Source organism: Zea mays, chromosome 3, assembly GCF_902167145.1.
Source record: "Zea mays cultivar B73 chromosome 3, Zm-B73-REFERENCE-NAM-5.0, whole genome shotgun sequence".
NCBI classification, from domain to species: Eukaryota; Viridiplantae; Streptophyta; class Magnoliopsida; order Poales; family Poaceae; genus Zea; species Zea mays.
This window is the reverse complement of record NC_050098.1, coordinates 237,604,495-237,676,583: the sequence shown is the minus strand read 5'-3', so window position 1 is coordinate 237,676,583 and position 72,089 is coordinate 237,604,495. Positions and strand designations below refer to the sequence as shown.

Sequence of the window (72,089 nt, the reverse complement as noted above, 5' to 3'; positions counted from 1 at the left end):
ACCAGAGCAGGTGGATTGGGATCGCCTGGGAGGGCGCCACTGTCGAAGCAAGCGCCGCCGTGGTCAGCTCGGTAGAGGAAGAAGAGCCGATAACCGTTGGATGGGAAAAGGACGTCTAGGATTAGATCTGGTATGTGTTGGTCCTCGACCGTCGATCTTACAGCGAACGACTGCGATTGGAACCAGCCATTCCAGCGCTGACGTGGGTCGGTAGCCATTGATCTCGCGATCCACGGCTCGGGTGTGAAGACAGGTTTTAATCTAATCCCGACCCTCAATACTCGATCGGATGGCCGAAGTCTTTTCATACCCCTTCGCGCTGGCACTTTTGTTAAAGAGCCCCTCTGGATGTAGGAAATGAACCCGCAGTCCTGCGCTGTGGCGCTCTGAGTCATTGTATATTTCGCGTTTAAGCCCTTGCCTTTCTCAGATTTAGTGCGCCCAGTCCAGAACCAGTTTAAAATATATAAATGAATTAGTAAATGTATTTTTAATACAAAACAATTCCTAGAACTTAGTTAATTCATAGAAAATTTATATAAACTCCAAATTAATCCATTCCAATTCCCATAATTTTGTAATATTATTGTTTATCATTTAGTACCACTATTTTGACATGAATATCACAATAAAATTTATATTCTATTTAATCTTGTGCAAAACACATAAAACCTTCAGAAATTCATAGCTTAAAATCTATAACTCCAAAATTAATGATTCATGTTTATATGATTATGTAGATTATTAATATTTATTTTATTCTTATGATTGGTGTAATGTTAATTTTGCCTATACATGTTTGTCTGTATTGCTACGTTTAGCGTGAGGTCACGAGTCACCTGAAAATCATCCTGGTACCAGGAATCTCAAGTCTCAGGCAAGTTGTGCCCTTGATCACTTCTTTTTACCTTCTCATGTTCTGATTAATCATAATGATCTGCGTAGGTTAATTTTGATGGGACCCAATAGGTCACCCTAGTTTGTTTATCCTGAATACCTTGTTTACCCCTGAATCACTTGGATAGTTCTGCTACTGCTTTATATTGTTTTGGGTTAATATTTCATTATATCTATGTTCCAATTATGTTGTTATTTTATTTATGTTCATGACAAGATCATTAAATGTTAATTGGAACATAGAGCTTAACTTGAGAAACGCGTGCCACCACAAGGGTTTATGGACACCCTTGGCTGATTAATTAGGAAAGCTAGTGGAGGACTACCTTACCCGAAAGGGGCAAGGGCAGTAGGGGAGTGGTCAGTGTAGGGAGGTCCTTGGTTGATTTTGCTGCGATGGCGGTCAGGCAAGAACCCTGCATTGGAGCTTCCTATAAACTGTAGCGGGTGTTCTGAAGCTAGTGGAACTTTGTAAAGGCCTCGTAGTGTTACCCTGCCTCGCCTCCTCGGTAGAGGTGTATGGGAAGTCGCGATCCCTTGGCAGACGGGTAACATGACTTGTGGGTAAAGGGTACCACCTCTGCAGAGTGTAAAACTGGTATACTAGCCGAGCTCACGGTCATGAGCAGCTCAGGACTCTCTGATGATTAAATTATGAAACTTAAATTCAATTTGTCATATGCATTGCATCGCAGGTGATGTTGTTACTTTTGTTCTACTACTTAATTGGGTTGGTATTTACTTATACTTAGTAATTGCTAATAAAATTTTGACCAACTTTAAAAGCAATGCTCAGCTCTAACCATCCTCTTTGGTAAGCCTTACACTTCACGTGAGCTCCCACCTTTGGCGAGTTCATTCACATTATTCCCCACAACTTGTTGAGCGATGAACGTATGTGAGCTCACTCTTGCTGTCTCACACCCCCACAGGTCAAGAACAGGTACCGCGGGATGAGGCGCATGGAGGATGCCGTGATGAGTTCGTGAGAGGTCTAGGTCGTCGTCTCCCAGTCAACTTTGGGTTGCTGGATCGTTCCCTCATATGATGTAATTATTTAGTTATTTTGTATAGAACTCATGTTATATAGTAAAGATGTGACATTCGATCCTGTGCCACTATGCATCATATGTGTGAGACTTGGTCCCAGCACACCTGGTGTTTATGTTCGCGCCCGGGCTTTGGACCCCTAAAACCCGGGTGTGACAGAAGTGGTATCAGAGGAATGTTGACTGTAGGACGAAACCTAGATAGAACTGGACAACCATTATCTACTTACCTTTGCTACTCTGATCTTTTCTAAACTTTCCTTAATCTTTCTCATCTATTTTCGCTTGACTCTGATTATTCTTACCTTTTCATTCTAAAGACAAATGTGGATTTCACACTTTGAAGTCCTGTATCTAAAGTAACTTTTAGGAATAGCAGACCTACTCTTAGGAACAAAAACAAAATTATTTTTTTAGGTATCTATGTGCTTGAATGTTTGTTCTTATGATACTTGTATGATTTGGATCTTTGATTGAGTATGGTGGGTTGTGGAGTAATGTCCATAATTACATTTGCATATACATATAGAAAAAAAATTGCTCATCAAAACTAACTAGACAAACTAGATTATCCCTCATTAAAGTATCTAGCCTAACAATATCCATCTCATCTAAAAAGATTCTATTCTACACTCATAGATCCATCTCATCCCAAAAGATCCTAACTTATCCTAATTAAAATTTATCTAGCTTAATAGATCCATCTTATCTTAAAAGATACTCTATTACCTTAGTAGATTCATCTTATCTTGAAAAGATTTTATTTTATTCTAATAGATCTAACTGACCTCAAAAGATTGTACCTTATCCTTATGGATTCATCTTGCCCTAATAAGCACATTTATACCACACTAGTGTAACCACCAGAATATAATCTAATGTGGTCTACTCAAACAGATTAGTGATACTGGTAGAAGAGATTGGACCCTACTAGCCAGATGTTAACCTAACTTAGCACCTTAGACCAACTCAACCATGAGCAGAAGATCTAACCCAACTAGTAGAGTCTTGATGGATTGCATAATCTATCAACCCCCACCTGACACCAAAAACAAACTTCTGACCTACATCATGTAGTCTATCTCATCCATGTCTATCTTAACCATATTCCCCAGCCCAATAATATACACTAACTCCTAATCAGTGAGACAAGCCTGGAGAAGATGATCAACTTCATCAAGAAAGGATAAGCACCAACTCAAGTCTTCAAGGATCAAGTGAGATCACCAAGATTAGTCAAGATCCACAATCTTGGATGGAGTCTTTCCTTACCCCACCTTTTCTTACCCAGACCTATCTATGCTTTAAAGACATTTTTTTACCCTACATAGTAAAGTGGATATACATAAATATACCCATGTGTTCCTAATCAATTCCTTATAAAAAAATATTATGAAAACATTTGTGCTTAAAGCCACTTAGAAAAAAAATCGAAGCTAAACTGCAACCTAAGCCTTTGACTTTCTATATCCCATTTCTTACAAATCTCGGGACGAGATTCTTTTTAAGGGGGTAGGATTTGTAATACCCAATTTGTAATTTGCAAGAGCTAATATCAAAGGGAGAAACAAGTTCACTTTATCTATGTGAGAGTTTGACCTTTATGTATCATCACATGTGAACACCTTGCTAAAAAAAACCTAATTAATAAGATACATGCCACTAAAATATGCATCATGCTGGGACTTTATTTTTGGAGTGCATTATTTGCGACAATATAAAAATAATAATAATTATAATAAAATAAATATAATAATGATGGGAAATTTGAATCCTAGATTAAGAATTAGGGTTTGAAATAGAGAAGGAAAAGAGAAAATGCTATACAATACAATTTTTTTAATAAATTTATAAGTAGATAAATTTATTCCACAATAATTTATTCAAATCACATACTCAAAAATTGAGTACAAGTTCACCATAAATTTGAAGTTCAAATTTAGACTCAAAATAAGAGAGAGAAGAGAAGAGGAAACCTAACTGGGTCGTGTAACTGGAATTCGGCCCATCTTCTTTTTCCACGGCGCGCAACCATCTCCGTGCGGCCCAACTCACGTGTGGCGCGAGCACACTCACTGTCACGTGGGCCCCATTGGCCAGACGTTAACCGCGCGTACGCAAGCCTCCGGCGCCGACCCGTGGGTCCGGTCCCGTTTGCGCTATGCACCCCACGCGTTAGGCTCGTTCCTATCCCAAGTCCGCTCCGCGCAACAAACTCGACCGCAACCTGCGCGAGTTCATCGGAGCAGCTCCGAACCCGGTCCTCATTCCCCCTTTCTCGGACCGTTGCGGTGCCCTCGCGGGTATAAGATCGCGCGTCGCTATTCCCTCGAGCATCCACCCCATCTAGCCGTGCCCTGGTGAGCCCCGTCGCCGAGCACCCCCATGGCTGGTAGCGAGAAATTGGCCGCCGTTCGGATTAGGCCTAAACCTAGGATTAGAGTCCAAATAATGGAGCTCTGGTGAATCGCGGGAGTGCGGGAGGTCTTCGGGGGAGCAGAAAGGCACCACGACTCCGGCAATTGCTCGTCGGAGTACCTTCAACCACACCGGACCGCCAAGCGCTGTGGTCGACCTCCTTCGACCCCATCTCCGGTGAGTAAAATCCCCCCCCATCGAATTCACTCGCGTCCCATAGTCGTGTACAGCCCGTTAGAATAGAGTTTGGGATGTAGTGGTGTGCTGCAGCGATGGCCGCCGTGGGCTCCTTGCCGCGCAGAGAGGGAGTGCTTCGATGCTGCTGACACCGCTATCGCCATGCGCTGGGTTACAGGTGTACCGGAGGCGCATGCTGCGGCTGGGTCAACGCACTGCGCAATCAAGGGTAATGACCTTATCCTCGTATTCCTCATCTTCTTTGCTCTGTGTGGCTATGTCGAATTGGGGAGGGATCACCAGAGCAGGTGGATTGGGATCGCCTGGGAGGGCACCACTGTCGAAGCAAGCGCCGTCGTGGTCAGCTCGGTAGAGGAAGAAGAGCCGATAACCGTTGGATGGGAAAAGGACGTCTAGGATTAGATCTGGTATGTGTTGGTCCTCGACCGTCGATCTTACAGCGAACGACTGCGATTGGAACCAGCCATTCCAGCGCTGACGTGGGTCGGTAGCCGTTGATCTCGCGATCCACGGCTCGGGTTTGAAGACAGGTTTTAATCTAATCCCGACCCTCAATACTCGATCGGATGGCCGAAGTCTTTTCGCGCTGGCACTTTTGTTAAAGAGCCCCTCTGGATGTAGGAAATGAACCCGCAGTCCTGCGCTGTGGCGCTCTGAGTCATTGTATATTTCGCGTTTAAGCCCTTGCCTTTCTCAGATTTAGTGCGCCCAGTCCAGAACCAGTTTAAAATATATAAATGAATTAGTAAATGTATTTTTAATACAAAAACAATTCCTAGAACTTAGTTAATTCATAGAAAATTTATATGAACTCCAAATTAATCCATTCCAATTCCCATAATTTTGTAATATTATTGTTTATCATTTAGTACCACTATTTTGACATGAATATCACAATAAAATTTATATTCTATTTAATCTTGTGCAAAACACATAAAACCTTCAGAAATTCATAGCTTAAAATCTATAACTCCAAAATTAATGATTCATGTTTATATGATTATGTAGATTATTAATATTTATTTTATTCTTATGATTGGTGTAATGTTAATTTTGCCTATACATGTTTATCTGTATTGCTACGTTTAGCGTGAGGTCACGAGTCACCTGAAGATCATCCTGGTACCTGGAATATCAAGTCTCAGGCAAGTTGTGCCCTTGATCACTTCTTTTTACCTACTCATGTTCTGATTAATCATAATGATCTGCATAGGTTAATTTTGATGGGACCCAATAGGTCACCCTAGTTTGTTTATCCTGAATACCTTGTTTACCCCTGAATCACTTGGGTAGTTCTGCTACTGCTTTATATGGTTTTGGGTTAATATTTCATTATATCTATGTTCCAATTATGTTGTTATTTTATTTATGTTCATGACAAGATCATTAAATGTTAATTGGAACATAGAGCTTAACTTGAGAAACACGTGCCACCACAAGGGTTTATGGACACCCTTGGCTGATTAATTAGGAAAGCTAGTGGAGGACTACCTTACCCGAAAGGGGCAAGGCAGTAGGGGAGTGGTCAGTGTAGGGAGGTCCTTGGTTGATTTTGCTGCGATGGCGGTCAGGCAAGAACCCTACATTGGAGCTTCCTATAAACTGTAGCGGGTGTTCTGAAGCTAGTGGAACTTTGTAAAGGCCTCGTAGTGTTACCCTGCCTCGCCTCCTCGGTAGAGGTGTATGGGAAGTCGCGATCCCTTGGCAGACGGGTAACATGACTTGTGGGTAAAGGGTACCACCTCTGCAGAGTGTAAAACTGGTATACTAGCCGAGCTCACGGTCATGAGCAGCTCAGGACTCTCTGATGATTAAATTATGAAACTTAAATTCAATTTGTCATATGCATTGCATCGCAGGTGATGTTTTTACTTTTGTTCTACTACTTAATTGGGTTGGTATTTACTTATACTTAGTAATTGCTAATAAAATTTTGACCAACTTTAAAAGCAATGCTCAGCTCTAACCATCCTCTTTGGTAAGCCTTACACTTCACGTGAGCTCCCACCTTTGGTGAGTTCATTCACATTATTCCCCACAACTTGTTGAGCGATGAACGTATGTGAGCTCACTCTTGCTGTCTCACACCCCCACAGGTCAAGAACAGGTACCGCGGGATGAGGCGCATGGAGGATGCCGTGATGAGTTCGTGAGAGGTCTAGGTCGTCGTCTCCCAGTCAACTTTGGGTTGCTGGATCGTTCCCTCATATGATGTAATTATTTAATTATTTTGTATAGAACTCATGTTATATAGTAAAGATGTGACATTCGATCCTGTGCCACTATGCATCATATGTGTGAGACTTGGTCCCAGCACACCTGGTGTTTATGTTCGCGCCCGGGCTTTGGACCCCTAAAACCCGGGTGTGACAGAGATGAAGAAAGCACGATTAAGAAAACCAAGCAACAAGAGCAACAAATGAAACGCGAATCGCACTCTCTCAAGTCACTAATCACTAGTCTAAATTGTGGCACTTGAGGAGATTGGAAGCTTTGAATGTGTCTTGAAATGAATTCCTTGCTCTTGTATTGAATGTGAATGTATTGAATGCTTGGGTGTAATGAATGGAGGTGGTTGGGGTTGTATTTATAGCCCCCACCACCAATATAGTTGTTGGACAGAAAGAAGTAGCTTTCTGTTAACGGGTGCACCGGACAGTCTGATATGCACCGGACATGGCACTGTTCATTGTCCGGTGCCTGCCACATCAGCCGTCCGTGAGGTCTGTAGCAGTTGAGTGTTGGATTCAACTGTTACCGAGAATGTCCGGTGCACACCGGATAGTCCGGTGCCCTGACTGCTTCTAACCTTCTGACCGTTTGTGATCTGGTGGCAGTCGACCATTGGTGAAGCGAACCGTTGGCCGTGAGCTCACCGGACAGTCCCATGAATTTTAGCCGTGGAGCACTGAGTTTTTCCTGAGAGCGGCCTATTCGTCGGGCGCGCCAGCCTGGGCACCAGATAGTCCGGTGCACCACAGGCTGGTGCAAGTCTGACTTGCCCCATATCTATAGAAGTGGCCCAAGGGTCTATTTTCCTTATAGATGAATATAAACTTTATGCACCTAAGAAAAGATCAGCTAAGCAAACTAGTAAGTCCATAAGTTTTATGATGGTCGTTGTTGGGGCGAAGGCGAAGACGCTACCCTTCGCTCCAGGCCTTCATCACCTCGCCGCACCAACGGAAGCATGATGACGGCGTGGGCCACCCTCCGTCCTCTTCACCGCAAGGAGAAGGCCTACGACGAAGGCCTATGACGAAGTCTTCCCATCCCATGTCCTCACCAGATCTGGAGGCCCACGTGGGATTCGGCCCATTGTAACAGGCCCCGCATTGAGAAGCGTGTTACGGGCCCAATTTGTAATAGCTTTTCTGTAATGACAGTCTGTAACCCTCCCTCGTGGGAATATTCTGGGGATAATCCAGGTGCCTGAGGGCACAAGTGTCCTTACACGGAGACGTTGGGCACTCGGGCACCTATAAATACCCCCGTACAGTGCCCTTGAGAGGCTGAATTAACAGAGCAATCGCCATCTCGAGTTAAACCTTGTTTGCATTCTTTCCACTCCCACGTTGGATCATCTTGCCTAGGAGAGCAAGTTTCAACATTTGGCGCCCACCGTTCGTGCTACGAACAAACCACCCGCGATGGCACCCAAGAGAGCTAGCTCGAAGGCAGCCCCATCCGTTGACGAAGCAGCGAAGGCAGCGCTGCTAGCCGAGAAAAAGGGCAAGGCCCTTGCAGACACCGCCCACCAAGAAGCCTGCGAAGATGACGCCGTCAGCAAGAGACAGCGCAACAATCAACCAACTCCCGAAGGCAGCCTCCGCACCTGCAGCTCCGGAGGACAGCCACAGGAACCACCCCCAGGCTTCGCTCCACTAGAGGGCGAGGACGCCACAGAAGACGGCGAAGTCATCGGCATTTCAGCAGAAGAACAGCTACAGCTGCGGGCCCTGCGCATCAAGAACCACAACCTCCAGAAGTAGAAAGAAATCCTCGAGGCCAAACGCCAACGTGTCTCTATGAAGGCCAAGGTGCGTCAGATGATACGAGACGAGGAGCAGAGGGCTCAGGAACTCGAGCAAGAGATTGCGCTCATGCAGCGCGAAGGCCAACATGATCTGCAGCACGGCTCGCCCCTCCAACAGCGCGCGCCAGTCGGAGACCTATTCATTCCTCAGCGCGGACCCTTCATCCCACACGCCGCAGCATTCCAAGGCATCAACTACCTTGATAAGCGGAGCCCCCTGGCGCCGCAACTGCAAGTGTCACCATGGCCCGCCAACTTCAAGGCAGGGACCTACCCCAAGTACAACGACAGCACCGACCCAACACAGTACATCATGAGCTATCAAGTCGCTGTCGCATCATCCGGAGGGGACGACGCCACGATAGCCAAGTCCTTCATCATCGCCCTTGAGGGTCCGGCCTTGACCTGGTACACCAGGTTGCCCCCATTGTCCATTGACTCCTGGAGAAGTCTCTGGGACAAATTTCTGCTCAACTTCCAAGGGTACCGCCCAGACACCGATGCCTTGACCGAACTGTCACTCTACAAGCAGCAGGAGAAAGAAACCCTGCGGGAGTACTACCGCAAGTTCTTGACTCTCAAGTCACAACTGCCCTCGGTCGACGACCAAATTGCCATACACTACGCCATCAGTGGCCTTCGGGCTGGCGTCCTGTACAGTCACTGCATCAGGGACCCACCCAAAAACCTCCAAGAACTCTATAAGTTGTTTGAAAAGTACGCCAGATCCGAAGAGCTCCACCAGTGCAAGGTCGAGTCTCAAAGAAAGCCCAAGGACCCTCCGCAATCCAGCCAAACATGGACAAGACCTTCGCAGTCAGACTCCGGTCGGGACAACCGCAATCAGCAGTAGGTGCATAATATTGCCAACCAGCACCCCGCCGGCGAGGCCCCTCGCCATCAAAAGATTATCCCCCCCAGGGCCGCGGCAATGGCACGCGTGGTTGGGCCGAGGACGGGCGCAGCAGCCGCGTAGATTTTATTGCATGTTTCACGGTGAAGACTGCGCGCACCCAACAAGGGATTGCCCGGAAACGAAGGCCACCAGGGACAGGATGTCTCGAGCACAACCCGCTGACAACCCAAGAGTTGTCGCGCACACATATCAACACCACCTCCCACAACCATACAACCACGACCCTGCCCAGCACCTACCCAACCACGCATACCAACACCACCAGGAGGTACAAGTCGTACCACCCCCACTTTCGCCTCCGCACCCGCATCAGCCAAACATCCACCACCAAAATCACCCCAAGCACCAAAACAGGAAGACTTCGCTGATCAATCGTATCGCGGAGTCATTCACATGATCACTGGAGGGTCCAGCGTCGACTTCGACACAAAGAGACAAAAGAGAGACCACTACCGAAGCATCAACCATGTCGCCATCACCGGCCCAGTTGTGCAAACAAAGTGGTCCCATGTGCTGCTGACCTTCGACGCCAGAGATGTTGACCTGCGCAGCGTACCCCACGTTGACGCCATGGTAATCAACTGTAGTGTGGCAGGCTGGGACCTGCACAAAGTCTTAGTTGACAATGGCAGCCAGGCGGACAACATCTTCCTCCACGCCTTCGACCGCATGGGCATCAGCCATAGTTTACTCAAGCCTTCGTACAATCCTCTATATGGCTTCGGTGGCAAGGGCACCTTCCCTGTGGGCAAGATAGAGCTACCCCTGTCCTTCGGCGTAGCGCCCAATGCGCGAAGCGAACAAGTCACCTTTCACATCGTTGACATGGTCTATCCCTACAACGCCATAATGGGTCGGCGCTTGATCAACAAATTTGAAGCAGCCATCCACGGATTATACCTCTGCATGAAAATTTCGGGTCCACAAGGCGTAATAACGGTGTACGGGAACCAGCAGACTGCGCGTAATATTGAGAGAGACTTCGTTCCAGGTCAACGGAACGTACACTGCCTTACGACGCAGCGCGAAGTCCCCGAGGCTACCTGCCCAGCCGCCAATGAGCATGAAAAGGCACAGCTACAGAGCAATGACGGAACAAAGACAGTTCCTCTTGACCCGGCAACGCCCAAGAAAACGGTCATCATAAGCGAAGACCTGACTTCGCAAGACGAGGAGAAACTCATCTCCTATCTCTCCAAAAATAAGGACGTCTTCGCCTGGTCTGCCCTTGACCTGGTCGGAGTCAGTCGCACTGTCATCGAGCACAGTCTGGGCATCGACCCTTCGGTGCGTCCAAAGAAGCAGCGGCTGCGCAAAATGTCTGATGAAAAAACAGAAGCCGCCTAAGTCGAAGTACACCGCCTGATGGAGGCCAATTTTATCGAGCCAGTCGCCTACCCTACGTGGCTTGCTAACGTAGTCATGGTGCAAAAGAAGAGTGCCAAGTGGCGGATGTGCATCGATTTCACCAGCCTCAACAAGGCCTGCCCCAAGGATAATTTCCCGCTGCCACGTATCGACAAGATCGTCGATAGTGCGGCCGGATGTGAAGTCATGTCACTCCTCGACTGCTTCTTTGGCTATCACCAAATATATATGAAGGAGGAAGACAAGGCCAACACCAGTTTCATTACACCCTTCGGTACGTACTACTTCGTCCGGATGCCGGAGGGACTCAAGAACGCTGGGTCAACCTTCTCTCGCCTCACCAAGACGGTGCTCGAGAGCCAAGTAGGTCGAAACATCTTCACGTATGTGGACGACATCGTCGTCGCCAGCAAAAATAAGGCGGATCACCTGGCCGACCTCGCAGAGACATTCACAAACATGAGGGACGCACGACTTCGCCTCAACCCCGAGAAGTGCGTCTTCGGGGTCCGCCAGGGGAAGATACTGGGCTACCTGGTGTCGCACTGCGGGATCGAGGCCAACCTGACCAAGATTTAGGCAATAATCAACATGACACCCCCGCAGTCAACCAGGGACGTCCAACGTCTAACAGGCAGATTAGCCGCTCTAAACAGATTCATCTCCAAGTCTGCCGAGTGGAGTCTACCTTTCCTCAAAACACTACGTGGCGCAAAAGACTTCGCGTGGGGACCAGAGCAGGCAGCAGCCTTCGCATCACTCAAGCAGCACCTGACAGACTTGGCTATTCTCACCAGTCCAGACCCTTCGCTGCCGCTGCTGCTCTACATCGCTGCCTCACCATGTGCAGTCAGCGCAGCCCTAGTCCAAGAGCAAAACAGGGAGGGCACGACCCGGCAGTGTCCAGTCTACTACGTCTCCGAGGTCCTCACGACCTCCAAGTGTAACATGACCGAGTTGGAGAAAATCTCCTACGCAGTCGTCATCGCATCACGCAAGCTGCACCATTACTTCGAAGCATTCAAGGTGTGGGTCACCTCGGATAGAGGACTGGGAGAGCTATTCCGCAACCCGGAGGCGTCTGTCCGGATCGCCAAATGGGCAGCCGAGCTCTGCGGCTACCATATCACCTTCGAGCCCAGGACAACAATCAAGTCGCAGGTCCTGGCGGACTTCATCGTTGACTGGACAGGGCCCATAACGCAGCAGGATGAGCCTGCGAAGAAAGTGTGGACCATTCACTGTGACGGCGCATGGTGCCATGCGGGGACAGGCGTAGCTGCAGTCATCACATCACCCACAGGGGTCAAACACAGATACGCAGCACGCCTCAACTTTGCTTTAGACTCCGACAGATGCACCAACAACGTAGCAGAATACGAAGCTGTCATCCTGGGTCTTCGCAAGCTAAGAGCGCTTGGTGTCACCACCTGCATAATCAAAATAGATTCCAAAGTGGTTGCCAGCCAGGTCGAAAAAGAATATTCAGCAAAAGACCCTGCACTCATGCAGTATCTCACGGCTGTTCGCAGTCTTGAGAGACAATTTAAGGGCTTTACCTTGCAGCATGTGGACCGAGCCAAGAACAAGGAGGCCGACGCATTAGCCAAAGCAGCCGCCAGAGGCGAACCCTTGCCCTCCGACGTGTTCTACCACGTCATCGGCACGCCAGCCGTCCGCAATCTAGAGGGTCTACAAATAACCAACGACTCCGAGGGCCATCGCATAGTCAACCTCATCATGACCGAAGATTGACGGGCCCTAATCACCCTGTTCGTGCAGGGATATTACCATCCAAGCGACGTCAACGAGGCCAAGCGCCTCAAGAACCGAAGTCGGGACTTCGCAATCATTGAGGGTCAGCTTTACAAGAAGGGGGTCAGCCAACCCATGCTTAAATGCGTCACCGAAACCAAAGGCATCCAGATCCTGCGCGAAGTCCACAGCGGAACTTGTGGCTCTCACTCGGGGCCTAGGGCCCTCGCTGCCAAGGTGATCCGCCAAGGGTTCTACTGGTCCGCTATAATCTACACTGTGAATCGAGTCACGAGGTCGTGCGAAGCCTGCTAGAAGTTTTCTCCCCGCTCAAGCAACCCTTCGCAATACACAAAGCTGATTGCCCACACATGGCCACTTCAACGCTGGGGGCTGGATATTGTCGGGCCACTACCCATGGCCCAAGGGAACCTCAAGTTCACCTTCGTCGCCGTCGAGTATTTTACCAAGTGGATCGAGGCAAGAGCAGTATCCACAATAACATCGAAGACTGCCCAGAAGTTCTTCTGGCAAAACATTGTTTGCTGATTCGAAGTCCCGTCCGAGCTCACAGTCGACAATGGCAAACAGTTTGATAGCCAGGATTTCAGGGACTTCTGCTTCTCCATCAGCACCAAGCTTGCCTTCGCCTCAGTATATCACCCACAATCTAACGGCGTCGTCGAGCGCGCCAACGACAAGATTTTCACTGCCATCAAGAAGAGGCTTCTCGACGACAGGAAGGGTAAATGGGCCGACCAGCTACCTGAAGTAGTCTAGGCACTCAACACAACCAAATGTCGGGCAACTAGATTCACTCCTTTTCGACTACTATATGGATCAGAGGCCATGACCCCGCAAGAAATAAAGCACGGGTCACCTCGAACAAGTGCATCAGCCGTCCCCGACGTCGACGAACCAACGTCCAAAGACCTCATCGACGGAGACCGCGTCTTCGCCCTGCAGGCCCTCAACAAATACCAAGCTCAAACGAAGGCCTGACGCGACCATGCAGTCGTCCCAAGAGAATTTAACGAAGGAGACCTCGTACTCGTCCGATCCACCCGGACAGAGTCACGGGGCAAGCTGGAGCCAAAGTGGGAAGGTCCATTCATCGTCAAGTCGAAGGCGTCCCCCAACGCATACAGGCTAACAACGCCATCCGGCGAAGACCTAGACCATTCCTGGAATATTGACAATCTACGCAAATTTTTTGTCTAAGTCCTCAGGGCCTACGCGCCCTTGTAATTCACCAAACAACATTATTCAGGCCCGCACTCTTTTCCTCCCGGGGGTGAGGTTTTTAACGAGGCGGAGCCATGTAATATATCTGCAAAAATCCCTCGCAAAAACTAAGATGCAACATGTCGAAAAAGACTGCATCAAACGGTCTTCGGCATTCGACCACTCCGAAGTCACCGCGAGAGGCAACGTAGACTACCCTCGCGTGTGACACTCCGCGCAAAAGTCGCCTAAGGGTACAGCCGGAATAGCACAACAAGTGCATTAATCAGTCTTTTATCCAAGAGACACTCCGCGCAAAAAGTCGCCTAAGGGTGCAGCCGGAATAGCACAACAAGTGCGTTAATCAGTCTTTTATTCAAAAGACACTCCGCGCAAAAGTCGCCTAAGGGTGCAGCCGGAATAGCTCGACAAGAGCGTTATTCGAAGTCTTTTCTTTACAAGACATTCCGAGCAAAAGTCGCCTAAGGGTGCAGCCGGAACAGCACGACAGGAGCGTTAATCAAAGTCTTTTATTCAAAAGACAGCGCCACAGTTACATAAGGGCGCACTCGGAATAAGGTTAATCAAAGTCTATCATTACAGAGATACTCCACATAAAGCCGCCCATGTACGCAGCCGGAACAATACAAGTGTACGAATACGGCAAACAGGCCACATCACCATTACAATTACATACACACAGCGAGGGCATCACCTATTACACACACACGGTGAGGGCATCGCCTATCACATCGGCTCAACCTTCGGAATGATACCCATCTCCCTGTAATTAAACAGCATTATCCTCAATTCCTCACCCTCAAAAAGCTCCCGAAGATCCCCTTCGCCTATGCCCGCCCCATTCGGCGAAGACAACAATTCTCGCTTACCAACCCCATCTACTCGAAGTCTGCCACACTCCATCCCCGTGCGACGGCGCCTGCCACTCCGTGAAAATTCACCCACACACTGTTTTCCCACCACCCTTCGCCGCGTACACCCAGTACTCGTACCAGGAAGATCCTCAGCACCCTCCACACGCGGCAAAGTCTCCACCGCAGCCACATCCAACGCAACAAAATAATCTAAGCCTTCATCCGAGGGAAACGAACTCCCAGACTCACCGTCGGACTCAAAACATTCATACATAGAGCCAGGCACACTATCATCGGCAGGCACTACAACTGAAGTCTCCGCCGCAAAATCAGTATTGTCAGTAGTGGTTGCTTGCGCAGGCCCAAACGTCGGAACCTGCGCAGCAACCGAGGTTCAGTATCACACAGACAAAAAGTTCACATGCAATCCATAACCCCTATCCCTACACCTGCGAAGGCTCGGCCGCCGCCGCGGGGTCTTCGGTAGCTGGTTCGACCACCGCCTTCGAGGTGTCCTCACATGTCGGCGCAGGGGCTGGTGCGGGCTCTTCGCCAGCTACAGTCGGTGCGGGGGTCGACGAGGGGCCCTCGCCAGCATCAGATGGCGGCGCCGGATCCACCTCCGCGGCCTCGGGTAGCGCGTCGTCTAGACCACCGAGGTCCTCGACGCCTTCGACATGCACCATCTGCAGCAACAGCACACTCATTCAGCAAAACCACACATACCCACACACATAACCACACAAAAAATAGCCTTTACCTGATCTATTGCCCGGTCGGACCGTTCCTAGACCGTCTCTTGGCCGTGCAGGCCCCACATCCTGTCGAAGAACGCCCCCGCCGACTGCTTCAGCACAGGGTCCTCGACCTTGAAGATTTCACGTTCAAAGTTTTCGTCTGACTGGTCGAAGACCTCGTAATGCCTGCACCCCTCGCGGGACAATGCATTCACGGTCCCCTCGCAGGTGACGAGGGAGGCAAAGGACATGAGACCAGTCACAATGGTCGGGAGCACCCCGAGCTCCTCCTGCATCCATTCAAGGAAGCGGAGGCCCGCTTCTTGGCTGGGCGCCTCGAAGGCAGCGGTCTGCGCACCCAGCTCCCGGTACGCGTCCACGAACTGCGCATGCGTCCGCTCGATCTCCGCACGCGTCGAGGCCTCGGCTTTGTCCACACGGCTGCGCAGGGCGGCGAGCCTCGCCTCCAGCTCCTCGGCAAGTTGGCGGGCGAGATTGCCCTCCGCCCCCGCAAGCTTGGCCTCGGCTTGCGCAGCCTGCGCATCAGCAATGGCCTTGTTCGCCTCCCTCCTCTCCTCCGCCAGCTGGCGCCAGAGATCCACCTTCTCGGCCTCCATGGCGGCCACCTTCTCCGACAGCCTGTGGCTTTTGCTTTTAGCAGCCGACTTCTCCCGCACAGCATCCGCATGCTACGCCCGGAGACTCTCGACCTCGGCAGCAAACTCCACATTCAAGGCACCCGACGCGACGTGGTCGGCGAAGTCGGCCGCCTGCCACATAAACCCATGAGACCCGCACCCTCATAAAAACAACAACCATCGAAGTCCAACACAACTTACATGCTTCAGCTTCTGCGACGCTTGCCTCAGTTGCTGGGACATGGAGCCCGCCACGTCCTTAGCGGCAGCGGCCGACATAATCTCGCCGCTCGCGCAGAAGGTGGCCCACGAGTCCCGTGTGGCACCCTTCGCCCCAACCACCGCCGTTGGCGAAGTGGCCGCCACCGGAGGCGGGACAACAGCCAGTTGCCCCCATCCAACGCTGCACCATAATATTGGTTAAAGACCTAGTCTTAAAAAAAACTTACAAACAAAATAATCCCCGACACAGATGTCCGTGTCAAAGTCGGCAACACGTGCCGCCGCCCCGTTCGTTCGCGCCGGCGAAGGCAGCCTTTGTCCCTTCGCGGGCCCGCCTGAGGGTGGCTTGCCCGCGCCAGAAGCAGCAGCCTTCACACCAGCCGAAGCCTTGCTGGGCCCGGGGGCAGTCGGTTTCGCAGCCGACAATGGCTTACTACTGCCTGGGGCGGCAGACTTTGCGGCTCCCCGAACCTTCTTCGCCTCGCGGAAAGGATCCCCGATCCTAACGACCGCCCGACGCTTCTGAGCAGCGTCTTGACGATCCTTCTCCATCACTGTCGATACAACAGCAGCAATATTCCGCCCGTAAGGAAAAATCTTCAAGTCGCGAGCCATACGAGACGTAAAAAAGTCTTCGCCAGCCGCGCGGGGGATCAGAATATTCTTTGGACATCGACCCCCGGTAACCTTCAGCATTCGCGCCGAAGACTCCTGGAGCTCGGGCGAAGACATCCCTCCCCCGAGGGCTGCGCACGTCCCCATCAACTCTACAACAAAACTATCAGAGACCCCCAGTCCCCCCCACCGCAGTACGTATTTTTCTCTTCTTAGTGGCTGGGGTAGCCTCGTACGATGGGCCTTCCTCAGCCATGGCCACCGGTCTCTTCCCGCGGCGGTCAACGGCCGTGGCAGCGTCATCCTTGCGATAGCCGCCGTATGGCAAGCGATTTAGCTCGAAGACCCTATTCAGGCGAAAGTTGGATCCATGGATATCCCAACTCTGCAGGGCCTCCGTCCTCGGCACATAACGCCCCACAATCCGCACAGCCCCGTCTTCCGCTTCACGCACGAATGCGGCTGGATCTCGGCCACGCTGTAACACCCCGAGGGTCCACAAACACCCTGGAATGCTACTAAACAACACTTCTGACATCTATATATAAAATTTCGGCAGCATCCCCTTTGCAAAATTGCATAAATGAGGGGGCAACAGTGTATAAACATATATCATGACAAAAACATACTAAGTATTATTAATCGGCTAGCAAAGAGAAGTTAAACATACGACATGAACTGAATTAACTAGTGCACACGACTAGTTAAAAAAACAAACTTCCTTTGACAATAAATTTCTAATTAAATCATGGCTGCGCCTGGGCAGCGCTATTGTGAGAGTGAAATTGGACGTGCTGCTACTCCCCTCATTCCCAACATGTATCAAGTACCTGCATTGAGTAATGCAAGAGTGAGATGACACATCTCAGCAAGTAAAATAATATCAAATTGTTTAACCACATAAGAACATTGTTTTACCACCACTTGATTCCACAACCTTCTTATTACGAAGGTGCAGCACGTATACAACGTACAACACACCTAGTCACCACACCTCGCAGGTAGAAACCACAATAGTAACATAGTAATGTCACACTTCATATATATATACCTCATGAGTGCAAATGTCTACAAATGCAAGGATGACTTCTGCCTTCATACCTCTAAGGATATGAAGCCGCATCGTACCCCTCCTCGGGCAACGTACGATGCTAAAAATGTACCGGTACGGTCGGACCATAAGATCACGACATAACTTTAAAATGCAAGATGGATGATGCGATGTGCATGTCATGCCTACAACACTTCATATAACGTGATTCAAAAAGATACTTCAACTTCATCCAAGATGGGAATCTACCACATATATCATTACCAAATTATGATCATCCACAATATTAGACAATTGAGAATTAATACTTCCAAACAAATAAACTTCATCATAGAATTTAATGATTAACATAATTAAAACTTATGCATACTCAATGACAGTGAATAGGATGCAAACCAAACGGTAGCAACCACCACTGTATTTACTTGCCTTTACCGGAAGTTCGGGCAAATCCCTAAGTACGATCTGGAAGTCCACCACCTGTTTTTGACACACAACTTAGTGCACCAATTTCACATAATCAGGCTCATAAGCGACGCCGCACCTACGCACAAACACAAACCCCGCCTCGGGTTACATCTCTCCCCACACCCACCAAACTGCAGCGGCGCTGCTTAATAATTTCATAACTTTAAAATTATGACAGCAGTGGTAACAAACAAAAACTCCAGAGGCATTTACATAAAATTCCCCACAAGTTTTGTATACAATTTATAATTAAATCCCAACATCTAATTGGCCCAAAACAGTCCACAAGATGAACCCTGTAATCTGTTTTTTTGTCTTTTGGACAGCGACATACCCGGATTCAAACAACGATATCTTTTAAAATATAATTCCAAATCAAGCGCATAAGTACTCATTGGAAAGATAAGACAAAGCCCTACATGATTATAATACTGGTTAATACTAATTACCCACGAAAAATTCCCAGAAACTGCTAATACTACTGCTGTTCACCCACATGAAAAATCTGTTTTTTTGGACAGCAACATAACCGGATTCAAACAACGATATCTCCTAAATTATAACTCCGAATCGAGCGCATAAGTACTCGTTGGAAAGGTATGACAAAGCTCTACATGATTCTCCAACTGATCCCCACTAATTGCCCACGAAAAATTCCCAGAAATCCCTAGAACTACTGCTGTTTGTCCACCCACTAAATTTCTGGACAGCACCTCTACCAAATCGCATAGGTAAACATGTAACCAATTAGATTGCAGCACAAATACAACAAAATGATCACGAAAATCACCTTGGGTTCCTCCTTTCCTCCTTCTTTTCTTCCTTCTTCCTCCCTCCAAACTCCCATGGAAGACTCGCACCCACACGACGGACACCAAACGGGGAGGCTCCATCTTGGAGAGGAAGAGGTGGGGGGGCTAGGGTTGAGGGGTGGCGCTGCAATCACTTGGGGAAGAAGGAGAGGGATTGGGGCGGCTTCAAGAGTGGAAGAGAGGAAGAGAGTGGGGGGGGCGGCCAAAGGGGTGGGGGAGTGAGAGGGAGGGGCGGCTAGGGTTAAGGGGGGAAACTAATGGGCTCCCCACCGCCGGATCGAGATCCACGGCCCAAACTCGCTCTCACGTCTGCTCCCGACCCCAGCGCACAAATCCAACAAGTATTCTACTGTTTTACTGGTGAATGCTTCCTAAAAACTCCAACCCCAAGGGAAAAATAAATTTAACTTCGTTTCAGAAAATTGGGTATCACATTCTACCCTCCTTAAAAAGAATTCGACCTCGAATTCCGACGCTTCTATCGGAACGACAAGGAAAGATCAATGAATCAACAAAACTCACACATAAAGAAAGGTTTGGGTACTTCTGCCGCATCAGCTCCTCAAGCACCTAGGATTCTAAGATACGCAGCAGACGACACTCTAGAGTCTGGTCTTGCTACACAGGAATCGGCTCTAGCTCGATTTGATGGTCTGGATTCCACAAATACTTCCTCAACATAAAGACATGGAATACATGGTGTACTCTGATCATAGACTCCGACAATTGTAGGTGCTAAGCCAAGCTGCCAACTCGGGCTAAGATAGTAGACGGCCCTAAATAACTCGGACAAAGCTTTCCTGACACCAAATCAACATTGACACATGCAAGTATTTCAATGAATATTTATATGAATGCAATACATACTGTGCTCAAATAGCCTAAACCAAACCTATCCAAATAAAAGTAACTTCGAAAGATCAATTTAATGCTTGCATATTTCTAGACAGCAGCACAACGGTTATTTGTTTTCCTCATAACTCACAAAATATGCATCCAATAGAAGTAAACTAGGACTTTATGGAAAGCTTACAAAGTCCACTATACCCTTGGTATTATCATCACCACAAGATTTGACACTTAGAAAGGCCAAACAATGCGAAACGTAAATTTTGTCCAGACTTGGACAGAATTCAACTACTCACTTCAAAAATCCATAATTGGAGTCTCAGTCATCCAATTCGGGCGCTCCTAGACTTTTTAGAAAGCCAGTAAAATTGTATATATTTCATTTATAAACATATCAGGTTAATTCAATGCATATCAAGATCAAAAGACATAAGAAAGGCTTTGATGTCCAAATTTGGACAGATTCAAAGATTCCAATTAAAACAGTTGTAGCTTAACTTATAGGTCACCAAAAAGGGTGATCCAAAATTTGTTGGAAAGCTTAAGGAAAGTACTACCACTTCTTTATAATTTATAAGAACTGATTCGAAGTTTAACTTGGGCAAACAAGGTCAGTTTCGAAATCTGTACAGAATCTGGACAGATTCCAAGACTAGACTTGAGAAAATCATAACTCCCAAACTACTAGACCTATGGTCATGAAATTTTACACAAGTAAGATGAAGAAGTTGGCTACAACTTTTATATACAACACCTCTACCGAAAACATGGTGTAATTAATTGAACTAGTGGCATAACCAAAACTGGTCATGTAGTCCCAAACATCAAGCAATAGATTTATTCAGGTTCTATACTCTTCTAAGATTAAGCGTTAATCGAAGGACTAATAACTTTAGGTTCTTCATTACGAGACACTTAGAGCCAACATAAGGGTAGAAGCAATATGCTTACTTTTTAAATCATTTTAAGCCTGATCTCACATCATGCAAGCAAGAATCGATTTAAGCATACTATGCCTGCCCATATATCCATCCAAGCACATTCTATACATTATATCATCCTATCGAAGAACTCTCTCTTTTTTTAATTATACTATGCATATATATCCATCCAATAACTCACACAATCTGCATCTCCACCTAGACTTCACACGACGTAACTATTTCATACTTACGCAAACACGCCAAGACCAGAAAACATGGCTTCACAACAATACATACTGGCCTATTCAAATATCCCTCACTATCTCTCTGTTTCAGCCCACTCTCCGCATATACAATAACAAGATAACTATCACAACCACTACATCTATTCCCTCCCACCATACAACATAATTAACATGGATTGCGAAAGAGCTCACCATAACTAAACCAAACTCCCAAAGAAATATCCCTAAATAGAAAATTGACAATCAACAGCACAAATGCTCATTCTGTCTCTACCTCTTTCACTATAAAAGCAATGATAACAAAGAAATATTGTAAAATCATCTAAACTTCATGACCTACAACTTTTGTATTCAAAGGATAAACAAAGTTTTATTTTATCTCCATTTTTTTTAATTTGGCTTGTAAGGCGACATACATGATCTGCCACCAGAACCTGACGGAACATGACCCATAAATTCAAAACCTCATAACTCTCTGCATCTAACAAAATTTTACAAATATAAACTCATTGAAAAGATTATAACATTCCCTAAAACTTTTATTATAATGAGTGTCTCAGAATTGGTTTCCAAGCCAATAAAACAATGCAACTGCTTTGTTGCAAAACTGATAGGTTAGAAACAAAATAGACAACTAAAATTCAAAATACTATAACTCCTGCTATACTCAACTTAAAACTACAACGAACACGCGTTGGAAAAGTTTGGAAATTGTCCACGACTTTTGCAATAAAGTTACACCCAAATTTATCTTTATAGCCCTCAACTCTTCATGACCTACAGCTAAACTCAGCCTGAGATACTGCACATCAGAGATTCGACTTATATCCGGACAACCACCTCTCCCAATCTATTTAACAGACAATTACAAGTAAATACCCATTAAAAGGTACTAAGAAAAACTAAAAGTTTTTCTTAAAGAGAATTCCCAAATTTGGGCTCTGAAACTATCAAAACGCAGTCGATTTATTAGTGGTTTTAACGACACCTAAAGTTCAGACACAACGGTGCAACAACTTCAGAGTAGCCTAACTCCAATTATATGCAATGAAAATTACAAACCAATACTCATTAGGAAGATCATGAAATTACTAAAACTTTCATAATCCAACAAAACCCAAAATTTACCGTATTCAATGTCTATACTTCCGTACAAAATTAAGGCTGCTATAGGAAACCCATAACTCTCAAATGTTTAGACCAAACTGGGTGATTGAGCATCCTATGCAAAGATGAAGAAACCTACTACAAAACATTCTAGATAAGTGAAGCCTGATTCAGCCTCCAACTAATTTAAAATGACTCCCAAAACAAAACAACACCTTACCCATAATAAAAAAACAATATAAAATAAAACCCAAAGCATTGGCAGGTGCGATCAACACTAGGATTTTCCACTACCAAATGGGGATGCAACTCCCCAAAGCCTTTAAGCAACACTTTACCTAATAGGTTAGAACACTAAGCACATCAATCAACGAATTCAACAACCTCATTTGTTAATGCCACTAAGGTCAAACATCCATGTATCGACAATGTATGAAACACCTGACATACCCGTCTCTAGCACTATAAACATGGTTGTTATTACACTAGAATCCAACTATTAGAGCTCTCCACAACTATTCTGTTGACGTGAAGCAAATGGTGCTCATGTCATGTAACGTCTTTTCCTCCTCTCAAAAGAGATAAAATTTGCAATACTCATAAAGCAATGGAGGGATAACAACAAGAAAAACTAATGTACTTCTTGACACAGACTCATGCAAAAGCTTCATAAATATTACTTTCAATACTAAAATAATAACACGATACTATGCTCAACAGGAGTAATTGGACGTCAATAAGACAATCCACATAACCAAACTACCTTGATTAACCTCACATACAACAAAACCTACTATTACTGCACTTGAACAATTTGTACCTCGTGATATCACATGATGCATTCAAAGTAGTAGACATACATGATCTATCAGACCATCATTCATATAAGAAAAATCTCAATCCGATGCAACAACCCCATCATTAAAGAGATAGATGACTAACAAACATAAGCAACTCCCAGTTAAGCATTGACTTCGTTTAAGATAAAGCGGTCCAAATAATGATTCAACAAGCATGCATAGAGAAACTGCTCATAAAAAATCAAACTGCCATACAATGTTGGCAAATAAAAAAACGGGTTGTCAATATCACCCACATGACTAGCCTGCAACAACTAAAAATTATGCATAGCCTTTATGGCTATTGAAACAAGCCATAGAAGGAAAACATGCACGACATAAAATCCACTTGAAACCACCCTATTTATTGTTAAAAATAAGGTTGCACATAATAAGAAAATCTATCAGGTAGACATGGTTGGACTTATCAATCTACGTCATCTCACAAATTCACTCGAGTTCTACCAGTCTAAAGATTTCATAGACATTACAACGTTGCCTCTGCTCTATAGAGACAAACCAATTTTATACTAAGATCAAGTTAGCAAGTAGCCACACTAGCTTAAAAAAAAGTGAGGCGCAAAGCATTGCACCCATGGAAATATTATATTGATAAGTTGGGTTGTAACCCAACAGTCAATCAAACTCAACAACACCATAAAACTACATTATATAGTGTTTTCACACTACACCAAGTCCGATTAGACCCACTATACACAAGCTCAATAAATAATCGGTCCTATAAGTACAAGGACCCAAGAATCCTTTTGGGAAAAAAACTTCCACAGTCAAGCATATAGAAATATATGATGGTAATAGCTCAGAGATTTGAAAACATTGCATTCCACAAAAAAACATCATGACGATATGTATATAAAACAAGTACATTAGTAGCTTCACTTGCATAATATCTTCAATAACAACCACATCAAGAAACCAATATTAAATAGAAGTAACATATCATATCAAGCATTACGTCGTTAACGACATACCCCATCAAACCATAAAGGGATTTAGAGTAAGGAAGTTCTAGTCATCTATACAATAAAATACTAATATGAAAGATATACGAACCCATACCCTTCCTATATGTGCAAGTGTGTCAAATTTATCTTCAAATTGCGTAGAATCTAAAGCCTATCCTTTGATACCAACTGTAACACCCCGAGGGTCCACAAACACCCCGGAATGCTACTAAACAACACTTCTGACATCTATATATAAAATTTCGGCAGCATCCCCTTTGCAAAATTGCATAAATGAGGGGGCAACAGTGTATAAACATATATCATGACAAAAACATACTAAGTATTATTAATCGGCTAGCAAAGAGAAGTTAAACATACGACATGAATTGAATTAACTAGTGCGCACGACTAGTTAAAAAACAAACTTCCTTTGACAATAAATTTCTAATTAAATCATGGCTGCGTCTGGGCAGCGCTATTGTGAGAGTGAAATTGGACGTGCTGCTACTCCCCTCATTCCCAACATGTATCAAGTACCTGCATTGAGTAATGCAAGAGTGAGATGACACATCTCAGCAAGTAAAATAATATCAAACTGTTTAACCACATAAGAACATTGTTTTACCACCACTTGATTCCACAACCTTCTTATTACGAAGGTGCAGCACGTATACAACGTACAACACACCTAGTCACCACACCTCGCAGGTAGAAACCACAATAGTAACATAGTAATGTCACACTTCATATATATATACCTCATGAGTGCAAATGTCTACAAATGCAAGGATGACTTCTGCCTTCATACCTCTAAGGATATGAAGCCGCATCATACCCCTCCTCGGGCAACGTACGATGCTAAAAATGTACCGGTACGGTCGGACCATAAGATCACGACATAACTTCAAAATGCAAGATGGATGATGCGATGTGCATGTCATGCCTACAACACTTCATATAACGTGATTCAAAAAGATACTTCAACTTCATCCAAGATGGGAATCAACCACATATATCATTACCAAATTATGATCATCCACAATATTAGACAATTGAGAATTAATATTTCCAAACAAATAAACTTCATCATAGAATTTAATGATTAACATAATTAAAACTTATGCATATTCAATGACAGGGAATATGATGCAAACCAAACGGTAGCAACCACCACTGTATTTACTTGCCTTTACCGGAAGTTCGGGCAAATCCCTAAGTATGATCCGGAAGTCCACCACCTGTTTTTGACACACAACTTAGTGCACCAATTTCACATAATCAGGCTCATAAGCGACGCCGCACCTACGCACAAACTCAAACCCCGCCGCGGGTTACATCTCTCCCCACACCCACCAAACTGCAGTGGCGCTGCTTAATAATTTCATAACTTTAAAATTATGACAGAAGTGGTAACAAACAAAAACTCCAGAGGCATCTATATAAAATTCCCCACAAGTTTTGTATACAATTTATAATTAAATTCCAATATCTAATTAGCCCAAAACAGTCCACAAGATGAACCTTGTAATCTGTTTTTTTTGTCTTTTGGACAGCGACATACCCGGATTCAAACAGTGATATCTTTTAAAATATAATTACAAATCAAGCGCATAAGTACTCATTGGAAAGATAAGACAAAGCCCTACATGATTATCATACTGGTTAACACTAATTACCCACGAAAAATTCCCAGAAACTGCTAATACTACTGCTGTTCACCCACCTGAAAAATCTGTTTTTTTGGACAGCAACATAACCGGATTCAAACAACGATATCTCCTAAATTATAACTCCGAATCGAGCGCATAAGTACTCATTGGAAAGGTATGACAAAGCTCTACATGATTCTCCAACTGATCCCCACTAATTGCCCACGAAAAATTCCCAGAAATCCCTAGAACTACTGCTGTTCGTCCACCCACTAAATTTCTGGACAGCACCTCTACCAAATCGCATATGTAAACATGTAACCAATTGGATTGCAGCACAAATACAACAAAATAATCACAAAAATCACCTTGGGTTCCTCCTTTCCTCCTTCTTTTCTTCCTTCTTCCTCCCTCCAAACTCCCATGGAAGACTCGCACCCACACGACGGACACCAAGCGGGGAGGCTCCATCTTGGAGAGGAAGAGGTGGGGGGCGGCTAGGGTTGAGGGGTGGCGCTGCAATCACTTGGGGAAGAAGGAGAGGGATTGGGGCGGCTTCAAGAGTGGAAGAGAGGAAGAGAGAGGGGGGGCGGCCAAAGGGGTGGGGGGAGTGAGAGGGAGGGGCGGCTAGGGTTAAGGGGGGAAACTAATGGGCTCCCCACCGCCGGATCGAGATCCATGGCCCAAACTCGCTCTCACGTCTGCTCCCGACCCCAGCGCACAAATCCAACAAGTATTCTACTGTTTTACTGGTGAATGCTTCCTAAAAACTCCAACCCCAAGGGAAAAATAAATTTAACTTCTTTTCAGAAAATTGGGTATCACACACGCAGATCCAGCGCGAAGGCCGGACTTCGCACAAGTTGATCGCCTAGGGAGGGCATCTGGCGAAGGCATACTTCGCCCAACGCCCAGCCGTGCTCCAAGGGCCACACTCCATACCCGATGAATTCCTCAATTAAATCGTGCCTCCTACTCATGCGGGCAGCACCACGAAGGGCCTCTTCGTCACTATCACCCTCTGCCACCTCAAATGACGGAAACACCACGTAGCAGTGGGAGCACATCACGGCCGCCGGGAGTCCTGGGATGTCTTCGACTGAGCCTCCCGCCACATAGAACCAGTAATCATACCAGTTGCCCCACTTGTTGCGGGCGCAGGGAACTAGCTCCACAACTTCCGCCGAAGTCTTCCAGTCCTCGGCGTAAAGGTGCATGACCCAATCTGTGCAATCTTGCTTCCAACTTTCCTATTCTGCCAGTGTAAACAATAATTCTTGGCGAAGACCTCTACGGAAGGCTGACCTCCATACGAAGTCACTGCCCACACATACTTCGCCAAAGCCACAACAACGTTAGGTGTCAACTGATGAATCTGCACTTCATACCTCTGCAACACCTCCACCACAAAACGATGTGCAGGTAACCGAAGGCCGACAGTAAAAAATGCCTCAAACACCACTATCTCACCCTCCAGCTCCGGAATCTCTTCTGCCCCCGGAACTCGTCCAACTCCACTCCCAAAATACCCCAACTGATGCATGTCTTGCACGCGAGCCGAGGAGATCCTCGAAACACCAAATTCCACTGTGTGGCCCGGGTGCAGCTCCACCGCCACCAAATCACTGAAAGTATCTTCGGACGACGACTCGACCAATGGCGTACTCGCAGCGGATGAAGAAGAAGATGGCATGGCTACGTACCGTCGGCGGCGGCGCGCGGTCTGCTTGACGTGGGCCAGATCTCCGATGAACAAGAGCAAGGAGGGCAGGCGAGCGGGCGAACGGTTTCAAAATGCTAGGGTTTCGCGACGTGTAGAAAGGTAAGAAAGCCTGAGCCGTGCCGCCTCCCCCCTTTTTATACACAGGACGCGACGCTTCGGGAAGCCCGCAGTCCAACAGTACACGTCCGTCAACGGTCACATCAAAAACCCCCGCGGAACCACTTCAAGCGAGGGTAGCGTCTCCACCATCTTGCGATGTCTTCGGCACCAGATGACTCAGTCGAACTGGTCCCTCGGAGGGCAAATGTTGGGGCGAAGGCGAAGACGCTACCCTTCGCCCCAGGCCTTCGTCACCTCGCCGCACCAACGGAAGCATGATGACGGCGTGGGCCACCCTCCATCCTCTTCACCGCAAGGCGAAGGCCTACGACGAAGGCCTACGATGAAGTCTTCCCATCCCACGTCCTCACCAGATCTGGAGGCCCACGTGGGATTCGGTCCATTGTAATAGGCCCCGCATTGATAAGCGTGTTACGGGCCCAATTTGTAATAGCTTTTCTGTAATGACAGTCTGTAACCCTCCCTTGTAGGAATATTCTGGGGATAATCCAGGTGCCTGAGGGCACAAGTGTCCTTACACGGAGACGTTGGGCACTCGGGCACCTATAAATACCCCCGTACAGTGCCCTTGAGAGGCTGGATTAACAGAGCAATCGCCATCTCGAGTTAAACCTTGTTTGCATTCTTTCCACTCCCACGTTGGATCATCTTGCCCAGGAGAGAAAGTTCCAACAGTCGTCAAACACCAAATCGATTATAGGGGATGGTTGAGGCCATTTCCCTTTCAAAGGGAAAACTCGAGGCAATAGATTTTTAATATGAGCGTGTCCATCCTTTAATAGATACATTTACATACTGCTTTAACTGATCCCCTCGTTGTTCTAAAAAAGCCTTAACTGATGGAACTGGAATACTTACAATAGGAGCCTAAGGCGGAGGTAGGAGAGATCTCATATCGATCTCCCCTTGACAGATGATCTTCTAGTGGAGATCCACCGTAAAGTATGATAGGTACTTTTCTGTCGCCTTTTCACACCGTTCCTTGAGTTGTCATAGCACCTCCTCCTCCTCCTCCTTGCACCTTATGAGGTAATCGAAGAGCTGTTGGTCATCAGCTGGGAGTGCTTCCAAGGTCGGCTTGATGATATTGGTGGTGGAGACGTCGGTGTGATCTTTGTAATCGGCCATCCGGGACCAATTTTTGATAGATTTAAACACTCTCGTCCCTAGCGGAGTCGCCAAAAAGTTTGTTGGCGTCGATCTGGACGCTAAACACTGGAACGAAGCATCTGACAGTGCTCTCTACGGAGGCACGGACGGTCTGCGATGGCGCAGGGTCTTCTTCTCCGTGAAGAACCATAGAACTCACTTCCGAGTAGATCCCATCGAGGAGGAGAATTCGAGGGGTTGCTATGGGGTCGGCAGGCCACTCGAGCGTCCCTAATCGGCGTAGAGTCGAAGAGGGATGGTTGCGGAAGACTAAACTAGATCTAAACTAACTCTAGATTACTCCTACTCCTAGGGAATAAAAAGAACAGTGCAAATAAGATAAAACTGGTAAATATATTTTATTGGATCGATTGTAGGGGTTAAATCGTCCAAACCCTTCATTTATATAAAGTGAAGAGGTCTGGATCCATCACAAGTCGGTTCTCGAGTTAACCCCGCCGGTATTGCTAACAAATCCCGCTAGAAATCTGGAACCCTATGATTCTGTTCTTGTGCGGACCGTCCGATGTACCATTTTGGTGCTCAACAGATACGTGGACATGCCAGGATCACTTATAATTCAATTCAAGGAACACAAAGAGATAAGAGCATCTCCAAGAGCTCCCCAGAAGTCTCCCATAAATCCAGTTTTTTGGGAAAAACACAAAACGTGTCTCCAACAGTTTTCCTAAAGCGCTCACAACTTTTTCATAGCTCTTAAAACTCTCTAATTTATAGCTACAAATGAGGGAGGTTTTGGGCTCCCCAGAAACAATCTACCGTTTTAAGGGATCTATTGGAGAAAGGATTAAAATCTACCCCACACTAATTATTTAGATGTCCCTTCAAACTGATTTTGAGGAGTCGTTTTCTGGGGTTAGTTATGTTGGATCTTTTATGGGCTTGGCCCATTTATTGAATAAACTCTAAGGTGTGTAATGGTGGAGAATACCAATAGTACCACATTGGAAGTCCAAGGGTCTTTTGGCTTGACTTATATGGTGGGATTTATTCCACTTAACTTGAGAAGTCAAGAAATGGACAAGGGCGTGCCACACACGCGCGCGCGCCGCCGCCGGCCGGGCCGGGCGTGGCGTGGCGTGGCGTGGTGAGGCGAGGCAAGGCAGGCAGGCAGGCGGGCGGGCGTGGTGTGGTTGTGTTAATTTTTAGCACTCACTAACCGCGTTAACCTTTCAGTTGCCTGTCTCTTCGTCAGCCGAGTGACCCTGTCTCTTCGTCAGCCAGCCGAGTGACTCTTCTCCTTCAGCTGGCCGACTCATGGCATGACTCGGCGAGTGCTGGCCGACTCATGGCATGACTCGGCGAGAGCTGGCCGACTCTTGGCGTGACTCGGCGACCTTTCTCCTTCAACTTTCCTCTGCGAGAGGTTAAATATAGGAGCACCCCTGTCACTCGGTACACGCGAGAAACACTTTTAGTCTCACAGTCCAGCCGCCGAGTGAGGGTATTTCCATCTCGTGACTCTGCGCGCACAGAGAAGCGAGAGGGCAGGTGCCTCCGAAGCCGGTGTCGTTCGAGACCTTGCACGGGGGATCGACAATTAGGTTTTTGGGGAGCATCTACGCGACTGCCCAAAACATCTTCAACATGACAAAGGAAGCTGGCCAAGGATCTGAATCATCAGAGCGCATGGGAGGGTATGATCAGTTTATTTACTTACTGTTTTGTGTTCTGGAGATTATATATGTTTCATATATTCATCTATGTTGTTTCATATTTACGAATGATTTTATCTTATCTGTTCTGTCTTATTATAGTATGATAGATCTGTCTGTTTTAATTTTACAGTCATGCTGTTTATGTTTCTATCTGTTTATTTTCATTTGTTCAGTCAGTATACATGTTTATCGTATTTATATGATTTATATAATTCACATGCTCTATGTTCTCTTGATTCATATTGGTATGGATCAATTTAAGATCACGATTTCTATGGTTAATTATTTATTATATGTCATCATCATAATGTTAATTTATGGAATTAAAATAATACGGAAAATGCCTATAATTCTAACAATCCAAAAACCTAATGTTAGGCATTTTTCTGTCAGAGGTTTTGCTGTTGTGCTAAAGCCTGATCCTTTTGATGGTAAAAACTTCTTGATATGGAAAGCTAAGATGGAATTATGGCTAACTGCAATGTCTTGTTTTCATGCCGCTGAGGGCAAGCCTGCCAACTTACCTCCTGAGGATGAGGCTAAGTTTAAGGCTGAAGACAACCTCTTTCGAGGAGCAGTAATTAGCGCACTGGATACAAAATTCCAGAAAAGCTATATCATCCTTCCCACAGGAAAAGAGCTGTGGGATGCACTTGTCGGAAAGTTTGGAGTAACTGACGCTGGTAGCGAGCTGTATCTCATGGAGCAGCTGTATGACTACAAGATGGTTGAGAACCGATCTGTAGTGGAACAGGCTCATGAGTTTCAGGCACTAGCTAAGGAACTCGAACTCTTTCCTTGTCCTTTGTCTGACAAGTTTGTGGCTGGCGGTATAATCGCCAAGTTGCCACCTTCTTGGAAGGACTTTGCTACCTCTCTCAAACATAAGAGACAAGAGTTCAATGTGGTAGAGCTCATTGGTACTCTTGATGTTGAGGAAAGAGCTAGAACAAAGGACAATGGAAAAGGTGTGGAGACCTCTACTGCTAATGTGGTGCAGAAGAGAAACTTCCGCAAGTTTAACAAGAAGAAAAACCAGAACAAACCAGAGAACGCGAATAAACCTGTTCAAACAGCACAATTTAAAAAGAAGAACAACAATAACAAGGGAAAGGGAAGATGCTTTGTCTGTGGCAGTGATCAACATTGGGCAAGAGACTGTCCTGATCGCAAGTTCACTCAAGACAAGAAATCAGCTAATGTTGTAACCACTGAAACTGAAGGAGGAACATCTGGGTATGGTAATTCTTTACCATTTGTTCTTTCAGTCTGTAATTCACCTGAGTGGTGGATGGACAGTGGTGCAAACATTCATGTGTGTGCTGATGCCTCTATGTTCACTTCATATCAGGTCGGGAGGTCTGGCGCCTTGTTAATGGGAAATGGATCGCGTGCTCATGTTCTTGGTGTTGGTACGGTCATTCTGAAGTTTACTTCGGGAAAGACGGTGCCATTGAAGAGCGTGCAGCATGTGCCCTCTATCAAGAAGAATCTCGTTAGCGCCTCTATGCTATGTCGAGATGGATACAAAGTTGTTCTTGAGTCTAATAAATGTGTTGTGTCGAAACATGGTAATTTTGTTGGTAAAGGATATGACTGCGGAGGCTTGTTCCACTTATCACTGCATGATGTGTGTAATAAACTGGTGAATTCTGTTAATTTTTCTGATGAGTCAGATTTATGGCATTCACGTTTTTGTCATGCAAGTTTTGGTTGTCTTATGCGGTTAGCAAATATAAATTTAATTCCTAAATTTAACTTGGTCAAAAAGTCTAAGTGCCATGTGTGTGTTGAATCAAAACAACCCCGCAAGCCTCACAAGGCTGCTGAGGCGAGGAGTTTGGCACCTCTAGAACTTGTTCATTCTGATCTGTGCGAGATGAATGGAATTTTGACCAAAGGTGGTAAAAGATACTTTCTCACTTTTATAGATGACTCCACTAGATTTTGTTATGTGTATCTCTTAAAAACAAAAGATGAAGCGTCCAATTATTTTAAGGCCTATAAAGCTGAAGTTGAGAACCAACTTGAGAGGAAAATAAAACGTTTAAGGTCCGACCGAGGTGGAGAATATTTCTCTAATGTGTTCGATGAGTTCTGCATGGAACATGGTATTATTCATGAGAGGACACCGCCATTCTCACCACAATCCAATGGGATTGCTGAAAGGAAAAACCGCACTCTAACAGATTTGGTGAATGCCATGTTGAGTACAGCGGGATTATCCAAGGCATGGTGGGGTGAGGCGATTTTGACAGCATGTCATGTCCTGAATAGAGTTCCAACAAAGAACAAAGAAATCACACCATTTGAGGAATGGGAAAAGAGAAGATTAAATCTCTCATATTTGCGCACTTGGGGTTGCTTGGCTAAAGTGAATGTGCCAATCAACAAAAAGCGTAAACTTGGGCCTAAAACTGTTGACTGTATATTCCTTGGGTACTCTTTTCACAGCACTGGGTATAGGTTCTTAATTATAAAATCTGATGTGCCTGATATGTATGTTGATACTATCATGGAATCATGAGACGCAACATTTTTTGAGAATGAGTTTCCCATGAAGAATACACCTAGTGATACAAGTCATGAGACTATAATTCCCCATGAGCACGAACTGTCGATTCCTATAGATCATGCTGAGGATTCTCACGTGCACATCCCTGAGGAGGATGACACTATAGTCACTCGAAAGAGCAAGAGACAGAGGGTTGCAAAATCCTTTGGTAATGACTTTATAGTGTACCTTGTGGAAGACACACCAACTACCATTAGTGAGGCATATTCCTCTCCTGATGCTGACTTATGGAAGGAAGCAGTAAGGAGTGAGATGGAATCTATTATGTCTAATGGAACTTGGGAGGTCGTTGACCGTCCTTATGGTTGTCAACCTATAGGTTGCAAATGGATCTTCAAGAAAAAGCTTAGGCCTGATGGTACAATTGAGAGGTACAAGGCAAGGCTTGTGGCCAAAGGATATACCCAAAAGGAGGGTGAATATTTCTTTGATACCTACTCACTAGTGGCTCGATTGACTACAATTCACACATTAATAGCCGTGCCAGCCTCTTATGGTCTTATCATTCATCAGATGGATGTTAAGACAGCTTTCCTAAATGGAGAGTTGGATGAGGAGATCTATATGGATCAGCCAGAAGGGTTCATTGCGGATGGTCAAGAGAACAAGGTGTGCAGGTTGATAAAATCATTGTATGGCCTAAAACAAGCACCTAAGCAATGGCATGAAAAGTTTGATAATACTCTTATAGCAGCTGGATTTGTTGTAAATGAATCTGACACGTGTGTATACTATCGGTATGGTGGGGGTGAGTCTGTTATGCTGTGCCTTTATGTTGATGACATTTTGATCTTTGGATCAAATCTCAATGTGATTGAGGAAGTTAAAAATCTTCTATCGAGCAATTTCGAGATGAAAGATTTGGGAGAGGCTGATGTCATTCTAAACATCAAGCTTGTTAGAGAAGCTGATGGTGGGGTAACTTTGTTACAATCCCATTATGTGGAAAAGGTATTGAGTCGCTTTGGTTTTAGTGACTGTAATCCTGCTCCAACACCTTATGACCCCAGTGTGTTATTAAGAAAGAATCGGAGAATAGCAAGGGATCAATTGACATACTCCTAGATCATTGGCTCGCTCATGTACCTTGCAAGTGCAACAAGGCCAGACATCTCTTATGCTGTGAGTAAGCTAAGTCGGTTTGTGTCGAAACCAGGAGATGATCACTGGCGTGCTCTTGAGAGAGTGTTGCGGTATTTGAAAGGTACTATGACATACGGTATTCATTATACCGAAAACCCAAAAGTGCTGGAAGGCTATTGTGATGCCAACTGGATTTCTGATGCTGATGAGCTTTATGCCACAAGCGGATATGTGTTTCTGTTTGGAGGTGGCGCTGTTTCCTGGAAGTCTTGCAAGCAGACTATCTTAACGAAGTCTACAATGGAAGCAGAACTCGCAGCATTAGACACTGCTGGGGCTGAGGCCGAGTGGCTTCGTGATTTCCTATTGGACTTACCGGTAGTTGAAAAACCGATACCGGCTATTTCGATGAACTGTGACAACCAAACGGTGATTACAAAGGTTAACAGTTCTAGGAATAACATGAAGTCTACAAGGCATGTTAAGAGGAGATTGAAATCTGTCAGAAAGTTGAAAAACTCCGGAGTTATAACTGTGGATTATGTCCACACATCGAATAATCTGGCAGATCAATTCACTAAGGGTCTGTCACGCAATGTGATAGAAAGTGCATCGAGGGAAATGGGTATGAGGCCCATGTGAAATCTACTCTAGTGGTAACCTGCTCTATGTGATCGGAGATCCCGTGAAGTAGAGTGGAGAAACAAGCTAGGAGTAGGTTGTGAGGAAAGATCCCTTCCTTAACTCATTTCTGATGCACATCTTTCCTATCTGTAAGGCAGGATGGTTTTTACCTTAATGTATTCCAAGAGTCTTATAAAGGTGAGATGTTGTCCTACAGAACATCTTTTGAGGAATACACCTATATGAGTCAGACTGCTGGTCACAGTCTATGGGACTTGGGTAATCCCTAAATACTCATGAAAGGCACTGAAGTGTGACTTATATGCTTCTAAACAGCGGGAATACCCTTTTGCAACCTAGTATCAGCAAAGGATTTGAGTGAATCTTATTTCGCACAAAACTGTCAATTCAAGGCATAGTCCATTGTTCAGTTGTGAATGAGTGAAACTCTTATTCTAGATGAATGTTCAACTTAACAGTCTCCATCGAAACACTGGTATATCAAAGGATTGTGATTCTGATACTTCATCATTACAAACCCTAGAGTTTGGTGGGGATTGTTGGATCTTTTATGGGCTTGGCCCATTTATTGAATAAACTCTAAGGTGTGTAATGGTGGAGAATACCAATAGTACCACATTGGAAGTCCAAGGGTCTTTTGGCTTGACTTATATGGTGGGATTTATTCCACTTAACTTGAGAAGTCAAGAAATGGACAAGGGCGTGCCACATGCGCGCGCCGCCGCCGGCCGGGCCGGGCGTGGCGTGGCGAGGCAAGGCAGGCAGGCAGGCGAGCGGGCGTGGTGTGGTTGTGTTAATTTTTAGCACTCACTAACCGCGTTAACCTTTCAGTTGTCTGTCTCTTCGTCAGCTGAGTGACCCTGTCTCTTCGTCAGCCAGCCGAGTGACCCTTCTCCTTCAGCTGGCCGACTCATGGCATGACTCAGCGAGAGCTGGCCGACTCTTGGCGTGACTCGGCGACCTTTCTCCTTCAACTTCCCTCTGCGAGAGGTTAAATAGAGGAGCACCCCTGTCACTCGGTACACGCGAGAAACACTTTCAGTCTCACAGTCCAGCCGCCGAGTAAGGGTATTTCCATCTTGTGACTCTGCGCGCACAGAGAAGCGAGAGGGCAGGTGCCTCCGAAGCCGGTGCCGTTCGAGACCTTGCACGGGGGATCGGCAATTAGGTTTTTGGGGAGCGTCTACGCGACTGCCCAAAACATCTTCAACATGACAAAGGAAGCTGGCCAAGGATCTGAATCATCAGAGCGCATGGGAGGGTATGATCAGTTTACTTACTTACTGTTTTGTGTTCTGGAGATTATATATGTTTCATATATTCATCTATGCTGTTTCATATTTACGAATGATTTTATCTTATCTGTTCTGTCTTATTATAATATGATATATCTGTCTGTTTTAATTTTACAGTCATGCTGTTTATGTTTCTATCTGTTTATTTTCATTTGTTCAGTCAGTATACATGTTTATCGTATTTATATGATTTATATAATTCACATGCTCTATGTTCTCTTGATTTATATTGGTATGGATCAATTTAAGATCACGATTTCTATGGTTAATTATTTATTATATGTCATCATCATAATGTTAATTTATGGAATTAAAATAATACGAAAATGTCTAAAATTCTAACAAGTTAGGGAACCTCGTTTTTTCAAGAAAACTTAGTTTAGTTTGACTTGGAAAATTAGAAATTTCTTAGAAAAATAGAGTTTCCAAATTAGTCCTAAGAGATGTTTTTTTCCCGAAATCTTCAAAAGGAGCGAAAGGTACTCGCTGGCGTGCCGAAGCAGGTGAAGAATAGAGCAAGGAGCCTTGAGTTAGAGGGTAACCTAGCTAGCTTATGCATCATGCCATGGCACGCGTGCTGTGTGCAAGCAAGCAGCATACTGTCACACGAAAAGATGAGAGCAGATTCTCAGACGCAGACAACACGCTTTCTAGTTTCTACATGCTGTACTCCAATTGCACTGTTGTAGAAGGACACGGAGTGACACCAAGTTCCAAAAAGAATCCGCGGGAATTCAGACGCAGACGGCAGCAGCTTCACGGTCTTCTTCTTCCTTCTTCTTTTTCTAAACTATACTGTACTAACGCAGCCGTTAATCTCAAGGTTGTTCAGCGCTAACACCGCCCGCCTGGACACGGTGCACGGCCGGCCCCCTCTCGTCGTCTTCATGTCTGCGCCTAGTCCATGGACCACTAGTACAGCGCTAGTAGCATGTGTTTTCTCTTCACATGTTTTGTCTTCTCCTAGTCCCAGGGTTTCTAGTCTCTACTACTACTATTATTACTCTCTAGTAGTAAATAATTCTAGTTTGATAGCAAGATGGATTATTTTTTTTGATAGAGTTCATGATTTTTGCTAGTGTGTTTTTTTGTAGTTGTAAGGCAGGGCTTAGCGAAAATCTAAAAACCCCAAACATCATAACCTTTTTAAATTATTTTGCCTGAAAAAAATGTAAGTTATGCGTGTGAAATTGTGTAACAAAAGACATTAAATTATGCCATGTACATCTTCCGAATAGAGACCATGAGACACATGAGACATACTACAATTTAGAAGGAGTACCTTTATAGTTGTCAAATAGAGACCATGAGACACATCTTCCTTCGTCTCCGCCTCTATGCTATGCTATAGTGTAGTAGGAACCGTAAATATAAAGAATCCACGTGGCGACCCCAACGAGTCAACCATGCGTTGCGCACGCTGGAAAACGGAGGCAAGGCGCGTGCAAAACTCCGAACTCCTCCATCGCGTTCGCGTGCGCGCTTCTCTCTCTCTTCAGCGTCTCCTTGCCATGGCCGCCTCGCGAGACCACCTCGGTGGCGACCCGCCGGAGTCGACGCAGCTGCGCCTCGGAGACGACATCGCGTGGTCGGAGATCAACGGCGTGTACGACCGCGACGACTCGCTCAAGGAGAACACCAACCCCAAGTGCGTCCTCAAGAGCCAGCACCCCGGCGCCGCCGGGTCCTCGCAGAGGTTCTCGGGCAACCTGAAGCCCACGGCGGCGCCCATCATCGGGCTTTCCGGGAAGCTCGGCGCGTGCGCGCGGGGGCACCGCCACCGCCCACCCGCCATGTTTCCTGGGAAGGCCAGGCCCGGCGGCGGGCGCGCGTCCAAGGCGGCCGTCCCGGACCCCGGGTCGCCCAAGGTGTCCTGCATCGGGAAGGTCCTCTCGGACCACGAGCGAGCGCGCGCGCGCCTCGGAGGCGGCCGCGGCTCCGGGGCGCCTGGGTGCTGCGGCTTCTTCATGCAGCGCAGCCGGAGCCGGTCCAGGCACAGCGCCGTCGAGTGCGTCGACCAGTCCCCGCCGCCGCCCGAGGAGGCTGCAGCGGCGAGGTCCGCGGAGGAGGCGACGGCGCCACCGCCGGGGCTGGGAAGTGTGCGGCGGTTTGCGTCGGGGAGGCGAGCGGCGGAGTGGGCGGCCAAGGTGGAGGACGACGGGCGCGTGGCGAGATCTGGGCCGTTGTAGCACCGTGCAGGCAGAGGCAGCGGTGGTTGAGGTGTGGCTTTCGGTTTGGTTGCGCCCGTGCTTTAGTTGTAGTTGAGCTGTGTACATACGTGCTTCTGTTCAAATCCGTAGAAATTTGATGCTTGGGTTCACAAATTTTGCTTTATTTTTGCCCTGCTTTACTAGCGTGCTTTTGTTTGCTGCGAGTTTGATTGGCATAGGATTGGACTTTGGAGTGCGCTGTTCCAGATGTGAGTCGTATACAGTGTTGAAATATTAGAATTTTTTTCAAATTAAATTCCGAATATAAATCATGACTAAATCAGAAAAACTGATGTATAAAGTTAAATCAGATGATGCGTACTGATCAAACATACTGGTAGATGACGCGAGCCGAAAACAGCAGGGTCGACGACGTCGAAGCAGCGGGGCCGATGAAGTCGAAGCAGCAGGGTTCGACGATAAGATCGCGAGCATACGCGTGAGGACGCTTCCTAAAAAACCTTATTCGCCCTTCCGGTGCAGGATCTCGAAGGCGAATGGTTCTGAAGACATTCTCTCTTGAGCGCAGATGCACGTCAGTGGTCGGGATAAAGAGAACTACGATGGCGGCTGTCGGCGTTTCGAACCCGGGGGGGTCCCTGGACCGACGAGTAAATTGTCGCCGCGTGCCCCAGCCCAGATGGGTCGGCGCGAGACGGAGCGCGAAGGGGGGAAGAAGCCGGAGGGAGGCAGACGTAAAAGGGGAAACCCGCGGCCTTCGTGTTTGTCCCGCGCCCAGGTCGGGTGCGCTTGCAGTAGGGGGTTACAAGCGTCCACGCGGGAGGGAGCGAGCGGCTTACGCGAGCGCCGTCCCGTCCTTCTCCGCGCGGCCAACCTTCTGTAAGAGGGCCATGGACCTTCCTTTTATAGGCGTAAGGAGAGGATCCAGGTGTACAATGGGAGGTGTAGCAGTGTGCTAACGTGTCTAGCAGAGAGGAGCTAGTGCCCTAAGTACATGCCGTCGTGGCAGCCGGAGAGGTTTTGGCACCCAGTTCGTGTGGTGTCGTGGCCGTCAAAGGAGCGCTGGAGCCTGGCGGGAGGACAGCTGTCGGGGCTGTCGAGTTCTTGCTGACGTCTCCTTGCTTCCGTAAGGGGGCTGAGAGCCGCCGTCGTCATAGAGCATGCGGGGCGCCATCATTACTTGTTTACCGGGACGAGCCAGATGGGACGCCGGTCTTGTTCCCCGTAGGCTGAGTTAGCTTGGGGTAGGGTAATGATGGCGCCTCCTGTGACGTGGTCGGTCCGAGCCCTGGGTTGGGCGAGGTGGAGGCCCCTCCGAGGTCGAGGTCGAGTCTGTCTTCCGAGGCCGAGGTCGAGTCTGAGCCCCTGGGTCAGGCGAGGCGGAGACCGTTGGCTGAGGCCAGGGCTGAGTCCGAGCCCTGAGGTCGGGCGATGCGGAGTTCGTCGTCTTCCGGGGCTGAGCCCGAGTCCGAGCCCTGGGGTCGGGCGAAGCGGAGTTCGTCGTCTTCCGGGGCTAAGCCCGAGTCCGAGCCCTGGGGTCGGGCGAAGCGGAGTTCGTCGTCTTCTGGGGCTGAGCCCGAGTCCGAGCCCTGGGGTCGGGCGAAGCGGAGTTCGTCGTCTTCCGGGGCTCAGCCCGAGTCCGAGCCCTGGGGTCGGGCGAAGCGGAGTTCGTCGTCTTCCGGGGCTGAGCCCGAGTCCGAGCCCTGGGGTCGGGCGAAGCGGAGTTCGTCGTCTTCCCGGGCTGAGCCCGAGTCCGAGCCCTGGGGTCGGGCGATGCGGAGTTTCCTATGGCACCTGAGGCCGGACTTGGCTGCTGTCATCCTCGCTCTGTCGAGTGGCACAGCAGTCGGAGCGGCGCAGGCGACGCTGTCCTCTTGTCAGGCCGGTCAGTGGAGCGGCGAAGTGACTGCGGTCACTTCGGCTCTGTCGACTGAAGGGCGCGCGTCAGGATAAGGTGTCAGGCCACCTTTGCTAAATGTTTGCGTTAAATGCTCCTGCGATACGGTCGGTCGGCGTGGCGACTTGGCCAAGGTTGCTTCTTGGTGAAGACTGGGCCTGAGCCGAAGGTGCGTCCGTTGCTTGAGGGGGTCCTCGGGCGAGACATGAATCCTCCGGGGTCGGCTGCCCTTGCCCGAGGCTGGGCTCGGGCTAGGCGGGATCGTGTCCCTTGAGTGGACCGAGCCTTGACTTAATTGTACCCATCAGGCCTTTGCAGCTTTGTGCTGATGGGGGTTACCAGCTGAGATTAGGAGTCTTGAGGGTACCCCTAATTATGGTCCCCGACAGTAGCCCCCGAGCCTCGAAGGGAGTGTTAATACTCGCTTGGAGGCTTTTGTCGCACTTTTTTGCAAGGGGACCGACCTTTCTCGGTTGCGTTTTGTTCCGGTGGGTGCGCGCGAGCGCACTCGCCGGGTGTAGCCCCCGAGGCCTCGGAGGAGTGGTTAGACTCCTTCGAGGTCTTAATGCGTTTTCGCGATGCTTCGGCCGGTCTGGTTGTTCCCTCGTGCGAGCTGGCCGTAGCCCGGGTGCACGGTGGGGTCCCAAGTTCTCGGGCTGGTATGTTGACGCTGTCAACGGTTTGGCCGGAGCCGGGTTTGCGAGAGCAGCCCCCGAGCCTCCGCACAGAGCGAGAGGACGGTCAAGGACAGACTCGACTTTTTTACATACGCCCCTGCGTCGCCTTTCCGCAAGGAGGAGGGGGAGAAAGCGCCATGTTGCCCTTGGAGGGCGCCGAACATGGTGTCTCCAGTGAGCTGCTAACGGGTAATCCGAGTGGACGCCCGTGCCCCATTTGTTAGGGGTCGGCTAGAGGCCCGGAGGCGCGCTCCAAAAGTACCTGCGGGTGATCTGCCGGACCCGATCCCCTTTTGACGGGGTCCGAGGGCTCGATGCCTCCCTCTGATGGGATTCAATTATAAGATCGTTCCCGCTGGTCTCGGAAATGTCCTAGGGTACCTCGGGAGCGTAGCCCGAGCCTTGGTTATGTATCGAACGTACCCAGGGTCATCCCTCGCTCTGTGTCTGAGGCGGCTGTGAACCCTTCGAGGGCCAGCCTACGAACCCCTCATTAGTAGTGGGCGCGGAGCCCGAGTGGCCTGAGGCGGCCGTTGAACCCTTTCGAGGGGCCGGCCTTCGAACCTCTGACCAGTAGTGGGCGCGGAGTCCGAGAGCTCTGAGGCGGCTGTTGAACCCCTCCGAGGGGCCAGCCTTCGAACCTCTGATCAGTAGCGGGGCTCGGGGCCCGTTTCCTTCGCGGAGAAGGATCCCTTTCGGGGTATCCCCTTTTCCCGGTCCCTGTTGTAAGAGAGAGAAAGAGGAAAAGGAAAAGGATACGAAATCGAATGACGTGGTGTACCGACTTGGGTTGGTGATGATGTTGGTTGTACTTGAGTTTATGTAGTATGACTTGGGGGTTGTAACATGTTGCTTAATGGCGTGGTCATATCATCCTCCTCCCCTTGAAAAGGAGTCGTCCTCGACTCTGAAATGTCTTCGCTTGTATATGGTAAGAGGTCAGCAACATTGAACGTGTTGCTCACGCCATAGTTTGGTGGAAGATCTATCTTGTATGCATTATCATTGATCTTGGCAAGAACACGAAATGGACCATCCCCTCGTGGCATCAATTTGGATTTGCGCTGATCAGGAAAACGCTCCTTGCGCAAGTGAATCCAAACCAAGTCCCCCGGCTCAAATAACACTTTCTTCCTATGCTTGTTCATACTTGCAGCCTTGCGCACTGCTTTGAGCTCAATTGCTTCCTTGGTCTTCTCATGTATCTTTTTTATATATGCAACACGCTTGGAAGCTTCCATATTGGTTCTTTCCTGCAATGGAAGGGGCAACAAATCTATGGGAGCAATAGGTTTAAACCCATATACAATTTCGAAGGGGCATAAATTAGTTGTAGAATGTACTGCCCTGTTATATGCAAACTCCACGTGTGGCAAACATTCCTCCCAATCCTTCAAGTTCTTCTTTACCATTGTTCGCAGCAGCATTGACAATGTACGATTCACCACTTCAGTTTGGCCATCAGTTTGGGGGTGGCATGTGGTGGAGAACAAAAGTTTAGTCCCAAGCTTTGCCCACAATGTCTTCCAAAAATAGCTCACAAACTTCACATCACGGTCAGATACGATGGTCTTGGGCACTCCATGTAGTCTCACGATTTCTCTGAAAAACAAATTAGCAACATGTGAAGCATTGTCGCTCTTGTTGCATGGAATAAAATGAGCCATTTTTGAAAATCTATCAACCACAACAAAAATAGAATCTCTCTTTTTTCGAGTCATCGGCAGTCCTAAAACAAAATCCATGCTTATGTCTTCCCAAGGAATTTTAGGAGCGGGTAAAGGAGTATATAAACCATGAGGGTTCAATTTTGACTTAGCTTTGTGACAGGTGACACAACGCTCCACAAATCTGATGACGTCTCTCCTCATCTTGGGCCAATAGAAATGATCACTGAGCATTTCATAAGTCTTCTTTTGTCCAAAATGACCTGTTAGACCGCCTCCATGTGACTCCTGCAATAAAAGCAATCTAACCGAAGAATTTGGTACACAAAGTTTGTTAGCTCTAAACAAAAATCCATCATGTATATGATATTTTTCCCAACCTTTTCCATCTTTACAATGATTGTATGGTTCTAAAAATTCAGGATCATCATTATACATTTCTTTCAAATTTTCAAGACCCAAAACTTTTACCTCTAGTTGATTCAACAACACATTCCTTCGAGACAAGGCATCAGCGACCACATTGTCCTTACCTTTCTTATATTTCACAATGTATGGAAATGTTTCGATAAACTCAACCCATTTGGCATGGCGACGGTTCAGTTTGGCTTGCCCTTTCAAATACTTCAAAGCTTCATGATCAGAATGAATAACAAACTCTTTTGGCCATAAGTAGTGCTGCCATGTTTCAAGCGCTCGGACCAAAGCATATAATTCTTTGTCATACACAGAATAATTTAATTGAGCACCTCCCAATTTTCCACTAAAATATGCTATAGGTTTTCCTTGTTGCATTAAAACTCCTCCTATCCCAATCCCACTAGCATCACATTCTACTTCAAAAGTTTTAGTGAAATCAGGAAGAATAAGTACAGGTGCTTCAGTCAAACGTTTCTTCAATTCTTGAAAAGCATCTTCTTGTGAGTTTCCCCATTTAAATTCAACACCTTTCTTTGTCAATTCATTTAAAGGAGAAGCGATGGTACTGAAATCTCGCACAAATCTTCTATAAAAACCAGCAAGACCATGAAAACTTCTTACTTGACTTACATTCGTTGGAGCTGGCCAATCCTTGATGGCTTTCACCTTGGATTCATCCACCTCTATTCCTTTTGCTGAAACAACAAAGCCAAGAAACACAACATGGTCTGTGCAAAAACTACACTTCTCAAGATTAGCAAATAATTTCTCCTTTCTAAGCTCATCTAAGACTTGCCAAATGTGTTTCGCATGTTCATCAAAAGATTTGTTATAAATTAGAATATCATCGAAGTAGACAACAACAAATTTTCCAATGAAAGTTCTTAAGACATGGTTCATTAATCTCATAAAGGTACTAGGAGCATTAGTCAACCCAAAGGGCATTACTAACCATTCATACAACCCAAATTTTGTTTTAAATGCAGTCTTCCATTCATCTCCAGTTTTCATTCTTATTTGATGGTATCCACTTCTCAAATCAATTTTAGTAAAAATTGTGGAACCACTTAATTCATCAAGCATATCATCTAGCCGTGGAATAGGATGGCGATAGCGAACGGTAATATTATTTATAGCTCTACAATCAACACACATCCTCCAAGATCCATCTTTCTTAGGTACTAAAATCACAGGAACAGCACAAGGGCTTAAGCTTTCACGAACAAAACCTTTATCAAGAAGTTCTTGTACTTGCCTTTGTATTTCCTTAGTTTCTTCAGGATTGGTTCGATATGGTGGACGGTTAGGAAGTGCAGCCCCTGGAATAAGATCGATTTGATGCTCAATCCCTCGAATTGGAGGTAATCCAGCCGGTGTTTCTTGTGGAAATACGTCTTCATAGTCCTGCAAAAGATCAGCCACAACACTAGGAAGAGATGTTATGTCGTTAGGAGAAGTCAAAACATCTTTGTTCACAAGTACAAAGAGCACTTGATATGGGTTGTTCCTCACTTCTCTCAGCTCGGATTTTGTGGCTAGCATAACTAGATGTTCTCCCTCTTCCTTCTTTTTATCTTTGGAATTTGGCTTGTAGCACTCACTCACCGAATTGTGGATGGCACTCAATTTCTTTTGCTCTTCTCCTCCTCTACTTGTTGTACTAATTTCAGTTTTCTTTTGTAAGTGTTCAGCCATGATTTGTTGAGGGGTCATGTTGGTGACTTGTTCTCAAATGCTATGAGTTAAGAACAAGGCAACATAGAAAATGTTAATCGCTAAAGTCCTTCGTCCTTCGAAGCATTATTTCCCTTAGGATATAATGGTTTCTGGACGAAGGTTATGAAGGACGTATTTCCATAAATTCATTATACAGTGACGAAGGATGAAATGTAAGGAATATAAGGGGCAGCATAAACAATTATCTATTATTATCAGGCATAAACAGAAATATCATTGAATTACAAGTGTACCTTCAATTGGAAGGAGATGATAGTACAAGCGTGACGCAAAAAGCGAATGCCAAGTCAGCGTGTCCAGTACGGGGGTACTGTTCACCTATTTATAGGCGCGGGACACAACCCATACAAAATTACATTCATGCCCTTTACACTTGATAATAATTCTATAGTAATCTGTCGAGGTCTAAATAGCCTTTTCATCTTTAAGTCGGTTTCACTTTCTGCTATCACGCCGAAGCTTTCCTGTTCACACCTTCGGCGCTGTACCAACCTTCGTATTATTCTGGTCTACTGTGATGCCGACTTGAGTCCGAAGATACCTGTTCACACATTATACTCCAGAAATACTGTTAAATCCTGTTTTTGAGGACCTTCGGATGCCGAAGGTCCCCAACAGTAGCCCCTCGCAATATTAATTTGTTTAAAATAATAAATTTAGATTGCGACATGGACGAAGGCTGTACGCCGAAGGTCCGAAAAAACACCTTCCCTTTGCTAGAATAGCAACATTCACTGACAAGCGGGGTCTTTCAATTTTCAACGCACTTGACGTATAAATACGGCCATACCGCAAACTCATTTGACACGCTTTCTGGCCAACTGCTCCCGCTCACTCAATTTTTAGCTCTTGTGCACTACGATTTGCTAAGCTTTTAGTTTTGAAGCTTCGGCTTTGAAAATAGTTTTTTAGTGTCTCCGAAGATGTCTGATGATAAGAAGACTGCTGCTGAGATGAAGCTGAGCCTTGACGAAGAGAAAAACTTGGGGTTTCTTATAGCGATGTCAAAGACCAATACAGAAAAAATTACCAAGGAGATTCTGGAAGGTTTGTCTGAAGATACTGGTGATAGTGACAGCTATGATGTGGACAGTGGTGGTGAAGACTCTGAAGATCGTCCCTGGCGACCAAGCCATTCAGTTTATGGTAAATCAACTATCAAAGAGAATCATCTTGTCAACATGAGAGGAAGGTATTTCCGGGATTTATCCATTGTGAGGGCCGACGAAGGGGAAAAAACTTGCCCACACCCTGAAGAGAATGAAGTCGTAGTGTACCGAAGCTTTTTGAAAGCTGGACTGCGATTTCCCTTGAGCAGCTTCGTCGTGGAGGTGTTGAAAATCTTCGAAGTCTATCTTCACCAACTTACCCCCGAAGCAATCATAAGGCTGAATATCTTCGTGTGGGCCGTGAGAAGCCAAGGTCTAAAGCCTGATGCAAAAAGCTTCTGCAATATACACGAATTATCATACGAAACAAAACCTTGGGGTAAGGAACAGTATCACAATAATTTTGGCTGCTACAGTTTCGTTTCTCGGTCCGGGTCAAGCTGCCCCGTGCCAACCTTTCGGAAGAGATGGCCCGGCGACTGGATGACAGAATGGTTTTATGTGAAGAATGATCTGACAGTACGAGAAGATATCAAAGGTATAATTATGCGCCCTATTTGGCAAAGCTTCGGCCTTCGGAGGCCGAAGGTTGAAATGAATGAAGCTGCCGAAGAATGCCAGAGGGCCTTCGGCGTTATCTGTTCTTTTATTAGAACGAGGGACTTAGTACAAGAGCATATCGCCTTCAGGGTATGGCCGCTCGCGGAGAAATGGGAAATGCCACAAGAAACCATAAAAGAGGCCGACGAAGGTGGACTTATCAGGTTGAAATACACTTTTAAATTTGGAGATAAATTCGTTGAGCCAGATGATGACTGGTTAAAAAGTATTGAAAATTTAAGTGATGAACTGCTTGGGGCTTATTCGAAGGCCGAAGACACTGCAATGTCAGCAGCCTTCGGAGGCCGAAAAAAGAAGAGGCTAAATCGGGTATTTGATGCAATCGGGTTTGTCTACCCTGACTATTGCTATCCCATTCGAAGGCAGAAGAGAAAAAACACAACCTCTGCAAAAGAAGAAGCTGCAACTGCTCCTAGCGAGCCAGAACCGAAAAGAAAGAAGATAAAGGTCCTCACACATCGGCCGCGCTATATTGAACCAGCTTCGGTGCCTGAGTTTACCGGAGAAACCTCTTCGGTCACCGAAGCTGAAAAACCAACCGAGCCAACCTTGCTGCCAGAAGTCACAGAAACGGCTGAAATGCCAACAAAAATAGAATTGGAACAATTAAAGACTTTGTTATCAGAAACGAAAGAGAAGGCCGAAGCGCCGTCCACAGAAAAAATGGAAGAAGTAAAAGAAGCAACGGAGGGATCAAAAACATCAGAAGTTTTGAGTCCTGCAGCAAATATTGAGGCAGTAAAAAACCAAAAGGTGCCAGCAGTGACTCCGAAAAGGAAGAGAATGGTCAACGTGCTAGATGTTCTGGAGACAATTAAATCTTCAAGCACACCTCCGAAGGAGACTGCTGTCATCCCCGAAGAAAAAACTGAAATCTCTGATACTAAGGCTCCAGAACAAGAAACTGAAGCCGAAGCTGGGTCCTCAGAACCCACGAAAATAAAATCCCTGGAATTCGAAGAAGAAAAAATTGCAGAGCCAACTTTTGTTGAAGAAATCAGTGCTGCTGTCCCCGAAGCATCTCCCAAAGTCCTTGATTATATTATTCGCCATGCTTCGGGGAAACAACTATCAGAAAAAGAAAAACAAGAGGCCCAACTTTACGCCCAAAAACTGAAGTATCCAAAGGGGGCATTAATATTCAACGGCAGTGGAGAAGAAGACTTTTTGTATTGTCTCCCTGACAGCAAAGAGATTTCTGTCTGTCGGGAGATGAGCAAGAGCTTCGGATTCCCAACACTGGAAGACGGGCTCTCAGTGCTGTCGAAAAATGATTTGGCCGACAGCCTGGCGTATAATAGCTTGAAGGTGCAACAAATGGAATCTTTGCATTTTTTGTTGAGACCAAAATTTTTCGTTTGTTTAAACCTATTGACACACACATATTTCTCTTTGCAGGGCCTGATACTTAGCAATGCCCTCAGGGCACAGAAAGATGCTGAAGACGAAGGATGTACTATAGCCCTGAGCAACCTTCGTTCCGAAGTAATTGAACTGAGGAACAAAGGTCTCGAGAAAGATAAAATATTACACTCATTGATAAATAAAATAAAGGAAGACGAAGCTGCTTTTAAAGGTCAAGCTGAAGCTCATAAACACGAACTTGAAGATCTTCGGAAACAACTGGCCAGAGCCAAGGAGGAACGTATACTTGAAGAAACAAAGCGAGAACTCAGCGACCAATGGGCAAATCGCTTAGAAGGAACTGTTGAAGAGCTTCGGTCGTCCAAGAAGAGATGCTATAACAAATCTATAGAATGTGTCAAGAAGTTAAAGGCTAGCTTCGCCAAGGTCGGCGCATTCTCAAGCGAGGAAAACTTTACGAGAGGCAATCCCGAAGGTGCTATCGAATGGATCGAGCACGAAGCTGAAGCCTTCGAAGAAATTTTAAGTAGCCGTGGAGATATATGTGCTTTCTCGGGTGCCAGAGGAATTGCCACCATTCTAGAGAAAAAAGGCTGCGAACATGTAAAAATTCTAGCGCAATCCGAAGGTGCTTTGTCCTTCAAAGATGCAAGGGATCCATCGGCCGAAGCTAGCATGGTTGGTGGAAAATTTTTCACCGATGTCTAGGATAATGGTGGCCGAGAAATGGCCCGAGAGATTATTCAAAGAAGCGAAAAGGGCATTCACGACGCTAGAGAAGTAGCTGAGGCTGCTGAGAAGAGCGCAGAGCCCGAAGGTCATTTAGGTATTATCTAATAGTTTTTATTGTGTTGTAATTTTAGGTTTTAAGATTCGTTTGCAATTTGTCATAGCAATGTAGCTGTATCCTGTTCTACTTCAGATTCTGCTAAAGCCCATTCGGACCCTCAGCCGAAAGGAGACGACGAAATAAAAAAGATGGCTGACGCTATTATGGACGAAGTCGTCAATCGGCTCCTAAATGAGGCTGCAGAAGTCGTTTTGAGAGAGGATTAAGTATTATTGTAAAAACTTTTGAGATGTAATATATTGTAACATTTTGTAACCCTGAATGTAATATACCTGTTTTTTTTCTTGCTTAATTCTTTACGATGCATGAAACTTTACACGTACCGCTTTTGAGTCTTTGACGAAAAAACACCTTCCCTTCTTTTCATGCTTCGTGAAGAAGAATTTTTCAACAATATCCAGTGTTCTGATGAGTAATATCCAGGCTTCGTGAAAATATTTCCCGAAGCTATACCTCCGAAGATCAATGATGTATCTCCTTGTGATAGTATGATTTTTTCCCTTTTTTCAAAACGTTCTTCTGTAGATTAATATTGTGTCCACCTCTTGTGCCATATGCAACATGATGTATGATGCTTATGCTATGCGAAATGATGCGATGATGTTATGTTATATGAGGCGATGCTTATTCCGAAGATGCACACGCATCCCTGCAATAAAACACATAATCTTTTACAAGCCTCCCTTAGGAGCTTCTTCGCCTTTTACTTCAGCGGAATCAGCGTTTATTTTTCGCTGTAAGCTCTGCATTCCCTTAGGAACGTCTTTGGAGCTTCTTCGCCTTTTACTTTCAGCGGTATTCGCGTTGACTTTTCGCGCTTCGCCTTTTACTTAGGCGGTATCAGCGTTGACTTTTCGCTGTATGCTCTGCATTCCCTTTGGAACGACTTTGGAGCAGAAAACTTACACTGCGCTCCCTCTGGAGCGGCTTTTTGTGACTTCGGCAAACTTACTCTGCGTTTCTTAGAACGACTTTTGTTACTTCGAAGAATTTTCAATAGTTCGAAGGTCCTTTTTGTTGTCACACGTCTTTCAACAATTTAAGTCTGTGGAGAAAATATATTTTCCTTGTGTGAATCAACAAAACTATTTACATGAAACCTGAACAATGTCCTTTATTACAGAAAATAAAACTGAATGAAAAAGATTGCTATTAAGGTAGGATATTTGTCAATAGATGTGCTTTGATTCTGGCACAGTGCTGTTGACTGTGCGAGCTTCGGACTGCTCTCTGAAGTCCCTTTGGTGTGGAGCATATTGGCTCCCTTCTGGCTGCTGGCCTTGTTGCAGCGGTGGTGGAGGCGGAGGTTGTTGCCAGGAAGCCTGAGGTTGACTCGCCGAAGCAACAGAAACTGTAGGGTGATTGCCTACATACTCTGGGATGTAAGGCGAATGATACGAAGCAGTGTGCATGACCTGCTTCGGCTGAGCCTGCTGTGCTGCCGCTTCGGCTATTTCTTTTTGCTTCTGGATGGTAACGTGGCACATCCTGGTGGTATGACCTTTGTTCTCACCACAGAATAAGCAAAAGATTCTTCTCGGTTGATCCCCAAATCTTCCTCCGAAGCCCCTGGCGCCTCTGCCCCTTGGAGCTGGTGGTCGGAAGGAGCCTTGCTGTTGTCCCGAAGCCTGTGAGGAACATTGTGGCCTTTGCTGTTGGCTCCCTCTATCATCATTTTGTGTAGAGCTATGAATTGATCTAACGTGCCTCGGATAGAACCTCCCTCTGAAGCCCCTGGTCATTTCAGAAAACCTGAAGGCTTCCTCCCTTCTTTGGCGAAAATCATTATCGGCCCGAATGTACTCGTCCATCTTCTGAAGCAGCTTCTCCAAAGTTTGAGGGGGCTTCCTAGCGAAGTACTGAGCTGATGGTCCTGGACGAAGCCCCTTGATCATGGCCTCAATAACAATTTCATTGGGCACCGTTGGTGCCTGTGCCCTCAAACGCAAGAACCTTCGGACATACGCCTGAAGGTATTCTTCGTGATCCTGGGTGCACTGGAACAGAGCCTGAGCAGTGACCGGCTTCGTCTGAAACCCTTGGAAGCTAGTTAACAACAAGTCCTTCAACTTCTGCCATGAAGTGATCGTTCCTGGTCGAAGGGAGGAATACCAGGTTTGAGCAACACTCCTGACAGCCATAACGAAAGATTTGGCCATGACTGCAGCATTGCCACCATACGAAGATACTGTTGCTTCATAGCTCATCAAAAACTGCTTCGGGTCTGAGTGGCCATCAAATACGGGAAGCTGAGGCGGCTTGTAGGACGGAGGCCAAGGTGTAGCCTGCAGCTCAGCGGACAGAGGAGAAGCATCATCAAAAACAAAATTCCCATGATGGAAATTGTCATACCAGTCATCTTCATTGGGAAAACCCTCCTGATGAAGGTCTTGGTGCTGAGGCCTTCGGTGTTGTTCATCCTGAGCAAGATGACGAACTTCTTCAGAGGCTTCGTCTATCTGCCTCTGCAGTTCAGCTAGCCTGGCCATCTTTTCTTTCTTCCTCTGTACTTGTTGATGAAGCATTTCCATATCTCTGATTTCTTGATCTATCTCGTCCTCTGGTGGTGTCGGGCTGACAGCCTTCCTTTTCTGGCTTCGGGCATCCCGAAGGGAGATTGTCTCCTGATTGTGATCCAGTGGTTGCAGAGCCGCAGCCCCAGTCGCTGAAGCTTTCTTCGGCGCCATAACGAAGGTTTATGATCGCCGAAGATGTTCAAAAAACTCGAAGAGTGGAAATGGGTTCACCGGAGGTGGGCGCCAATGTTGGTGACTTGTTCTCAAATGCTATGAGTTAAGAACAAGGCAACATAGAAAATGTTAATCGCTAAAGTCCTTCGTCCTTCGAAGCATTATTTCCCTTAGGATATAATGGTTTCTGGACGAAGGTTATGAAGGACGTATTTCCATAAATTCATTATACAGTGACGAAGGATGAAATGTAAGGAATATAAGGGGCAGCATAAACAATTATATATTATTATCAGGCATAAACAGAAATATCATTGAATTACAAGTGTACCTTCAATTGGAAGGAGATGATAGTACAAGCGTGACGCAAAAAGCGAATGCCAAGTCAGCGTGTCCAGTACGGGGGTACTGTTCACCTATTTATAGGCGTGGGACACAACCCATACAAAATTACATTCATGCCCTTTACACTTGATAATAATTCTATAGTAATCTGTCGAGGTCTAAATAGCCTTTTCATCTTTAAGTCGGTTTCACTTTCTGCTGTCACGCCGAAGCTTTCCTGTTCACACCTTCGGCGCTGTACCAACCTTCGTATTATTCTGGTCTACTGTGATGCCGACTTGAGTCCGAAGATACCTGTTCACACATTATACTCCAGAAATACTGTTAAATCCTGTTTTTGAGGACCTTCGGATGCCGAAGGTCCCCAACAGGTCATAGGCTTGAGTACAAACTTTCTCCCTTTCAGATCTAGCGTGTATTGATTTGTTCTTCCACAATGTTGAGAATATCGGTCATATTGCCAAGGTCTTCCTAGCAGCATGTGACACACAGACATGGGTGCAACATCACACTCCACTATGTCAACATACTCTCCAATCTTGAACGAAACTTTCACTTTATAACCAATCTTGATATCTCCCGATTCATTCAACCATTGGACATGATATGGATGAGGGTGTCACTGCAACTTCAAACCAAGCTTGTCAACCATCTCACGACTTGCAAGATTATGGCAGCTCCCTCCATCAATAATCACCTTTACTACTTTGTCTTGCACTTTGGATCGCGTTTGAAAAAGATTATGTCGCTGTCCAATTTCAGCTTCTTTCATTTGAACACTCAAGATTTGTGTAACCACAAGAGTAGTACCATGCTCAAATTCGCATCCCGTATGTTCTTCAGATTTATCAATGCCATCTTCATTTCCTGCTTCAGCTTCCTCTTCACTAGCTGATGTATATTCTCCATCATCAGTCACAAGGATCACACGATTATTTGGACACCCCTTTATGACATGACCACGACCTCCACACTTGAAGCACTGAATACCACTACTCTTGGCTGTTGAACCCACTGATGTTGAAGTGGATGCTGCTGGTTTATAACTCATGTTTGGAGCAGCACCATTCTTTCCACTAGAATTGCCTTGAATATTGGATCGCAAGCCTCCAGTTGAACCTTTTGTTGCTGAGGATGCAGCAGTAAACCTTGAGATCGATTTGCTTCCTCCAGTCATGGTTCGTGCACCATATGACAAGGGCTTGCTGCTCTTAGCATCTTGTTGCAGCTGGCGTTCAGCTTTGGTGGCTTGATGTACCAAATCAATAAGACTTTGGTACGGCTGAAACTCAACAATACGCTGAATGTTGCGGTGTAACCCAGCCATGAAACGTGCAATGGTTTGCTCTTCGTCTTCATACACATTGGCTCTAATCATGGCCTTCTCCATCTCCTTATAGTACTCCTCAACAGAGAAACTTCCTTGCCTTAAATTCTGCAATTTATCAAAAAGATCACGTCGATAATGCTTCGGCACAAAACGAATTCTCATTTCTCGCTTCATCTCTTGCCAAGTAATAATAGGGTCCTCTCCATCTTCTTCACGATCACGAAGAAGTTGCTCCCACCAAATCAGAGCATATCCTTCAAACTCAAGAGATGCCATTGCAAGTTTCTTCTCCTCTGAATAATTATGTAGGCGGAAGATTTTCTCCACCTTCAATTCCCATGTGAAATAATCTTCAGGATCAGATCTACCATCAAATTTTGGCATGGTAAACTTAAGTTTCCCAAATCTCTCCTCTTGGTTGACACCTCTATGATGACGACGACCATAACGATGTTGAGACTGATCATCCCCAAATTCAGATTCTTCATTGTCATTATTTCTTCGATTCCGGCCTCTTCCTCTACCATATGCAGCACCTTGATTTCTCCTCCCATGTTCACTTGCTCTTCTAGAATAATTTCCTTCATCTTCTTCCCCATCTTCATCATGGTTTCTTACACCGTCGGGGAGTCGACAACGACCTCTGATTTCAGCCATAAGTGTCTGAAGATCTTGTGCCAACAGATCTTGCTTGGCTTCTATGCTTTGTTTGAGCTCATTGAATTGTATCAGGGTGACACATTCTTCAATCTCAACGTTGGGATCCATCTTCCTGCGAAGTTAGTGGCAACAAGGCAACAAATATAGGTGGAATATGAAGCTATATAGAATCTCACAACCTCACCACTCTTACCAACCAAAGCTCTTATGAGTTCCCTGCGGGTTGCAAGAAAATGTGTGGTGGTAACAAGAAAGTGGTGGTTAAGCGAATACAAGACCAGAGTACCGATTACGATGGCTTATATGTGGAGCTTGGTGGGGATTAATAAACAAGGGATACAATCTGAATTCTAGTTGTTGTTAAGTTAAATAACCATCCGACTAGAAGTTCCCTGCCTAGTGCTGACCACAAGATTCGAGTGATGTAAATAGATCAAACACACGCGCAAGAAATTTCAGATTTGATGCAGACAAGGAGTATGATTGGAATGCAAGTGTTGCAATCAGATCCAACCAAAATTTTGCACCAAATGACAAGAGCAAACTGGTTGAATAACTTGATAAAATTTTCAGCACTTGTGCACATAAACAAACTGATTGTTCTACTTTTCTTTCACAATCTTGTTCAACACTTTTCTTTGGTACTTTTCTTTCTTTTTTTTTTGATACTCTTTTTTTATAGAACTAAACACAGAGATCTGATATGATATTGCACACTTTATAATAACTAACAAAGAACTCAACCAGCAGCTATAACTTAAATAGGATCAAAGTTAACGCGAAGGAAATGATGAGGGTTTTTTTTTCAGAATACTCTTTTTGTGGATATTTTCAGATATATATAAGAGGCTCAAAGGAAACACAAAGGATAGAGTGACCAGCAACTAAACAAAGATTCTAAGGACTGAAACTTAACAAAACTCACTGGAACAACAGATTGAAAGAAAAGGCTATGGCAAAAATATTTTATGGTTTTTTTGGTGGATAGGACGAACACAAAATATATGTAGCTAAGGGTAAAGAATCCTACCGTGGCAACTGAGGCTCTGATACCAGATGATGCGTCACGATGCCCGATCTTCACGATGTAGGATCAATCTTCAGATAACTAGCTTCAAAGAAGCCAAGATAACTTGCTGCAAGCAGCGATAACTAGTGCAACCTGACAAATAAAACTCGAAGCCAACCACCGTCTTTAACCGGCAGCCTGAATCGAGGATTCGCCCAACCACACTCTCAAAGAACCAACCAACACAGCCTACAATCAATCGAGGAAACCTCGAAGGGAGTAGGAGCACCAATTGGAAGCGGATGAAGCCGCCGCTTCTGCAATCCCGCGAAGGAATTCACAAGAGCAAAGGGGTAGAGATCACTCTCAATATTTGTTAGCACACAGCTGAACAAAGGGGTTCTGTTTTAGATTATCATAAGCTGCCTTACATCATAGACATAGGGGGGTATTTATACTAGTAACAACCAGCCTTAGCGAGGTATAAACACAAAACAAAAGTATTTTCACGTGCTAATGTGAAGGAGCCTCTTCGAGAGATCTGCAGAGCTGATTTCCGTGTGGCTGTTTGACTTCTGCGCAGCCTTCAGTATTTTGACAATAACTTCTTCTAGGAATCTTCAAATGACGTAAGGCTGGATGCGTTGGAAAGCTAACTTGATAAGCTTTCTCACCATGTATAGCATGCTTAATGAAACTTCGTAGAATGATGCAGTTTAATATGAAAACTTGGTCATCAAGCTGACTGTTGACCTTCTGACCAGTCGGCACTAAAGTAGGTCGGCTGCCTTTCTGGTAGATGTGGTTAAGTCGGCTTTAGAAGCATTGGAAACTAGACTTCAAGAGCTTTCCAAAAAAGTACTTATGGGCCTTCATAGCTTTTGGGAATCAAAAGATATGACTGTTTCTTTTGGACGGTTCTGTTGCGCTGGACTGACTCGGATATAGCTCTTCTTGCTGATTCGCCCTTGATATGTTTTGTCCTTCCTCTTTGGTGAACCTAAGTAATATCAACATACGCGACTTAGGTAGCATAAAATTCTCATTAGTGTTTAAATGAAATTCATAAAGTAGCGCGTGCACCTCTTGCTGTAGCTTCTTAGCTCGGCTACGTGTAATTGGTCCATCAAAGACTTGGGTTGGTGATGATGTTGGTTGTACTTGAGTTGATGTAGTATGACTTAGGGGTTGTAACATGTTGCTTAATGGCGTGGTCATATCAGCTTGTGTCGCCCTCGGGCGTCTTGTCGCAGCCGAAGCACCAGGTCGCCCACCTGGAGGTCTCGGGACCGAACCCCTCGGGCGTGGTAGCGTCGCAGGGACTGCTGGTACCGCGCCGAGTGTAGTAAGGCCATGTCCCGAGCCTCTTCCAGCTGGTCCAGTGAGTCTTCTCGATTAGATCGATTGCTTTGGTCGTCGTAGGCCCTCGTCCTCGGGGAACCGTATTCTAAGTCTGTGGGCCGGATGGCCTCGACCCCATAGACTAGAAAGAACGGTGTGAAGCCCGTGGCTCGGCTCGGCGTTGTCCTCAGACTCCAGACCACCGAGGGGAGCTCCTTCATCCATCGCTTGCCGACCTTGTTGAGGTCGTCGTAGATCCGCGGCTTGAGCCCTTGCAGGATCATGCCGTTGGCACGCTCTACTTGCCCATTCGTCATGGGGTGAGCCACGGCGGCCCAGTCCACCCAGATGTGGTGATCCTCGCAGAAGTCCAGGAACTTCATGCCGGTGAACTGGGTGCCGTTGTCGGTGATGATGGAGTTCGGGACCCCAAAGCGATGGATGATGTTGGTGAAGAACGCCACCGCCTGTTCGGACCTGATGCTGTTTAGGGGTCGGACCTCGATCCACTTGGAGAATTTGTCGATGGCGACCAACAGGTGCGTGTAGCCCCCGGGTGCCTTCTGCAAGGGGCCGACGAGGTCCAGACCCCACACAACAAACGACCAGGTGATGGGTATGGTCTGCAGAGCCTGAGCGGGCAGGTGGGTCTGCCTTGCATAGAATTGACACCCTTGGCAGGTGCGGACAATTCTAGTGGCGTCGGCCACCGCGGTCGGCCAGTAGAAGCCTTGTCGGAAAGCGTTTCCAACAAGGGCTCGAGGCGCTGCGTGATGGCCGCAAGCCCCCGAGTGTATCTCTTGTAAGAGCTCCTGGCCTTCGGCGATGGAAATGCATCGCTGGAGGATGCCTGAGGAGCTGCGATGGTAAAGCTCCTTCCCGTCTCCCAGCAAGACGAGCGACTTGGCGCGCCGTGCCAACCGCTGAGCTTCGGCTCGGTCGAGGGGTAGCTCTCCTCGGTGGAGATATTGCAGGTACGAGATCTGCCAGTTTCGATTAGGCGTGACCCCGCTCCGCTCCTCCTCGACGCGCAGAGCCTCACCCTCGGAGGCCGAGGGTACCTCGGGCCGAGCCGAGGGTGCCTCGGGCCGAGCCGAGGGTGCCTCGGGCTGGGCCGAGGCCTTCTCGGGCTCGGGTGTGTCGTCGGTCTTGACGGAGGGTTGATGCAGGTCTCGGGAGAAGACGTTCGGGGGAACCGTTGTTTGCCCCGAGGCTACTTTAGCCAGCTCGTCCACAGTCTCGTTGTAGAGTCGGGCGATGTGGTTGAGCTCGAGCCCGTAGAACTTGTCTTCCAGGCGCCGAACCTCATCGCAGTAGGCTTCCATCTTCGGGTCGCGGCAGTGGGAATTCTTCATGACTTGGTCAATGACGAGCTGCGAGTCACCGCGAGCATCGAGGCGTCGGACCCCTAGCTCGATGGCGATGCGCAACCCGTTGACCAGAGCCTCGTACTCGGCCACATTGTTGGACGCCGGGAAATGGAGGCGTAGCACGTAGCGTAGGTGCTTCCCGAGGGGCGAGATGAAGAGCAGGCCCGCGCCTGCTCCTGTCTTCATCAGCGACCCGTCGAAAACATGGTCCAGAGTTCCGGTTGGATCGGAGTTGTTGGGAGCTGGGTGTCGACCCATTCAGCCACAAAGTCCACCAAGACCTGGGACTTGATGGCCTTCCGAGGGGTGAACAAGATCGTTTCGCCCATGATTTCCACCGCCCACTTTGCAATTCTACCTGAGGCCTCTCGGCACTGGATGATCTCCCCCTGGGGGAAGGATGACACCACAGTTACCGGATGAGACTCGAAGTAGTGTCGCAACTTCCGCCGCGTCAGGATCACCGCGTACAGCAGCTTCTGAATTTGTGGGTAGCGGATCTTGGTCTCGGACAGTACCTCACTGATGAAGTAGACTGGTCTCTGGACGGGCAATGCATGCCCCTCTTCTCGTCTCTCAACCACAATCGTGGCGCTAACCACCTGTGTGGTAGCGGCGACGTAGATCAAGAGGGCTTCTCCGGCAGCGGGGGGCACCAAGATGGGCGCGTTCGTGAGGAGCGCCTTCAGGTTCCCGAGGGCTTCCTCGGCCTCAGGGGTCCAAGTGAAGCACTCGGCCTTCCTTAAGAGGCGGTACAGAGGCAGGCCTCTTTCGCCGAGGCGCGAGATGAAACGGCTCAGAGCCGCAAGGCATCCTGTGACCCTCTGTACGCCTTTCAAGTCCTTGATGGGCCCCAAGCTGGTGATGCCCGCGATCTTCTCTGGGTTGGCCTCGATGCCCCGCTCGGAGACGATGAACCCCAAGAGCATGCCTCGGGGGACCCCGAAGACACACTTCTCGGGATTGAGTTTTACGCCTTTCGCCTTGAGACATCGGAATGTCGCTCCAAGGTCGGAAAGGAGGTCGGAGGCTTTCCTCGTCTTGACTACGATGTCATCGACGTAGGCCTCGATCGTTCGACCAATGTGTTCGCCGAACACGTGGTTCATGCACCTTTGGTATGTCGCACCCGCATTCCTCAAACCGAACGGCATGGTAACATAGCAGTACATGCCGAAAGGTGTGATGAAAGAAGTCGCGAGCTGGTCGGACTCTTTCATCCTGATTTGGTGATACCCTGAGTAGGCATCGAGGAAAGACAGGGTTTCGCACCCAGCAGTGGAATCCACGATTTGATCGATGCGAGGCAGAGGGTAGGGAACTTTCGTACATGCTTTGTTTAGACCAGTGTAGTCTACACACATCCGCCATTTCCCTCCTTTCTTTCTCACAAGCACAGGGTTGGCAAGCCATTCAGGATGGAATACCTCTTTGATGAACCCTGCCGCCATTAGCTTGTGGATCTCCTCGCCTATGGCTCTGCGCTTTTCTTCGTCGAATCGGCGCAGAGGCTGCTTCACGGGTCGGGCTCCAGCTCGGATATCCAGCGAGTGCTCGGCGACATCCCTCGGTATGCCGGGCATGTCCGAGGGACTCCACGCGAAGACGTCGGCGTTTGCGCGGAGAAAGTCGACGAGCACTGCTTCCTATTTGGGATCGAGCTCAGAGCCGATCCGGATCTGTTTGGAGGCGTCGTTGCTGGGGTCGAGAGGGACGGATTTAACCGTCTCCGCTGGCTCGAAGTTGCCGGCGTGGCGCTTCACGTTTGGCGCCTCCTTAGAGAGGCTCTCCAGGTCGACGATGAGGGCCTCGGATTCGGCGAGGGCCTCGGCGTACTCCACGCACTCCACGTCGCATTCGTACGCGTGTCGGTACGTGGGCCGACGGTGATGACCCCGTTGGGGCCTGGCATCTTGAGCTTGAGGTAGGTGTAGTTGGGGACGGCCATGAACTTGGCGTAGCATGGCCTCCCCAGCACTGCGTGGTAGGTTCCTCGAAACCCGACCACTTCGAACGTGAGGGTCTCCCTTCGAAAGTTGGAGGGTGTCCCAAAGCAGACGGGTAGATCGAGTTGTCCGAGGGGCTGGACGCGTTTCCCGGGGATGATCCCGTGAAAAGGCGCAGCGCCTGCCCGGACCGAGGACAGATCGATCCGCAGGAGCCCGAGGGTCTCAGCATAGATGATGTTGAGGCTGCTGCCTCCGTCCATGAGGACCTTGGTGAGCCTGACGTTGCCGATGACGGGGTCGACAACGAGCGGGTATTTCCCTGGGCTCGGCACGCGGTCGGGATGGTCGCCCTGGTCGAAGGTGATGGGCTTGTTGGACCAGTCTAGGTAGACTGGCGCCGCCACCTTTACCAAGCAGACCTCCCGACGCTCTTGCTTGAGGTGCTGAGCCAAGGCGTTCGCCACTTGCCCACCGTAGATCATGAAGCAGTCGTGGACCTCGGGGAACTCTCCTGCCTTGTGATCTTCCTTCTTATCGTAGTCACGGGCCCTGCCACCTTCTGCAGGTGGCCCGGCCTTGTGAAAGTGGCGCCAAAGCATGGCACACTCCTCAAGGGTGTGCTTGACGAGCCCCTGATGATAGGGGCACGACTCCTTGAGCATCTTGTCGAAGAGATTGGCACCTCCGGGAGGTTTCCGAGGGTTCTTGTACTCGGCGGCGGCGACAAGGTCCGCATCGGCGGCGTCGCGTTTCGCTTGCGACTTCTTCTTGCCTTTCTTCTTGGTGCCGCGCTAAGTTGACGCCTCGGGGACATCTTCCGGTAGCCGGCCCTGGGGCTGCTTTTCCTTCCGGAAGATGGCCTCAACTGCCTCCTGGCCAGAGGCGAACTTGGTGGCGATGTCCATCAGCTCGCTCGCCCTGGTGGGGGTCTTGCGACCCAGCTTGCTCACCAGGTCGCGGCAGGTGGTGCCGGCGAGGAACGCGCCGATGACATCCGAATCGGTGACGTTGGGCAGCTCGGTGCGCTGCTTCGAGAATCGCCAGATGTAGTCCCGGAGAGACTCCCCTGGCTGCTGGCGGCAGCTTCGGAGATCCCAGGAGTTCCCTGGGCGCACGTACGTGCCCTAGAAATTGCTGGCGAAGGCTTGGACCAGGTCGTCCCAGTTGGAGATCTGCCCCGGAGGCAGGTGCTCCAGCCAGGCTCGAGCGGTGTCGGAGAGGAACAGGGGGAGGTTGCGGATGATGAGGTTGTCATCGTTCGTTCCACCCAGGTGGTAGGCCAGCCGATAGTCCGCGAGCCACAGTTCCGGTCTCGTCTCCCCCGAGTACTTTGTGATAGTAGTCAGGGTTCGGAACCGGGTCGGGAATGGCGCCCGTCGTATGGCCCGGCTGAAAGCCTGCGGACCAGGTGGTTCGGGCGAGGGACTCCGATCCTCCCCGCTGTCATAGCGTCCCCCACGCCTGGGGTGGTAGCCTCGGTGCACCTTCTCGTCGAGCTGGGCTCGACGGTTGCGGTGATGGTGCTCGTTGCCGAGGCGACCTGGGGCCGCAGGCGCTGTGTTGCGCGTGCGCCCGGTGTGGACCGAGGCTTCCTGCATGAATCGGGAAGTCGCGGCGTGATGTTCCGAGGGGTACCCCTGCCTTCGGGAGGCAGAGCTTTCGGCCCGTCGGACCGCGGCATCCTCTAGGAGATTCTTGAGCTCTCCCTGGATACGCCGCCCCTCGGTGGTAGATGCCTCCGGCATCGTGCGGAGAAGTATTGCCGCTGCAGCCAGGTTTTGGCCGACCCCACTGGAAACCGGTGGCGGCCTTACCCTGACATCGTCGGCGATGCGGTGCTGGATGCCCTGGGGTAGATGACGCACTTCTCCGACCGGAGGTTGACCCACCCATTCCTGCCCAATGTCCCGGCGGAACGGCTCAAGTGTTCCTGCTCCCTCGTCGAGCCTGGCCTGCATCTCGCGGATTTTCTCGAGCTGTGGGTCATGACCCCCCGCCGGGACGGGGACCACAGCTAGCTCCCGAAGCATGTCAACGTGAGGCACAGGCCTAGGGGGATCACCGTTCTCCGGTATACCAAGATGGTTGCCTTCGTCAGGACCCCCTAGATCGACGTGGAAACATTCACGACTTGGGCCACAGTCCTCGTCGCCGAGGCTGCGGCTACCGTCGGAACAGTCGGAAAGGCAGTAGTCGCATGCGGTCATGAAGTCCCGCATGGCACTGGGGTTACCAAGTCCAGAGAAATCCCAACAGAAGTCGGGCTCGTCATCTTCCTCGGAACCCGAGGGCCCGTAGGTCGAGACGGCCGTCATCCGGTCCCAGGGTGACCGCATACGATACCCCAGAGGGTTTGGACTCGCCTCTATGAGAGCATCCACCAAAGCGAAGTCGCTTGGTGGGTCGAGGCTGAATCCGAAAGGCACGAGATGGGAATCGGTCGGTACCTCTTGGTCGACGGGCGGTGACGAAGTCACGTCAGGGGCAGACTGCACCGTCGTCTCAGGTACGAGGGCGACGCCCAGCAAGTCCTTTGCGAGCATGCTGGCGTCGTCCGTTTGCTTGGGGTTGGCGTGTTGCGGGGAGACGACGCTCGTCTTCGACTCAGACGCGAGGTCGATGCCCGACGTGCCCCCCGTTGGGGCGCCGTCGACTCGCTCGACAGCCGACGAGGTGCCGCCTCCTGCTTGGCCTTGGTTGTCCCGCCTCCTCCTCCGTCGGCGGGGGAGGGGACGGGACAAGCCCGAATGTTGTTCTTCCACCACGTGGGGAAGACGTCGTCGATTCCGCCGCCGGCGGGCAGGTTGTCGGCCGCCATTGTCGCTGCCGCGAGGCGGGGGAAGGAGTATCATGTCGTAGCTGCCGTCGAGGGACATGAACTCAAGACTCCCGAAACGGAGCACCGTCCCGGGCTGGAAAGGTTGCTGGAGACTGCCCATCTGGAGCTTGACGGGAAGCTGTTCGTCAACACGCAGCAGGCCCCTACCTGGCGCGCCAACTGTCGGCGTTTCGAACCCGGGGGGTCCCTGGACCGACGAGTAAATTGTCGCCGCGTGCCCCAGCCCAGATGGGTCGGCGCGAGACGGAGCGTGAAGGGGGGAAGAAGCCGGAGGGAGGCAGGCGTAAAAGGGGAAACCCGCGGCCTTCGTGTTTGTCCCGCGCCCAGGTCGGGTGCGCTTGCAGTAGGGGGTTACAAGCGTCCACGCGGGAGGGAGCGAGCGGCTTACGCGAGCGCCGTCCCGTCCTTCTCCGCGCGGCCAACCTTCTGTAAGAGGGCCCTGTACCTTCCTTTTATAGGCGTAAGGAGAGGATCCAGGTGTACAATGGGAGGTGTAGCAGTGTGCTAACGTGTCTAGCAGAGAGGAGCTAGTGCCCTAAGTACATGCCGTCGTGGCAGCCGGAGAGGTTTTGGCACCCGGTTCGTGTGGTGTCGTGGCCGTCGGAGGAGCGCTGGAGCCTGGCGGGAGGACAGCTGTCGGGGCTGTCGAGTCCTTGCTGATGTCTCCTTGCTTCCGTAAGGGGGCTGAGAGCCGCCGGCGTCATAGAGCATGCGGGGCGCCATCATTACTTGTTTACCGAAACGAGCCAGATGGGACGCCGGTCTTGTTCCCCGTAGCCTGAGTTAGCTTGGGGTAGGGTAATGATGGCGCCTCCTGTGACGTGGTCGGTCCGAGCCCTGGGTTGGGCGAGGTTGTAAACCTCAAAATTTGCATCAGAAGAAAATAAATAATAAAAAGTAAAAAAAAACATGAATAAATAACAAGGAGAAGAATGAAAAAACATTGTAAAAAAATAGAAGTTATATACACATTAGTATGAATTTAGACACTTGGAAACTTGAAGATCAAACATGGATTTGAAAAGAGTTGAGAAAGATAATTATGATAATCATTTAATGGTGAGGGGAACAAAAATAATAATAATAATATAAATGATAATAAACATGAAGTTAGGATTTAGGTTCACATTAGAATAATGTTTGAAATTCAAAGTTGAATCGTGTTTGAATTCGAAATAGGAGTTGAAAGCTTGAAAAAAAGAAATCATAAAAAAAAGATTTTCCCTGCGCCTGGGCCGAATTCTACCTATCTCGGCCCAACTACCTCTCAGCCGGCCCAGCTGCTGATCCCTCGGGCGCGTGCATTGCACCGACGTGTGGGGTCCCCGCGTCATCCGGATTCCCTTCCGCTCACGGATGCTTGGTCACCGATGCGCGGGCCCGGGATGCCGGGGGGAAATCCCCTCTTCCTCGTGCGGCACCAATTTTGCTGGGCGCTGTTCTTCCATCGCGGTTCTCGCCGTTCGCCGCAATGACCCCCGCTTTGATCAGTTGCGCAGCTCGTTCTCCCACCTCGGCATAAGAATCGGACCGTATGCACAGCTGAATCCCGAGCTCAACCCGTGGTTGCCGCCGTGGATTCCTGGGGCCGAGTCTCCTTCTTCCCCAACGGTTTTTCCGCCATCCGTGCTCCGTGGGCTGAACGGGCCTCCGACGGCCACAGAACCGAACTCGGACCCTGCGGGGATAAATACGGGCCTACTTCTTTACTCTCCTCTCATCTCTTTATCACCACACATAAACGTCGCGGCGCCAACGTTGGGAGCTCTGTGGCTTGCCGTGGCCCTGGAGGATAGTGAGGCCGTCGCCACCATAGAACCTTGCCGACATCTGCAATTGGAGGCCGTGATCTGGTTGGGAAGCTTCACGGGGTCACACCGAAGCTTGTGATTGCATCTACGGGGGCGCCCGAGCCGGGATTTCTTCACCGGGGACCGCGAACCCACGACCCTCCGTGGCCAGCTCCCTCCGTAGCCCTTCAATGGCGGTAAGTATCCCCGACGGGTTAAAATCTTTCTCCTTGTTGCGAATCTCGGTGTTGAAGGGTAAAGGGGAGCAATGGGGCACCGTCCCGAAGAACTCCGGCGACTTCCACCTTGGGGAAACCGTGGCGCCGCCGTAGGGATGCTGGCGCTGCTGTCTGCTGATGACCGGTGGAGGTGAAGGTTGGGGGCAAGCGTTATGTCCACGGATTTCTGTGTTAACGGCTGAGATTTCGTCGTGCATACCCATTCGGCTAGATGAAATCTTGGGCGTTAGGATCAGATCTAGCGGTCACGACCGAGGGCTGGCGTGGATGGCTTCGGTCCGTTGATCATCGATCCGATGGCGGCCAGTGATGCGTACCGGTTCAGATTGATCAGCGTCTAATCTGGGCCGTCCGGTTTCTATCGTGTGGCCCAGGATCGACTATACCCCTTCGCCGCAGCCTCTTTGTAAAAGAGCCTCTGTCCTTCTCACGAATTAACCCGCCGTCCTGCGCGGTGGTGGCTGAGTCACAAACACTTTTGTGCTCTTGCCCCTGTGTTATTATGTATTAGTATGCACAGTCCTGAAATCAGTAAAACAGGAAAAATAGATTAGAAAATAGATTTTTAATATAAAAATAAATACAGAAACTTGTATAATACATAGAAAATTCATATTAAGTCCAAATTAATCCATTCCTATTCCTATAATTTTGTAATATTATTGTTTATCATTTAGTGTCACTGTTTTGACATGAAAGCCACATTAAAATTGTTATCCTAATTAATCTTGTACAAAGCACATAGAATCTTTAGAAATCCATAACTTAAAATCTATAACTCCAAAATTAATAATTCTTGTTTCTGTGATCTTATTTCAATATGTAGATTATTAATATGTATTTTTCATATATGTTTGGTGTAATGTTAATTTTGCCTATACAATGTTTGTCTGTATTGCTACGTTTAGCAGTGAGGTCACGTGTCACCTGAAGATCATCCTGGTACCTGGAATCTCAAGTACCAGGCAAGTTGTGCCCTTGATCACTTCTTTTACCCACTCATGTTTTAATTAATCATAATGATCTTCATAGGTTAATTTTGATGGGACCTAATAGGTTACCCTAGTTTGTCTATCCTTATGCCTTGTTTACCACTGAACTTTTTGGGTAGTACTTGCTAGTGCTATATGTGGTTTTGGGCATTGAGATACACAATATTCATGATTATACTTTTGTTATCCGTTGTTATTTACTGTTCATGTCAAGATCATTAATGTTAATTGGAACATAGAGCTTAACTTGAGAAACACGTGCCACCACAAGGGTTTATGGACGCCCTTGGCTGATTAATTAGGAAAGCTAGTGGAGGACTACCTTACCCGAAAGGGGCAAGGGCAGTAGGGGAGTGGTCAGTGTAGGGAGGTCCTTGGTTGATTTTGCTGCGATGGCGGTCAGTCAAGAACCCTGCATTGGAGCTTCCTATAAACTGTAGCGGGTTTTCTGAAGCTAGTGGAACTTTGTAAAGGCCTCGTAGTGTTACCCTGCCTCACCTCCTCGGTAGAGGTGTATGGGAAGTCGCGATCCCTTGGCAGATGGGTAACATGACTTGTGGGTAAAGGGTACCACCTCTGCAGAGTGTAAAACTGGTATACTAGCCGAGCTCACGGTCATGAGCAGCTCAGGACTCTCTGATGATTAATTTATGGAACTTAAATTCAATTTGTCATATGCATTGCATCGCAGGTGATGTTGTTACTTCTGTTCTACTATTTAATTGGGTTGGTATTTACTTATACTTAGTAATTGCTAATAAAATTTTGACCAACTTTAAAAGCAATGCTCAGCTCTAACCATCCTCTTTGGTAAGCCTTACACTTCACATGAACTCACTCCTTTGGCGAGTTCATTCACATTATTCCCCACAACTTGTTGAGCGATGAACGTATGTGAGCTCACTCTTGCTGTCTCACACCCCCCCACAGGTCAAGAGCAGGTACCACAGGATGAGGTGCGTGGAGGATGCTGTGATGAGTTCGTGAGTGGTCTAGGCCGTCGTCTCCCAGTCAACTTTGGGTTGCTGGACCGTTGTCTCCTTATATGTAATTATTTATTTTGTATAGAACTCCTATTATATAGTAAAGTTGTGACATTCGATCCTGTGTCATGATTCATCATATGTGTGAGACTTGGTCCCAGCACACCTGGTGATTATGTTCGCGCCCGGGTCTTGGTGCCCCGAAATCCGGGTGTGACAGAAGTGGTATCAGAGGAATGTTGACTGTAGGACGAAACCTAGATAGAACTGGACAACCATTGTTTACTTACCTTTGCTACTCTGATCTTTCTAAACTTATCTTAATCTTTTCGCATCTATTTCCGCTTTACTCTGATTATTCTTACCTTTTCATTCTAAAGACAAATGTGGGTCTCACACTTTGAGATCCTATGCCTAAAGCGACCTTTAGGAATAGGAGACCTACTCTTAGGAACAAAAAAAACTACTTTATAGGTATCTATACGCTTGAGTGTTTGTTCTTATGATATCTGTCTGAATTGGATCTTTGATTGAGTGTGATTAGTTGTGGAGTAATGTCCACAATTACATCTGCATGTACGTATAGGTATAAATATAGATAAATAGAATTCATAAGATAACAAAACAACCTAGATTATCCTCCATTAAAGTGTATCTATTTTAAATAGATCCCTCTTATCTTAAAAGACTCTCTCTTATCTTAATAGATCCATCTCGTCTTAAAAGATTCTATCTTATCCTTATAGATTCATATGGTACTACTAAGCATACTTATCCCATCCTAAAGTAACAACCATGATCTAATCCAAATTAATTCAAACTTATCTAGTCTAATCTAGTTATATCCAACCTAATCTAGATTCTATCTAATCTAATGTGATTTAATCTGATGTGATCTACCTAAACAGATTGGTGATACTGGTAGAAGAGATTAGACCCTACTAGCTAGGCGTTACCTTAACTTAGCACATTAGACCAGTCATGATGGATTGCATAATCTGTCTATCCACACCTAACGTCAAACAAACTTTTGACCCACATCATGTAGTCTATCTCATCCATATCTATCTTAACCATATTCCCCAATTACGAGGATATACACTGACCCCGAATCAATGAAACCAAGACCAGAAAAGGACAAGATCAACCTCATCAAGGAAGGAGAGAAGTCAAACTCGATCTTCAAAGGCATTACCACCCAACAAGTTCTTTCTCACCGTAAACTTTCTCACCCTACGCTATTCTTGCCCTAACCTATCCATCTCTTATATCCTACATAATGAATAGCAGGATACCTATACTCTCCTAATCACCCACTATTGACTAAAAAAAACTCTGATTTTTTTTGAATCAATTATGGACTAAAAGCGGGATTTCAAACCAAACCTTCTGTATCCCTTTCCTTACAAATCTCGAGGATGAGATTTCTGTTAAGGGGGGTAGGATTTGTAAACCTCAAAATTTGCATCAGAAGAAAATAAATAATAAAAAGTAAAAAAAAACATGAATAAATAACAAGGAGAAGAATGAAAAAAAACATTGTAAAAAATAGAAGTTATATACACATTAGTATGAATTTAGACACTTGGAAACTTGAAGATCAAACATGGATTTGAAAAGAGTTGAGAAAGATAATTATGATAATCATTTAATGGTGAGGGGAACAAAAATAATAATAATAATATAAATGATAATAAACATGAAGTTAGGATTTAGGTTCACATTAGAATAATGTTTGAAATTCAAAGTTGAATCGTGTTTGAATTCGAAATAGGAGTTGAAAGCTTGAAAAAAAAAGAAATCATAAGAAAAAGATTTTCCCTGCGCCTGAGCCGAATTCTACCTATCTCGGCCCAACTACCTCTCAGCCGGCCCAGCTGCTGATCCCTCAGGCGCGTGCATTGCACCGACGTGTGGGGTCCCCGCGTCATCCGGATTCCCTTCCGCTCACGGATGCTCGGTCACCGATGCGCGGGCCCGGGATGCCGGGGGGAAATCCCCTCTTCCTCGCGCGACACCAATTTTGCTGGGCGCTGTTCTTCCGCCGCGGTTCTCGCCGTTCGCCGTAATGACCCCCGCTTTGATCAGTTGCGCAGCTCGTTCTCCCACCTCGGCATAAGAATCGGACCGTATGCACAACTGAATCCCGAGCTCAACCCGTGGTTGCCGCCGTGGATTCCTGGGGCCGAGTCTCCTTCTTCCCCAACGGTTTTTCCGCCATCCGCGCTCCGTGGGCTGAACGGACCTCCGACGGCCACGGAACCGAACTCGGACCCTGCGGGGATAAATACGGGCCTACTTCTTTACTCTCCTCTCATCTCTTTATCACCACACATAAACGTCGGGGCGCCAACGTTGGGAGCTCTGTGGCTTGTCGTGGCCCTGGAGGATAGTGAGGCCGTCGCCACCATAGAACCTTGCCGACATCTGCAATTGGAGGCCGTGATCTGGTTGGGAAGCTTCACGGGGTCACACCGAAGCTTGTGATTGCATCTACGGGGGCGCCCGAGCCGGGATTTCTTCACCGGGGACCGCGAACCCACGACCCTCCGTGGCCAGCTCCCTCCGTAGCCCTTCAATGGCGGTAAGTATCCCCGACGGGTTAAAATCTTTCTCCTTGTTGCGAATCTCGGTGTTGAGGGGTAAAGGGGAGCGATGGGGCACCGTCCCGAAGAACTCCGGCGACTTCCACCGTGGGGAAACCGTGGCGCCGTCGTAGGGATGCTGGCGCTGCTGTCTGCTGATGACCGGTGGAGGTGAAGGTTGGGGGCAAGCGTTATGTCCACCGATTTCTGTGTTAACGGCTGAGATTTCGTCGTGCATACCCATTCGGCTAGATGAAATCTTGGGCATTAGGATCAGATCTAGCGGTCACGACCGAGGGCTGGCGTGGATGGCTTCGGTCCGTTGATCATCGATCCGATGGCGGCCAGTGATGCGTACCGGTTCAGATTGATCAGCGTCTAATCTGGGCCGTCCGGTTTCTATCGTGTGGCCCAGGATCGACTATACCCCTTCGCCGCAGCCTCTTTGTAAAAGAGCCCCTGTCCTTCTCACGAATTAACCCGCCGTCCTGCGCGGTGGTGGCTGAGTCACAAACACTTTTGTGCTCTTGCCCCTGTGTTATTATGTATTAGTATGCACAGTCCTGAAATCAGTAAAACAGGAAAAATAGATTAGAAAATAGATTTTTAATATAAAAATAAATACAGAAACTTGTATAATACATAGAAAATTCATATTAAGTCCAAATTAATCCATTCCTATTCCTATAATTTTGTAATATTATTGTTTATCATTTAGTGTCACTGTTTTGACATGAAAGCCAAATTAAAATTGTTATCCTAATTAATCTTGTACAAAGCACATAGAATCTTTAGAAATCCATAACTTAAAATCTATAACTCCAAAATTAATAATTCCTGTTCCTGTGATCTTATTTCAATATGTAGATTATTAATATGTATTTTTCATATATGTTTGGTGTAATGTTAATTTTGCCTATACAATGTTTGTCTGTATTGCTACGTTTAGCAGTGAGGTCACGTGTCACCTGAAGATCATCCTGGTACCTGGAATCTCAAGTACCAGGCAAGTTGTGCCCTTGATCACTTCTTTTACCCACTCATGTTTTAATTAATCATAATGATCTGCATAGGTTAATTTTGATGGGACCTAATAGGTTACCCTAGTTTGTCTATCCTTATGCCTTGTTTACCACTGAACTTTTTGGGTAGTACTTGCTAGTGCTATATGTGGTTTTGGGCATTGAGATACACAATATTCATGATTATACTTTTGTTATCCGTTGTTATTTACTGTTCATGTCAGGATCATTAATGCTAATTGGAACATAGAGCTTAACTTGAGAAACACGTGCCACCACAAGGGTTTATGGACGCCCTTGGCTGATTAATTAGGAAAGCTAGTGGAGGACTACCTTACCCGAAAGGGGCAAGGGCAGTAGGGGAGTGGTCAGTGTAGGGAGGTCCTTGGTTGATTTTGCTGCGATGGCGGTCAGTCAAGAACCCTGCATTGGAGCTTCCTATAAACTGTAGCGGGTTTTCTGAAGCTAGTGGAACTTTGTAAAGGCCTCGTAGTGTTACCCTGCCTCGCCTCCTCGGTAGAGGTGTATGGGAAGTCGCGATCCCTTGGCAGATGGGTAACATGACTTGTGGGTAAAGGGTACCACCTCTGCAGAGTGTAAAACTGGTATACTAGCCGAGCTCACGGTCATGAGCAGCTCAGGACTCTCTGATGATTAATTTATGGAACTTAAATTCAATTTGTCATATGCATTGCATCGCAGGTGATGTTGTTACTTCTGTTCTACTATTTAATTGGGTTGGTATTTACTTATACTTAGTAATTGCTAATAAAGTTTTGACCAACTTTAAAAGCAATGCTCAGCTCTAACCATCCTCTTTGGTAAGCCTTACACTTCACATGAACTCCCACCTTTGGCGAGTTCATTCACATTATTCCCCACAACTTGTTGAGCGATGAACGTATGTGAGCTCACTCTTGCTGTCTCACACCCCCCCCACAGGTCAAGAGCAGGTACCACAGGATGAGGCGCGTGGAGGATGTTGTGATGAGTTCGTGAGTGGTCTAGGCCGTCGTCTCCCAGTCAACTTTGGGTTGCTGGACCGTTGTCTCCTTATATGTAATTATTTATTTTGTATAGAACTCCTATTATATAGTAAAGTTGTGACATTCGATCCTGTGTCATGATTCATCATATGTGTGAGACTTGGTCCCAGCACACCTGGTGATTATGTTCGCGCCCGGGTCTTGGTGCCCCGAAATCCAGGTGTGACAGAGGTGGAGGCCCCTCCGAGGTCGAGGTCGAGTCTGTCTTCCGAGGCCGAGGTCGAGTCCGAGCCCCTGGGTCGGGCGAGGCGGAGACCGTCGGCTGAGGCCAGGGCTGAGTCCGAGCCCTGGGGTCGGACGATGCGGAGTTCGTCGTCTTCCGGGGCTGAGCCCGAGTCCGAGCCCTGGGGTCGGGCGAAGCGGAATTCGTCGTCTTCCGGGGCTGAGCCCGAGTCCGAGCCCTGGGGTCGGGCGAAGCGGAGTTCGTCGTCTTCCGGGGCTGAGCCCGAGTCCGAGCCCTGGGGTCGGGCGAAGCGGAGTTCGTCGTCTTCCGGGGCTGAGCCCGAGTTCGAGCCCTAGGGTCGGGCGATGCGGAGTTTCCTATGGCGCCTGAGGCTGGACTTGGCTGTTGTCATCCTCGCTCTGTCGAGTGGCACAGCAGTCAGAGCGGCACAGGCGGCGCTGTCCTCTTGTCAGGCCGGTCAGTGGAGCGGCGAAGTGACTGCGGTCACTTCGGCTCTGTCGACTGAAGGGCGCGCGTCAGGATAAGGTGTCAGGCCACCTTTGCATTAAATGTTTGCGTTAAATGCTCCTGCGATACGGTCGGTCGGCGTGGCGACTTGGCCAAGGTTGCTTCTTGGCGAAGACTGGGCCTGAGCCGAAGGTGCGTCTGTTGCTTGAGGGGGTCCTCGGGCGAGACGTGAATCCTCCGGGGTCGGCTGCCCTTGCCCGAGGCTAGGCTCGGGCGAGGCGGGATCGTGTCCCTTGAGTGGACCGAGCCTTGACTTAATTGTACCCATCAGGCCTTTGCAGCTTTGTGCTGATGGGGGTTACCAGCTGAGATTAGGAGTCTTGAGGGTACCCCTAATTATGGTCCCCGACAGCGGCGCAGTTGTGAGCAGAGGCAAAAACATAACTCGTGCTGGGATGGGTTGACGCTGGCTGCGGGGCGCCTTATATAGGGCCGACTCCGCGAACCGATAACTATCCGCGATCCGATCTTCACGCAAAATACTCACGTTCCGTTCATATCCTTATAGTGATCGGTTAGGATTCTAAACTTAACAGCCAAGCAACTAAAAACGGCAAAAGGAAGCC

The 72,089-nt window shown here is 47.6% G+C and overlaps 1 protein-coding gene across 1 annotated transcript; it reads left to right on the top strand.

The window, feature by feature from the left end:
- The first annotated feature begins 36,928 nt into the window (after positions 1-36,928).
- On the top strand, positions 36,929-38,544 carry LOC103651693 (uncharacterized). The gene has a single exon (XM_008677398.4). It carries the CDS (start codon positions 37,466-37,468, stop codon positions 38,315-38,317), a length of 852 nt encoding a protein of 283 aa, XP_008675620.1. The 5' UTR covers positions 36,929-37,465; the 3' UTR covers positions 38,318-38,544.
- Positions 38,545-72,089: the final 33,545 nt, after the last annotated feature.

Coding starts and splice junctions, on each gene's coding strand:
- LOC103651693 (XM_008677398.4), top strand. CDS start 37,466: ATGCTATGCTATAGTGTAGTAGGAACCGTAAATATAAAGAATCCACGT.